The following is a 60,948-nucleotide window of genomic DNA, read 5'->3' on the forward strand; positions in this document are numbered from 1 at the left end:
CCACATTTGTACGTTATTGTATTGCCTGTTTTTATTGTAGGAAATTAATTGCTTCTTTTATTTATGTTATTAAGGGGGGGAGAAAACAATTTTGCAGTATTTTATCATTTGCTGTAATAATTATCCTACTAGTAATACAACGGAAGGCTTAGAAACAGTATATTATGTTCAAATGTCTGAACAGTACTTAATATGTTGACACTTGTGGCTGGGGAATGTTGGTCTTCAAGTTGTATTGAAAAAGGTAACAGTAAATGGTTAATAATACCCCTGAGAAGCTTAAGATGATTTATAATAGAGAAATGAAGAGGAAAAGAATAAGTGTAGTCAACACAAGAAATTATTTTCACAGAAGCAGAACAGCTTAGCAACTCTGCTGTCCAAATACTAATTGACAGTAGAACACTGATATTTCAGAGAGTGCCGGAATCAAGTGCTACACTAACTTCAAGTAGATTCCTGGATGAGATTTAAAAAAATAGTGATCTTCTCTGTAGGGTTTCTTGCTCTGAGTTCCTTGAAGAAGGAAGGTACACAAGGTAGTGGTCAATCTTTATTTGTTCTTTTTTGTCTTGAATTCACTGGCTAGTAAAAGTCAGAACAAAATTCAGTTGTAGGAGAGTTTTTGGGTTTTGATTCTTTCATCTCTGTGTGCCTCTTAAAAATGACCTACAGTGTGGGTGTGCCCTGGGCTGACAAATGGGTTCATTCAGCTTACTGAAATGGATTTATTTATACATATGTGTGAACAGGTGCATACAGTAATCACCATTTTTATCCCTGTGTTGGTAGGGACATCGTGCTTGGAAACAGAGAAGTTTTATGTTCTAGAAAACTTGCAGTATTAGGTACCAGTTTAGGAAAGTAACCACATGTGCCCTGAAGTCACATAAGACAATTGGGATAAACAGGCAGAAAATTGTAAGGAAAAAAAAATTATTTTGTCAAGTCTCTTGAGGTTATTAACTGGCCACCTAGCTTTGGCTGTTGTAACAGAATACAGGAGCTTCTTGTATAATTCATGGGTATATGTTAAGTCCTCCATGGAGTTCACAGACTGGCTGGATCACTTTTTTTCAGGTTAAAAATGCTGCTGTGTGTAAACATAAGAATATATTGAAACATCATTTTTTTCCATAGATCCCAAGAAACACCTGCCCAGGTCATAATTTGGTAGTATTCACCAGAGAAAGAAGTAGAGCAATGAATTTCTTCTTCCAAAAGCTCTCCTGTGTATCTCGTCTAAGGAAGGCTGAAGTGACTGAACATAGATACTTTGCCTTTCCTGTCTGTGAAGTGTGATACACTTTTTAGCAACTGTTGTTTTTCACGTATCATTGCCTTCAGAATTCATAGGGTAAAGCACAAGGACTGGGAGAGGGTTAGTGAGCAAAGGCTGTTTCCATCCAGCTTTGCTCTGTAGCTCTGTGTGAGGCTTCCACCAGGCAATGTGTGGCCTGGTATCAGTGGGCCCAAGTCAGAGCACCACAGAATGGTTTGGGTTGGAAGAGACCTTTAAAGGTCATCTAGTCCAACTTCTCTGCAATAAGCAGGAATGTCTGCAACTAGATCAGATCATCATGGACTATTTTACTACTTCTAAATCCAGTCCTTTCAGCCAATAAATCACAGGTAGTTACACAGCTCAGCTATACGCCCACTGGGAAAGATACATATTCCAAGTGCTACCAGAGGATAAATTCTTAATCTGCTGATTTTCCTTGAAAGATGTGTTTAAAACAGTACCTTATTCTTATTTTCTGATTACTCTGCTTTCAGTACCAGGAAAGTAACACTGGACAATGGCTGATGGCACAGCATTTCTGATTCTTACAGTGTGCTTACTTTGGTATGTTCCTGTGACAATATCCGTGTTCTTATCTGGGACAGATGGATTCACTGTGTCAGTAAGGAAAACTGGGGAGGTCACAGTAGTGCCCACATCATGGGACAAAGAGAGCATATGCCTCAGACAGCCATGTTGCTATGGATTTGCTCTTTCACATTTTACTGGAAAGGTGAATCCTGCAAGACTTAGATATTTTAAAAACCAGCAAGCTGGTGAAAGAAGATCTTTTTACTGAGGCATTCTTTATCTCAGCAGCTGTCTCACCTGTCCCCTCATCAAGACATCCTTATGGGATATCATCCATTAATCAATTCCTCTCCTTCCTGCTATTTTGTTACCAGTGTTTACGTGTCATCCTGTGTCTCTATTGTCCTTATTGTTCTCACATCCTCCCACAACAGCAATACAGCAAGATACTGCAGCAAAGGACACATCAGCCACATTCACAACTAAACCTATGACATGCTGAATCCTTTTCAAGGTTTACAAAAGTGTGTGTAACAGCCCTATGTATTCTCATTACTGATCACCCTTTTAATCTGTTCTTGCTGCATGTTTTATTCAGGGACCCTTGTCACACATATCACTGTGAACCATCTCTTTGGTCTTGTTTAGGACTGTTTAGCTCTTCTTGTAAACATTAACAAGGAGCTAAAATTGTTCCAATTAATGTAACATATTGGTGAAACGTTCATTCTCAGGTATGTCTTTGATTCATTACTCTCATAATATCCTATGCTATCTAAACAAACAGCTGTCCATTGTCCCCATCTCAGATCAGCTTATGTTCTCAACTACCTCCTAAGAACATAAGATATTCACTGCTTCTACTGAACAGAAAAGTCTACTGAGCACAAAAATGTATGTCCCTCTGTTTCTTAATTCACCATGAAGTTAAATTCCGGGGGTTTTATTCTGCTAGTAATGTAAGTTCAGGTGCTGCAACTCTCACTTAAAAAAGCTTTTTCTATATTTAGATCGACTAGATGATTGTCATAAGTCCTCTCCAACTAAAATATTCTATAATAGAGCAATGAAATATAGCAGGGAAAGAAAAAAAGACAGATTGAAGTAATACCATAGCATGCACTGATTTTAGCATGTTTATCTGAATCAAACCCACCAAAGTTTACTTGGAGTTAGAGAAACTGGATAGAAATTAAGGTTGCAGGAATTTTCATCAGGAAAGTATTCAATTCTCAGGGCATTACTGAGCATATAGCAGCATGACAGGAGAAGGAAGGGACTGTGGAGGTTAATATTGCAGCAACACCAAGAAAACTGCAATGTGAAGTCAGTAGCATACACTGAAGGAGCTATCCTGAGCCCCATTATAAAGAAGCTGAACCTTGAAATAGGTAGAAAAATGGTTAGGCAGCTGAATCTTTGAAAAATTACTGAGAAACAATACTTCTGCATTACAGGCAAGTGAACTTTTCACTGCCTTAGCTCTAACTGGTTGTACTTCATATCATGTCCTGTCTGTCACCCATGGGTTTGCAGGTGAAAAACGCAGTTCATACTTCAACTCTCTGTGTGAACCCAATCCAGAGGGAACATTTTGGGACCATTTCCTGTGTTTTGGACAGAATAGAAGCCCTGGTTAAATGAAGAGAGAAATGCAGCCACCCCTTCGGACCCAAGAGGAGGAAACAGGTTTGTCTTCAGTTTAACAGCCCAAGATATTCCTATGTCAAATTTGCAGTCCTGATCAATGGGAGATTCTTGCTCGTCCATCAAGGTGAGGTCTGATGTAAGTAGCCACAGTCAATTAAGCTGTCATGAAAAGACTTTACTTAAATAATCTTTTATATTTATTTGCAGATGGCTGTCTCACTTTCTTTTTTTTCAGCTCCACCTCTTTCTCTGACAATGCCTCAGGCCCTATTCTCTGCTGCTGCTTTTCTGCAGACTCACAGCATCATCTGCTGAGAGTGCCACCAAATGAAGGAGCAGTGAGAACCCACTGGTGAGATGCTTTCAGTTACCACTCTCAAATATCCGGTTCTTGTCTGGGATTTCCATCAAGAAATGAAAAGAATAGGAATTGGTGCTTATGGTTGAACTCAAATCCTGCCTGACTCCCTTACATGTGCAGCCTGTCTTATACAGAACACATTGCAGTGTTTTGACAGAACTCTGTTGAGATTGTCTCCAAACTGAGCAGCAATGTGACCTTCTCCTACAGTACAAATTATAGGAATGAAAAATGTGTTTTACCAATGCACCAAAAATTTGAAGCTAACAAACCTTCTCTGAGCAGTGTACTGTAACTTCTGTTCCATAATTAAACCAGAACCCCTCTCCTGGACAGGTTCACTCAGCTTTGCCTTTCTTTGAGTAATACACCTTCAGACCAGTGCCTTGTTTTGATGTATTACAATGATAGACTGAAGAGTTCATGTAATATATCATCACAGGCAGCAGTTGCTGGACGCTAAGGATTGAGAGACTGAGCCAGCTGTTTTTCTGATGGGTTCTTGCAATGCATCACCAGATGATGGAAACTGATAATGTATTACTTCAAAATGACACCACCCAGAAAAGGAAGAGTCCAGAGGTGCAGATTCTGTATAATGAGGCATTCAAAGTATGAAACAGGGCTGCAAACTCCTGGAACAAGATGTTGGTAATAAATCAGCTTTCTATAGTACTACATTAGCTATGTGGCTGCACAGGTACACACTGTGGTCTGATTTCCAGAGCGTCTCTGTGGTGCTGGTTTGGTGCAGACCAAAGATAACCCTAGCAGCAGTTTTACCTTCACTCTTCTTGCAACTAAACAGTTCACAATTCAAGTAACCCAGAACAAGAGATAGAGCAGAATTATATTGGCTCAACAAATTCGAATATTTGGGATTCCTCCTCACCTTGGGGTACTGTCAGAACCGGTCGGATGCTACTCTTTTAGTGAACTAAGCCCATCCATGGCAATGGCACAGATGGGAATGGCCCCCTTGATGTTTATGGGAGTATGGCATCCTAAAGGGACAGAATGGGCTGGCCCAGAGCACTGCAGTTGTGATTGACTTTTCCTGCAAATCCTGAAGGCAAGAAAGACTCTTTTAGCCATCTCTTCATCCCTTCTTTGTTTATCTTTCACCTGCCACACACACAAAGAGTCAGGCCAAACAGTAATTGATCCCTAATTACCATCATCAATTAAAAAGAAAATTACTGGAACAGATAGCAATTCTGAATACTTGCCAACAAAACTTTATCTCATTGATGAAGCAGATTGTGTATGTGTAAAAGTATTTCCTCTGCATTTTTTTTTAACCCTAGGCCAACCATGGCAAAACAGAAAAACTGAAAAATAATCTTTTAAAATCATGTGCTATATCTCTACTGCAGCTCTTTCAAATACCTCGTTTGTTAAATGCAGTACTGTTTATAATTTTGGATATATAAACATCATTATATCTTTGGCAAACTCTTGAAGATAAATGGGTCCTACCCTCAAATTTTACTTTTTATTTATGGAAGGTTTGTACTGCAAATAAACAGTAATTATATTTTACTAACAGTAAGTATGCTTTTCTGACTGTAGTCAAATATTATAAATCATGGGACTACAAGACATTAAATATGGTTTCGTAGCATGTGATTCTGAGTCAAAAACATTCCAGTCTCATATATACAGAGGTCCATACCCATAGAACTCTGCTAGCTCAGATTTGATCAGGGATTTTTGAAGAGGAGCCTTGCCTGGCAGACTTCCTGCAGGATTGGGTAGAGATTGTGCGCTCATGTCTGATCCACTGCCAGTACTACCAGGTGCTCTCTTCATCTTTGCTACTCCAAGGAGCTGGGTGTTTTCCCCCCTGCCTGCCATTCATCTCGAAGCCAGTGTTTAGCACTTTGCAAGGACAAGTTCTGTAAAATCACGTCTGTAATTCCTGCAGTTGTGGGTACAAAATTGATTGCGGGTACAAAATTCCGAGTGCAAAGGATCTCAATACCTACCAAAGATTCCTTGATTTAAAAAAAAAAAAAGAAAAGAAAACCAAGAATCTTCTGTGTTTGCTTCTTCAGACTACCTTATTTTATTCCCAAGATTATATAAGTGATTGGCCATCAACATTGAAGTATTACAGAAACATTTTGCTCAGTTTTGACTGCTTTTGTTTTATTTTATTTTATTTTATTTTATTTTATTTTTAAAGTATTTTTGCTTTACCTTTAAATATTCTGGCTAACATACAATGGGGAAAAGTTTGTATATCAGCAGTTATGTTTGCAAGGGACTGGTGGAGAATGTCAGGTGGATGTTCCCTCTGTGACAACATTTTGTCACAGTTAAGTAATGATCATTAATATCTCCTTGAATGAGACTTTATGGAAATTGTAGTTCTGAACATGCAATCAGCTCATTTATGGCCTAACAAGTGTTTCCCTGAGCCAGCAGTTGACTGGCACTTATCGTTTTTATAAAATACACCTTGTCTGCTACTGTTAGACATTGAGATGGCACTTTCGCCTACAGTTTTTGGCACACAACAAGCATCTCTACTCTCTCTGAGGAAAAATCACAAAACTTGTATTTAGCTCTCCTCATAAACTTGTGACAGGCTTCTAATCCAAATAATTGTTTAAGATTATTACAATGATAATTATTGTAGTGATAATAACACATTATTTCAGCTGACAATACATTAGTTCCATGGGGAGATAAACTGCAAGGCCAATGGATTTATCTTGATAACAAAATGGATTACTATTAACTATGATGGTAATTTTTCCATCCATGCACAAAGAAATCTCCCATTGAGTTCATTGTCTTTTGGCTGAGTGCTGGTAAGAATTTCATCTACATGTATGTAACAAGACCGGATTCCAAACTAGAACAATATTGTTACTGTTATTCTGTATTGTCTAGACTTGCTCCAAAAGCCTATAGCTTTACTTGGCACTTCAGGCATAGGATTTCTGTCTTTCAAAATGCCTCTTAAAAATTATGAAATGCAAGACAAATGAGGGATAAGAACAACTGTGAATTTATTAGGATATAACAGGGTAGATTTATAGATGAGAACAACAAACCTTAACCTAACTACTGTTTCCTGTATGTAGCAGCATGGAAGAAATGGCTTTACTTTCATGATCTTCCACCATTTAGCCATAGTTTTTGCTCTACTGGCGATACAGGCTTTGAACATCATAGTTCCGGCTTCTTATGATGATTTTGGACCATAGCAAGTCACATCTTATATCCCTGTTTTTCATTCTCAGTCTGAAAAGTATACAAGGACATTTGATCTAGAGAATGATTTTCACAGTGATTATGTTTCTGTAGGCAAGCAAACATACAGAACTGTATTGGCAAAAATCTATAGGCCAAGAGTCTTTAAAGAGCTTTGGATCAGAACCTGAGTCAACACTCAATACTTATTTACCAAAACAATTACAGGTCATACTGTTAAAAATCCATACTTGTTTTGTTTAGTTCATCTGGTTCATTCCTCTCCTGTATCTTTATCACTGGGCTGTACTGGCTTTCTTAATTTGTCTTTACAGCACATCTTTTAAAAAAATAATTAAGTAATCCAGGTCAAATATCGTATAAAATTCTTTGGAAATTTTGATAATTGTCATGGACATTTATTTGCTAAAAAGTACATCTGACACCATAAGACTGACATTAATATGCAAATCAGTGGACTATAAAATTCATTTTCATACCTTCAGGGCAGTATTTTTATAAATACAGAAACACAATCACGCATCCTCCAGAGGACTAAAAATAATTATACAAATTTACAACAAAGCCCAAGGCAGTGTCTCCTTTTAACAGTCTGGTTTTAATATAATTTAAATCTTGTTAAAACTTAATTACCAATTCTCTTCCATAATTTAGGTGGAAGAGCTGAAGTCTAAGCTTGCTGTTTGAGATAGAGAACTTCATCTGAGAAACAAAGACACCGAGGCACAGATTGACAAAATAAGACAGTACACAGAAAAACTTGGTAAAGTCATCACAGATAACAAGGAAAAACAGAATATACATCTACCTATTAACATTGTCATAGTTTAACTCAGGTCCACAATTAAGTTTCATGCAGCCACTTGCTCATCCCCTTCCCTCCCCTCCTGCCTCCCCATGGCAGAACAGGGAGAGAATCAGAAAAAAAGGTAAAACCTGTGGGTTGAGGTAAGAATATTTTAGTAATTTAAGTACATTAAAATATAATAATAATAATAACAATAATAATAATAATAATAATAATAATAATAATAATAATAGGGGAAAGGACAGAGGAAAAACCCCAAGAAATTCAAGTGATGCCCAACACAATGGCTCCCCACCTGCTGACCAAGGCCCAGCCCATCTCCAGCAGTGATCAGGCCCTCACATCCAACTCCCCCAGTTTATACACTGTACTTGACATTCTATGCTAGGGAATATCCCTTTGACCAGTTCAGATCACCTGCCCTGGCCATGCCCTGCCAGCTCCTTGTGCAGCTCCTCTCTGGCAGAGCATGAGACACCAAAATGTTCTTGACTTAGGATAAGCATTACTTAGCAACCAACAAGAATTTGTCAACAAGAATTCTATAGTAAATACAAACCACCAGCTGTTAGTAAGAAAATTAACTCTGTTCCAGCCAAACCCAGAGCAAACATCCATAAAATGGAACTGAGCTTATGTCTTGTATGACAGAAATATAAATACACTGGAGTGTATAAAAATCTACATAATAATATTTACATCCACACATACGTACTTATATATAGGTGGTGATTTATTCATTAATGTTGGTATAGCTCAAGCTGTATCCACCTGGGAGGGGAATTGCAGGACCAGTGCTTTCATCCTCTTTGTTCCATGGCTGTTTTCTGGGAGATGATGGCGGCTCAGAACAGGTGTAGAAGTGAGTAACTCTAAATTTAAAGCTGGCCTGTCTACAGGCTTTGGGTGATACGTGGAGTAGGCCCATTTTATCAGGAATTTCTACTGTATGAATACCTGTGGATCCATGTCTACTTTCTAAGGCTGCACTTCTGAACAAGATAATCTGCTCTCTTCCTCCATGACTGATAGAAGAGGTCACGATGGCAAGTTTACCTCTGTATCAGAGGTATGAGGTCAGGGAGAGGGCCTCAGCTTTGTACCCCAAATAAAGCTCCTGGTAAGCAATTTTAAAGTAACATTGTACTGAAAAAACCTGTTTCTTTGGACTGATTAACAGAAGCTTCTGTACCCTCAATGTCTACTCTCCTTACGTTAAAGCAGAAAGCAGAGCATATGGCTTCTCTGTGCTGTGTCCCCTCACTCCCTTCCCCCTTCTACCTTTGCTGCCAAAAAACACAAGGAATCTCAAAAATGGTAGATTCCTGATTTCCTCCCTCAGTGATACATGTCCCATCGACACGGAGACTGCTGCCTCAGGTCTATTCTTTGTGCTGTGTTTGCCAGCCAGTGTTTCGTAACAAGTGTCACTGTCTGCTCCCCTGCTTTGAACTGGAACACATTCCTGTTAGCCCTCGCAGCCAACTGAAAGCAGCTTTGTATTGATTTAATTCACCCTTTTGAGTATGACCATGGTCACAATGAGGGATGTGCATCCAAACTTCCAGCTATTGCACAATCGCCACTGGGCAGAAATTCAAGCGATTTGGCACAGCATCGCTTGGGAATCAGTTCCCATTGGTTCATTCTGCCCAGTGCATGCCTTGCCTTTGAAATGCCAGGCATTTGTTAGCAATACTGAGGCTGGTGACGGCCATCCTCATAGCACTGCTCTGTCCTTCTGGGCTGCACATTCATTGAGTGTTAATGGAAATAAGAAATGCAGAGTATTAGAGAAGCCAGTATGTTACAGATTTCACATACTTGCATTATTGCATTAACAAATAACCTGTTCATTTACAGATATACAAATTCATCCTATTTGTGACGGACACTTAGTATGCCTCAATTTTTCCTAGAATGATGATGCTTAAATTATAAGATGTCAAATTTATTTGGTTTTTTTAACTGCATAGAGTATTCAAGAATCTTTCATATAGAAAAGGTATCCTTCAGAGCCAGAAGTATGGCATATTTAATAAATAATAAATAAGATTTAATAAGACATTTAAATCAAGTGTTAAATAGGCTGTCATTTGCACCTATGTGAGTTTGAAATTGAGGAGGTTCCTGTGCTGGACTAGGTTGTAAATATGTTGGTTTCATTGGGCTGTAAATACTTTTTTTTTTTAAATCATTTTTGCCACGTAGCACCACTGCAATGGGTGTGAAAATGGAAGTGTGATGTTTTCCAGATTGTTGCTAGTCAGGCAAAAGTTAGAAACAGCAACAAGAGTCTGAAGATGACCTTGCTAAATCTGACTCTGCTCTTAATGCAGAAAATGCTGCTTTAAATATTTTAAATATAGTAATGTGTCTCTCTTTCTTGTGCTGTGGTAGAATTAGCAGGTTTTTTTTCTCCTCACTTGGAAGTTCTGGATCTATACTTCTTACAATGGAGCTTTGTAATCCTGTCAGCTTTTAGGTAAACCTGATGGAGTTGGGAACTTTTCTGAACCTACTCAAGCTATAACCAGTGTGATGCAGCACTGTGGAGCCTCATGTCTGTCTCCAAGGGGGAAAGTCCAGAGGACCGAGGCTGGAAAACTGCAAATCTATACGTGGAGAAGGTAATTGAAAATCTGTTGTGAGCACATTTAAGAAATGTGATTTATTTGAACAGTCCAACTAAATGAGGTTTTATTGCTAGGCATAGGTTTTCTAGTGCTATTTCAAGAAAATATCAAAGATCACAGAAATAGCTCAAATTCAAAAAATGTTCCCAAGTGAATTGCAAGCACCTTTACCATCTTATTTCTGCAAAATGTGACATATTTAAATATTGCCAAAGAATACACTTCCTAAATGTCAGTATGTTTTTAAGAAATATACAGGCTCCAAGATGTATGTCAAAAAACCAGATTCCTCAGATGGGTGCCACAGAAAATCTTTTTCCAAAGAAGCTTCAGAAATTTCATTCTAATGTGTGCTATTAATATGATGCTGTGACAGTTCTTAAGAGAGCTGTCATTATCAGGCTTGTTTGGACTGGACTGTGTCAGGCAACCACAGGCTGAGAACTCAGTGCTTAGCTTTACTCGCTCTAATGTACCTTAACTAGGCATTCAAAAGAGGAGCCAATGACTATCCAACAGTGTACCCTGTTCTTGCCATACCTTGGAGGCCAGCAATTCCCAAATAATGCCCATATGTGAAAAGGAAAATGTGCTCCTGTTTGCTTTGTTTGAGGCTTGGAAAATACTAACTTTTATCATTCGTCTGAGCAGCTGGTGACAGCAGTGCTGAAATGCCAAAGAGGTAGGCAGTGGGAGATTTACAGCATGTCTGTTTGCCTTGCCTCATCTCCTTTGTGCTGAATTCCTCTGTAGCACATCCTGTCCATTTGTCACCAAGAAATAAGATATAGTGACCAAGAGAAAGTCGCTTCACATGAAGGATTAATTTCATATTATGTAAGAAAGATGGCTATTGATACTGCATGCAGGACCACTTATCATGCTGATGAATTTCATGTACCAGATAGTGTCAGGCACCAAAGATTCGGTTTCAACACAGCCTTCTTTGCAGCTTTTGCAAGTTCTGAGGCTCAGTTAAGCACCAGTACGTTTTAAAGTTGAAGCCTTGCTTGGTGAGATGGCACAGGTAGATTGAATCCTACCTATTCAGCAAAAGGTTCCAATTCTCGGTCATTCTTTAATATCTCTGATGAGATACAGAACAGAGAATAAGGTTTCAAAGCCTTTCAGTTGCTATATATCAATATCTGCTAATTGTGGAGAGAAAAATATTTTTTTCATTAATGCTAAATGGATCTTTTACATATAGATACTATATTTCCTAGAAGATAAAACATTTCCTTTGTGCACCACATCCCTGAAAGGGAACACGCAAACATTTTCAAAAGCTTTCATGGGAGATAAAATATTGTGGATTTCTTTTCTAATTGCCAGGAGCAGTGTAACTGCACAAGCCCTGCCCATGGGTTTGGCTGAGAACAAGGCAGGATGACGCACTAGATGCCTTCAGGTGGGTGAAGTTACAGTTTCCATGAGTGGTGTTGTGACAGTTCCCAGTAGCAATACTGCAATCATAGCATAGCAGACTTTCAGTGTCAGGGCTGTGTTCCAGCCTCCAGTCTCTGCTCTTTTCTCCAGCTCTGCACTGCCTATCCCAGGTTATCTAAACTTAAATGATTGGAAAGTATAAATAGAAAGAGTTCAAAACACATCAGGAAAAAGACACACTTCCCATCATATTAGACTGCAAAATTTCTGATTCTGTTCTGATTTAAGATATAAACATACCAGCTCTTCCCCTTTAATTTGATGGTATTCTAAAAGACAGAGTAATTACAAAAATGTGTTGGACAGCTCTGAAGTGAAAAAGATACTAATATACACTTCACAGATTTCTCTGTCTTCCTTGGGGAAATGGAAAATCAAAGGCTTGTGATATTGGTCCTTACTGCTCTAAAAGTGTTTGAGACAGCGGTGTGGGGCAACAAAGGTTTAGGTTTCAACATGTCCAGGTGTCACTATCTGTATCTTTGAGAATACAACCTCAGTCTTCAATTAAAAGGAGTGACTGGAAAACTGTTGGTAGTCACACAAAGTAACAACATACTGAAATTAAAAAGTAAAATAATCAACAGTCATAGCTGACCATAAAACTGCTGAATGTCCCAAAAGAGCATGGGGTTTCAGCTGTCTGTCTCCCTGTATGCTTTCAGGCAGTGTCAGGGCAGGGTTGCACACATCCTTTTCTGCACAAGTCCTGCGGAGGGATACAAAGCAAGTCAAGAACCCCTATGTATGAAGATCATATCTCGACTACTCCATAGGTGGAGTTTTAGTTTATCCCAAGTTATTGCTCATTAATAGTTCTACAACCAGTTCTGTCCTAGGGAATTCATGCCACTACTTGAAAGACTCATTTTGAGCTATTGATCAATGAAGAAAACAAGACAAATCAAGTTGTTGCTTAAAATTAAATTAGTGATTGACCCACTGGAGTTAATACCTCATTTAGATTAAACATTGAGAAGATGTGCTTCTGCAAAGTAATGCATTAAAAATATTTTGTCATTTTGGTTTCTTACTGATCAATTTCTGAAAAGCAACAGTCCCTGGTGAATAACAAAAACTAATTACTGCAAGTTTTAAGAGGAGTTCATGTTAGTAAATCACCCATCAGTCCAATTAAGTACTGTTTGTGTCCAGAAAGGAATTGTTTCTCATATCCTGGAACAACCAGAATATCTCCAGGATCACAGACATTTAAAACAGTAATTGCAAAACACATTATTGAGATGTACAATATTGGCATAGTTTGCTCGTAAAATGAAAATTTTGTGTTATTTTTTCTCTGTTGAGGCTGTTGTTAGCAAATTGCTAGATTACTCAGATTTGTTGAGATCACGGACCAAGCCTGCATTAAAAGGTCATGCCTAATACTAAAGATTCTCACAACTGTGGGCTTAAAAAATCAAGCATTATCTATCTATTTGAAAATAGAAATAGGAGCCATGGGAAAATAGTATCCTGAATTTAGTCTGAACATACTGATATCAGTGGGAGGTGCTCATGCAAAGTAAAGGCCAGAACTGAGTGTTACATGCTGTATGCTGACAGTCCCACTGAAGTAAAACTGCAGTAATCCCCCAGGTTATTCTTTCAAATTTGTAACTACTTTTTTCTTTGTAACAAAAATTAAAAATAATTATGTGACTATATTTTGCTTTCTTTTTGTGTAAGGTCACTTATTTAATTTTCCCCACACTAATATAATTTTTAGATTTTACTAGTTAAACCCCAGGATACTGTGATTATGTAAAGGAGATAGGGACAAAGAGTGGCAGACAATTTATTGGTAAAGAAAGACTTGTGTTTGCAGATAATAAAAAGCTTCAGTAAAGGGAAGGTTTGGAAAGTAGATTTAGTGTCAGAATAAATATCCAAACTGATAATCAAAATATATATGAAAAACAGTTTTGAATATTTTTTTTCCATTTCTGGTACTGACTCAGGATTTAGCAAGCTGGTATTTTTGTGGAACATATTGAAATTTCCACAAGCTTCAGAGTTTGTTACCTGATTACTGTATCTCCACAAACCATTTCCTTTTTTTCCTCTAGGTAGATTGATTTCTGCAAAATTGTATTAATTTTGATGAGGAATACATTTCTGTAGTTATTGTTTAAACTGTAAAAGAAGATTGTCTCCATGACCCAGAGTTCAACTCAAAATTTGTGCAAGAAAATTTCAGTGGCTGCTGCCCACAGTGCTTGAGTTGTTATCATTAGAGTCCAGGAGGTAGGAGTCGAACTGGTGCAAATTTCTTCAGCTCAAAATTTTAAGATTTTGCTTCTTTCAGCTCTTCTTTTGCTATTGCAAAGAACTCACTTCATAGTTACAGACATTAAAAAATACTAGAGAAAAAATATTTTAAATGTCATAAATTATTTTTAGACTGTGAGAATGGGTTGTGTATCATGGCCATGCTTCATCTGGAGGCTTCCAAAAATAGCTCACCAGAAGAGTCTCTGCACAGAGACCCAGAAGATCTGAATTTAATTCTGGTTCTCACACTGATCTGCAGGGTGACCTTGGGCAGTCTGTGTGCCATTTTCCTTCTCGCTAAAATGGAAATAATAATACTTATTGCCTTTGCAAAGGACTTACAGACTAAAGCATATGAATCGATAACATCTTCTCCTCAAGTATGTGAACTGACACAGGAAACTCTTCCCACTTGCATTAGTGTGCTTTTAGCATTTAAAAATGTGAAATTATAATGATTATTGCATAGGAGGGAGAAGCCCAGAAGTGTTCCCCTAATCAATAAGTTGCCAGCTGGAATGCAAAGGAAAACAAGGTAATGTACCATTTAGTGTAACAGAGAAGAAAATAGATGCTTTCAGTGTGAGTATGGCAGCTACCAGTGCAGTCATACTGTATTATCTTGCTGGCTTATGCACTGGTGTGGCAGTAGAAGAGTATAAAACATACAAACAGTTTGAAATCCCTACGCTAGTTTTCAAGACTTCCAGTTCTCCTGGAGAGATCTGTCACCTTAGACAGAAGAGAAAAGCTAGACTTAAGTGCTCTGACAACGTGTGTGTGCCTTGTTCTGCATGTGGGGACTTCCCCCTGGAATGCTGCTTTGCTTTCCCCCAGCAGATCAGCAGCACAAGCTGTCTTGGCACAGTGTGCTTTACAAGAATGACAGCAAACATGATCCTTCACTTGTGTCCATAGGCTTGTTGACCTGCAGAGCCTTTTTGTGGTCCATGCAGATGGATTCATTGAGCTTGAGTATTCATACATTGCTTGTATAATATCTCTCAGTATTTTATATCGGCATTTTATATCAGGCACTACACAAGTCCAGTGTCATCTACTGTGCAGCCTAGGTGAGCCCTGGCAGTAATTAAAGTATTTTAAACCATCTGCTTAATTGCATTAAAAATACACTGTTTGAATGCACTGTTTGAATGATCTTCAGGAAACTATTAGGCTAAAACAATTCCCTCTTGGCAATGTTTAACTAATTCACAGTGTTCTGTGAATTACATCTGGTCTTTACACCATTTGTTAGTCTTACTTGTAGCAGAGCCCTGCTTGCTGCTACTGAGCCAGAAGATTCCTCCTGTTCTCTTTCCCTCTGCTTTCTCATCTGTGCCTGTGAAGCTCTTCATCACAGTGGATACGTGGGCAGCAGCGCACGAGAGAAGATGGGCAGTGAACTCCAGCCCTCCTTTGCCAGCCACGCTTGGAGCCTTGGCCCTGAGCAAGGAAGAATGCTTGTGCCAGCTACTGCCTGTGCACTCCGGCTCTGTCCCACACATGCTTCGCTGGTCACTCAGGGCACCACAGTCTCTTCGGCCAGGGAGAACAGGGAGGCGCTGGAGCAGTGTGACCAAGCGGCACTTGCAGCTTCCCGGCACAGCGCCTCAGCGGGAGCGTCCGCTCGGCCCTGGCCGAGTCCCCGTGCCAGAGCACGGGCACTTCCCCGGCTTTCTGGGCGGTGGCGTCAGGCAGCACAGCCGTGCTGCAGGGCCCAGGTGCCTCGGGAGCCCTTCAGAGGGCCCTGGGTGAACAGGGACAGTGGCCTGGCGTTGTCACCTGCGGGAGCGCCCCCTCAGGGCTGCCGCGGAGGCACGGCACGGCACGGCACGGCATCTGCGCATCCCAGCTCCTCCAAAACGGGCAGGCCCCAGCTGCCCGCAGCTCTGGGCTCTGGGGAGGCAGTGTTGGCCGTTCCTGCTCTAAGCCTGGCCCAATTCCTCCTCTGCCTCCCCGCCAGGAAAAAGGCACTGGAAACACAGGAGAGAAGGCTACTGAAGATATAGATGATAACTGTAGGCTAGCGGGCTTGCTTCAGTTTTCATTAAGAGTGAATTAAAGTATTCCTTTAATAAGCATTGGAGTCAACCCATCATGAAGATTGTTTGAATATTCCATCCCTGCCACGTGGGCAAGAGTCAGTGGGTAGTTTGTCCTGAGATCAAGCCCCACCCTTTCTCTTCAGAAATCCCCCTTACTGTGTTACTAAACTGCCCGGATGTCTCCCAAAAGCTACTATGTAAGTATCTAATAGTCTGAATTACAAATATTAGGATAGTATCAGGTAATACCATTAGATTATCTCAGCATAAACTGAAATAAAATTGTAATGTTTATACATTTTACTTGATATATGTGCAAAAAAGAAAATTTGCTGTTGGGTGTGGTATAAGGTTTATGATTAAATGCTTTATTCATACTTGTATGTCAATCTATTAGTGTGCTGTTAATTCAAATGTTACTATGATGTATTCTATCGCTGTTAGCACATTTATCACAGGTAGATGTGAAACTTAGACAAAGGTGTACATTCTCATTAATGATGAGCAGCCTATTCATCTTACTAGAGTGTAATTAATGTTAGTTACAATACTTAATTTTTCACTGTTTGTCATGGTGCATATTTAGCATTTCTTCTGTCCTTTATCAATCTGCTCTCCTATCACATGAGCACATCAAAAAGATATATGTAAATATCTGACCTGTTTTGATGCCTAATTTTTATACTTTTCCAAGACCTGGAATATTTTTAATCTTATCCTGTAGGCAGCACTGTTAGTTATAAAACAGACTGTAAAGTGTTGTCCATTGCTTTGGGGTTTGGGTTAACTTTATTTGCAATAATAACATAAAAATCAGATAACGAAGTAAAGCAGGGCACACCATGAACACACAGATACTACTCACTGTAGTACTGTGCTGTGCTTGTGTGAGGTTGAAATGGTGCCAATTGTTCCCCTGGATTTTCAATTACCTGGTTTTTGTACTCTGTTAGTGCTAGTTAACTATGTTGTGTGAGTAACACAGCTCCAAAACCAATAGAAGCATGGAGTATCTGAAAAGTGCACGTTATTCCATAAATAAGTGCTACAACAGCTTGTTGTTATACTTTAGGAGCATCGCTTTGTCAATAATGTTGTTAGCAGTACAGAGCCAAACCACAGTCCCTTGTGCAGTGGTGCAAGAGGGGAAGAAGTTATGGCTAATGTGTCACACAGCAGGTGGGAAACAAGCCCTGCAGAGGTGGGTAAAAGGGACTGAGCACTGAACACATTCTTGGATTTGCTCCCCGGTACGCCAGTAAATCCAGCTGAGCTGGAATCCCAGGATAAGTCCATATTTTTGTATTGGTCCCAGAAAAAATACAATCACCTTAGCTGAAACCTGGGCAGCAAAGCATTTTTATTTCTTGATCATCCATAATTCCTATTAAGATGGATTGAAAGAGAATGGATCTTTCCATTAATTGTTGTTGAATGAAATTTCTTGGGAAAAATATCTGAGTTGGGTCATCCAAATGCATCAGGTGCAGAATGGATTTGGGATATATTTTCTCAAAATTTCAAGGAACTGTGTCTGAGAGAAAGCACACCAATTCCTATTTGTTTGTCTCTTAATTGGTGGATATTACACCTCTAACGTATTAGGAATTAGTGGTATTTTTCTGTGAGATGACTTCTTTTGTAAACCACTTTTCATGCCAGACATGAAGCTGATCACATCTCCAACATAATGAAATCCATCTTAAAATTTCATTCAAGCCCTCAAGGGCCTGCAGAAAAACATAAATCTATTAGCAAATCCTTAAAATAGTTCATTTGTATGCCTTGGATTAATCATAATTTCCTTTTGACCCACCACAAGTGAAGTAGAAGGGAATCAAACACAGGAATTTAACACATTTCAGTATGAAAATTCAATTTGGACACAATTACAAGTAGGTGTAATTGTAGTTTAGTAGCAAATTAAGAACAAATATACCAAGCTAGGTTTAGGCATTTTAAACAAAATGATGGTTGAAGGTGCTCCATAGTGATTGAAATATGATAATAACCTGTAATGTGAGCAGAATTGAGTAGGGTTTTTTTCCATGCTACCAAAGCAATGCTTTATAGCAATGAGTTATATTTCTATGACTGCACCAAAATCTTTTTACTAAAAAAAACTTCTTCCTTTGAATTTTCTATGGCAAAAAGACCAAAAATTTTTCCATAAAATAACAAAATTCCTAAAATAATAGACTCTGGCATTCTCTTTCTCCCCACTTATCCCTCAGCCCTGACTTATTTGAGTAGAGGGAATTGCTAAACTAAAATGTCTCTTTTTAACTGATAAAGAATAAATACAAAGAAACTACAAAGTTGCCTTTAACCTTTATGGCATTACAAAGCTAGGTATAACAACAAGCTGTAAAACACACCAAAAAGATGAGCATTTTCACTCCATTTTGATTTGACCATTTTGCTTTCAAAAGGAATTTATAAAAACACCCAGGAACAATGAACATCTGAACTCAAAATGGTCCAGGTTTATTTTTACTCCAAAAGAAGAAGTCTCAATAGAGATATTGATTTTCTAGCATTCATCCAATATTGCACAGAAAATGGACCTGACCTTGCAATCCCTAGTGGAGACATGGAAGCAGTCATTACAGTCATGGTTCCCATTGATTTTAGTGGGATTACTTGCATAAGTAAGGGTTTTCAGGATGTGACCCAGTGTCCCATTAGCGGTAAGACCAAGCATACATGGATGTCAGTCCCACTCCATTCAGCAGGATGCAGTTTACCTTCCTGTCCTATATTCATCCTATGGTTTTATTCCTGCCTATTTATTCTACATATTTTTTGTTTTCTGTCCCACTGAGCCTCATCATTATGTGAAAAGTACCAGTCCTCCTGCCTTCCTGAGCGGGTTTTTTCACTTATTTTCCAATGTCATTTTGAGCTCAGAGTTGATGCCTGCACTTACAGATCTTTCTTCCTTTAGTTGTGTTGTCTATGATGATAAAAAAAGTCCTTTGGGCTACACACTACCTCTCACTGTATTTTTTAATCTCTGGGACCAAATGAGAAGACATTACTATACTTTGCAAAGTAAACACAGAGTAGTAGAAAGCTAAAAAATTCAGAGACTGATTTTTTTCTTAACCCTCAGGAGGTTTCTTGTGCCCCATGGCTTGTGCAGGAATGCTACTCCAGAACCTCACTGCTCAGAAGGATAGTAACCTCCTAATTGTGACTCAAACTATACCACTGACATTCTATTCAGGTTTGTTCTTGTGACAAGCTTATCCTTTACCTCAAATAGCTCTTTTCCTTCTTCAGTATTTCCTCACTAATGTAGCTGTGATAAGGAGTCACATCTCCTCTCTGCCTTCTTTTTTTTCATTAAATGTGAGCAAGGTGGAGGAGAGGTGTGCAAGAAACAGGAAGACTACATGTTTGTACAGTGCCTTGCACAATTGCCCAGTCATGGTTCAGGGCTCCATAGGCTGACTTTGTTTCAGCAGTGAATAATAATGACCCTCCAGAACACACTGCATGCTTTATTCCAGATGGACACCATTAATTCCTTCAATTTTCATTGAGATGCAGAGCTTTAGAACAAGAATACTAGCAATTGATTATTTTTGTCAGTGGTATTTTCAAAGAAATGAAGAAATGAAATGTACAGTATATTTCAGTTTGCAATGATCATTCTGTTGTTCCATTTGCAATGGAAATGAGCATATAACATATTCATGTGTACAGATAAGGAAAATGACAAACATTAACATCCCTTGCTCTATTCATTTATAATATTCAGTAAAAAAAAAAATTCTTCCATTCCCTAGTTTTTATTTTTGTTTCAGTAGCACAATGCAAAACAACAAAAAAGAGAGAATTAATAGGTAAAATACATTTAATTACTTTCTAAGCAAGTTTCCTGAAAATTAATATAATCTAAATCACAAATTCTTTGAAAATCTATCACTAAAAATATATAATTCCATGCCAGTTTCATTTTTTTATATCTTTTTATGTGTTTTAAATATAAAGTTGCTTATGACATCAAATAAACTAAGAGTCTGTGTGTGTACACACTTATATTTTCGTGGCCAAGCAGCCTTTGATATAAGACTCAGCCTGTTTAAGCGGACTGCAGTGTTTGCCTTCTCAGTGTCAGTCTGTTTCTGCACAATTTAATCTGCCACTAAAAATAAGTTTTTTGTTCTCATGGGTATAAAACAATATGCCAAGGATAAATCGGTGCAGCTTGCCTTCCTTAACATTTTAGGCACAACCTGAAAGTGCAGCTCTTTCCTTTTCTCATCTCAATGGGATGCTAACCTAACAATCACAATTTTAGGACAGGGAAATTGTTTTGAGCAGAAATAAATTGTCCTGCCAGTATTGTTTCATGGGGTAACATTAAGGCACATTGGGCCTGGGGTTCACAGCTTATGATATCTGGTTTTGGAGGACTGGGGTGAAAGTAAGAACATGTAGAGAAAGAAGAAGAATTAAATACGAGTTCTAGATTGTTCAAGTGAGTTGAAGCAGTTCAGCAATAGACATCCCAGAATCCTGCAAAGAGGCTTATTCTCCAACCACCTTCCCTGGCGCATCGCCACCTCCTGTCAGAGCCCCTGAGGAATTATTCTCTTTAAGTGCGGATTCCCTTTTTTCCTCTTTTGTTGAGGTATCTAAAGATACTGGGCTTTAACTTACGGCTTATATTTGCTGAACAAAACAAGAAAAAATATCTGTGGTTTTCTCTGCAGCTGCCAAGAAAGAGAAATCCGTTATTTGTAGCTCTAGGGGAGCAGCAGAGGAGGGGTCTTTTTGTCTGCTTTCCAAGGCCTGGAGTGGAGGCTATTGTGGTCTGGGAAGGGCAGGCTGGAGCAGCCACTGCTGCTATTGCACCAGGGTTTCCGTGCTCAGGCCGGGCACGGATCTGTGTGTGACATTCATACCTTCACCTGCTGTGAAACAGAGTTTTCAGCTTTGAATCTCAGTGAAGAGAAAATGAGCTGCCCCTCAGGAATATGAAGCTGAGGCTGACGTGTCCAAAGCCCTCCTTCCCTCTGGCAGCACCTCAGGGCAGCCGCTGACACCTGCAGAGTGTATCCTGCAAATGTGGCCACAGAACGGCAATGCCACAGGTGTAAAATCCTTATGATCAGTGCTCCCCATTGTGACCCTGAACAAGTTAATCACATCACTCCTCTTGAAGGTTCACACTGCCACTATATAATTTATGTGGGCCCTCAAAGATAGATGGAGACGTCAGCTATTGATCACAAGGAATCACTGCCAGTCAGTCTTTTTGTTGGTTTCCATCCTTGTGATGTGTTTTAAAAAATATTGTATGATTCAAAATTATACCTGTAAAACCTACAAGTAGAAAATTACTGTGTGCATTTAACTTTAATAACAACCTTGCAAATATTTATAGTACTAGTAGAGTAGAATGTGTTATACTAGTTTATTTCCCAGTCTGTTTTAAATGATATTATTCATTAGTAGTTGTGAAGTGGTATGACATATTTTTAATGTTGCTTGTTTGTAACAAAGGTTCTTAATACCTTTTCATAATGAAAGGGGATAAATGCTCACATGGAATATGGGAAATTGTGCTTGCAAGAGCACAGAGTGTTGTCTTAGGGTATTAAATTAGCATTTGGTACTGCTCTGCTTTGTGTGCATTTCTAGCAAATGTTTCAGCTACAAATCACTGTAATACACCTGTATTCTGGTTCTTCAATTCATATAGCATTTAAATCCTGCCAATACTGTGTCTTATAAATATAAATATGCAATTTAATTTAATTCAAGCATGCAACACATAATTTTTCTTCTAATTAAAATATGATATTGCAATATGGGAGCTGCCTGGGGCAGACAGGACGCATTAGATTGCCAAGCCAAAGGGAATTCTGAGACAGCTCTGAAGGCTGGCAGGGGAAGGGACCAACCCCCTGAGCCCTTGGCACAGGGCACCAGTGGTGCCCCGCCTGGAGGCTGTGGTGTTTGTGGTACCTGCAGGTGCAGCCTGGACTTGCTGGCCCCACTGCAGAGCCTTGCTGGCCCCGGCGCTGCAGACAGCGGGAGCCCGGCGGGGCACAGCCCCTGGTGCTGCGCTGCCCTGCCTGTCCTGTGCGAGCTGGCAGAGGCAGCACGGTCGCGGCAGCCTTACTGCTGCCTGAAGTTGGCTCATGTGCAGCAGAACTCCGTTTTGGGGAGGAGCGACTGCCCCACAGCAGCAACTCGAGGGATTCCTGTAACGCTCTCCCAGAATCGAGCAAAACAACACGAACAGGCCTTCTGTATAATGACTGAAAAACTGTTAATGGCCATCTTTAGTAACATAGCAACAGCCAAACCCTTGAAAAGAGGAAGTTTTCATTGAGAAAGCATTTCATTTTAAACATTGAAATTTGGTATAATGTAGTGTATGAAATAAGTTTTGAAAGGAAGCTGATGATTAAGAAGAAATGCAGTGGGCATTTAATAAATGGAGGAACTGCAAGATAATTAACTGGCATGCATAAAGATTCATGCTTTATACCAAAATTTTAATTTTGCACATAAATGTGCCTGATGTAGGCAGCATTTAATCACCTAGCTGACAGGAGTAACTACTTTCATTTAACCTTGACTGAAGATCATGAATTCTAACAGGTTTAATTGGATACATCATTTAACAGAATGAACAGAGCAAATTTTTCTCAATTCATAGGTTCTGATTGACATGCACCAGCAATAAGGCGTTGCACAATTAAAGCTGATCTGTATTCCTGGCCTGGGCAGCAATTGCCATAGTGATGTGACACTGTTTGATCACTGTGGCACTGAAACTATACTGAATTTCCCCTTGTTTTGAAAAGGGCAATGCTTTAAAAAAAAGAGAGAAAGATAAAGAGATTTTGGCACTTTTTTTTTTTTACATTAATCACATTTATATGCACAAACTGTAAGGGAAGGAACTTGTCTTGTTATCAGTAACTCAGAGGAAAGAAGGAAAAATGGTATATTCTTTTATCCATTTAGCACATTATTTACAGAAAGTCAAAAATGTGGATAGTCAAATGAATTGTAACACATTAAGGGCCTGATTGTTCTGGGCTTCCATTTGAATAGGAAGTAATTCTGTGCAGTTCTGCTATTCACCTGCGGTTTGGCCTCTCTGTCCTTGCCCAAATCAGTTCCACATCACAGATTACTTGCCAGCTGAGTAAAGGTACTGAGAAGGGGTGCTCGTATTGCAAATGAGGTAGAAAAGCATGAGAGGGAAGAAGTGGTACCCAACAGTGATCTGCTACATACTTTTCCTGGTACACAGTGTTTCATATGATAAAACCTTGAAAAAATTCATGGAGGAGCTGGCAACTTCCAGTTCCCCATATGGCTCCTGCCAGAACTTTCACTGCCTCTGGCACCTTTCACAAGTTCTGGGTTTGACCTTCATGAACTGGAATTGTTCTTCTATTGTTCAACCATAAATATATGCATACATACACACACACACACATATATACATATACACAAATGTGGTTTTTTATGTCACTGTCTTCCACTTGAATTTTTGCTTCCAATACCGCCTTTTAATTTTTTTTTTTTTTAAGAGAAAGGTTTGCCAAACACTAAATGGTCCAAGGGCAGAGAAGCACACAGTGTGTTTCAGCCTGGCTCAGTAGAGCCAAAACTGCAGTAAAAAATCCTTCCTAAGTCCTGAACGACCTCTAAAAAAAAGCTTCAAGTACGTTCTGCTCCCCACCATGAGCATTGCAACATCCATGCTCAGAACAGCCGGTAGCTTTTCCACATTTTTCTCTCTGCATCCCCTTAGCTTCAGTGACTAAGTGCTGGTCCTTGATCTCACCTGCAGACAGACCTATTGCTACCCATTTGGCATCCTTCATTTCTGTTTAGGCAATGTATATACACATCAAGCAACAAGCTTTGTAGGAGTGCACTGCAGTGGAAGACAGAAATCTTGGGAAAAGCTGGAATCCTGATAGGCTCAAAGACATGAACTTTAGAGTCAGGACCACTAGATGTATTAAAAAATACTTTTTTGGACATTTTAGAAGCCTCTCTAATTCAATTATTTGTAATACCTTCCTCTGTCAGAGGTATTTCCTACATGATTCATTGTAATACAGGCAAAGGTATTTGTCAGTATAATTTATCACTCACTAACATTTTTAAGTTTCAGGTAAATGATGGGATCACATCCCCTGCCTCTGCAGCCACATCATGTGCCTTGGAACCACAGCAGGTTCTTTTCTTCATGCATGGCGAGTTCTGGGTGCCTGGCTCTTCCCTGTGCAGGAAGGAGAGGCAGGATTCAGTCAGTGTGCCTCAGCCTGGCCAACAGGACACGTTTCTAAGACAGGCATTGCCCGCGCCCTCCTCGCGTGGGGGCACACGGCAGCAGGAGGTAACCTGGCCCCACTCTGCCCAATCCTGAGCCCCTTCAGGCTGCTCAGCATGGGTGCTGCAAAACTGCTGGGCCCTTCTTTAAAGGGTATCTTTGGGCCCCATTTAGAAATGCTTGCGCTGTAATTTACTCCAAATTTCTCCAAACCTTCCCAATAAAACAGCTATCTTTTTAATGTCCTGTAATACACACAGGTTCCACCTCATGGTGTCCTCAAGGCAGGAAGACTTGAGGCACCCATTCAGCATTTCTCTAAAGAGATTCCCAGGGGCAGCCCTTTGCCTTCCCCAAGGTGCACAGAGCTTGTCAGGAGCACAGTTGGGATAAAGTACAGCCCTCTCCCAGGAGCCATGCTCAGCTCTGACTTTCCTGGGGAATACTAGAGAGTTCAGTAGAGCTGCATGGATACACATTTGCCAAGCTGAAGGGAATACAAATTCGCTGCTGGAGGGAATTGTTTCTCTGGCTACCCGGATGGCCTCAGCTCCAGCCAGTAGCTCTGTTCATGTGCACCCAGTGACACCAGTTCTGGAGTGCCTCGCTGTGCAGCACCCTTCTGACCTTTCCTTTATCAGCTCCCCAGCCAGTTCATCCTCTGCACTCAGAGTCATTTGGGTGCTCCGGCCGTGAGTCTCAGGAGTTGCACGTCGTTCTTGCCTTGTCTTCGTGCTCAGTCATCCATGCTGAATTATCTTCCACTCCTCCCTCAGGGAATAACCAAGGCTTTGACCTAGTGGGACTGTTTGTGTGCTTAAATGCTTTGATGTACCAGACACTGAGCTGCTTGCTCCCAAATCTAAGGTGGCTGGGGATTTCAGGCTGTTTTCAGAACAGTTTGTGCACTGGGAAGCGTAATCTGACTGACAGTCAGCAAAGGACACCGACTTGTGCGTTTTCAAGTATTTTATCTATCATCTTTAAACCCTTCTGTTTTCTTTAGTTTCCAAACAGCTGTCTTTTCAAGTTTTGGATCTCCTAGAGAGGATATACGGCTGTAATAATAAATATATTTCATTTCAGAATCCTCAGGGAGAAGGGGACATTCCTTTTTCACTGATATAAGATCACGTCTGTAATTTCATTTTGAAGGCTGTTCTGAACAACTGGGTGAAATGAGAACACCGGTCCCATTTTCCCCAGGTTTTCCTGAATCCACCTTTGGACCATGACCTAAGCAAAATTCTGAGTGCAGTTAATGTTTACACCTTACTTGCACTGTGTAATTTAACTTTCAGCAATATAAAATGGGATAGCAGAAATATTTTTATGTGTTCTTACAATGTCCAAAGTTGTTTGTTACTGTTTTTATTTGAAGGAACTAGACACAATCCTGGCTGCCTTAACCACTGCCTTTGAGAGAGCTACAGCTGAGAAAATCCGCTGCCAGGAAGAAGTGAATAGAACTAACAAGGCTATTGAGCTGGCCAACAGATTAGTGAAAGGTCTGAGGTGAGGTCCTACAGGGCAGGCTAATGAAGCAGCCTACAGAAAGCACTTCTTTGTTATACACTACTGATCTGGCAATAACAGAGGCACTTAGCAAAGAACCTGATGAGCTGAAAAAATTATGTCATTATCATTCATTTTTTTCATAATAGAAACATGGTTTTGACCTTTGCATTTTCTTACATTTTTGCTTCATTCTGGTATATATTAACTGTAAGATTACCTGGTAACTAACCTATCCACGAGCATTAAGAGAAGTAGTCAATTGTGGATATTGACAATGAAGGCAATTTATTAAAATCTGATGACTATATTTGTAACAATTAAACAACACTAATGATTCTGCCCAGGGTTGGGATACATAGAATCTAATATAATTTGCACTACTTAGTTAAGCAATATGATAATTCTCTAATTATCTGTCTGAGATTTGCAATAGGTATTTCAGGAGAGAATAAATAATGGCAAAGCCATGAATTTTCAAAAATCCATATTGTCTGTTGATCCAGTCTGGCTCAAGGGAATCCATACTCACTGATGGATTTTTCATTTATCATTTATCTACTGATGAGACTGCTTTTTATACACACACACTTGTACACTTTTTATAGATAACTTTATTTTATTGCAACATTCATTTAGGAAATCTCTTGCGGTGGCTACTGCCATTATAGGTTTTGTCCTCTTCTACCCAATACTTTCAAGTTGAGTTTGATAACCAAACACATAATAAACAGCAAAAATAGAAGATCCATTTGTTATTAAGCAAAATTATATGGCTGAGTGTGGCTAGTGGAACTTAGAATATAAAACAGGGTTTAAGACTTATTTTCTGAATCAATAGAAAGGATTTATTGACTAAAGGGGAGGGAGGGCAGTGCAGAAGGCCCATTGTTTCTGTTTGAAGAAGCAAGATGAATGCATTTAGAACGTTAACATCCTGGCTGAAAGTGTAATGTATTTTAGTGATTAATAATGCCTGTAAAACTAAACCATGTACCTAATACAGAATAATAAAATAAATAACATAGAAGACCTCTTTAAAGTGTGACAATAAATGATTGTTCCAATATTTTCTTCCACCTAACATATCATATTGTTTGGTTCTCCCATGTGCCTCCTGCTGGGCCTGACAAGTGCTGGAATAGCATACGTAGAGAGATGAAAGGCAAAGTGTGGGTATGCTGGGGGGGAGGCATAATGAAAAATAATCTAAAGGAGGAAACAGAGATGAAAGGAAAGAAGGAAAGTTGAGCCATGTGCTAGATGAAGACAGTAAAATGAGTTTTAATGGAAAGTCCTTCAGCTAGTACCTCCCAAAGCACTAGCCCCATGAAGAAGGCGGCCAGCTCGACAGATTGGTAATGGGAAATAGAATTCATTCCTGTTGTTAGCTGTACCACACTTGGTCAAAGGCAGTAATAACCATATGACAACTAGTGATGTACAGGAAAAAATCCGTTTTAATCTGCTCTGTGGTAAACAGTAGGTCACTGTTTACTATTAGCAAGCAGTGTAATACTGACACTGCTGTACTGGCTGTTTCTTTGTCTTAGTTTTTGCTGAGAAGACATTCTCTTATTTCTGTAGTTGTATTTTGTAAGGACAATTTCTCAAGGAAAATAAAATTATTCACAGCATTTTTTATAAGCAAACATGTAAAAATTTCTTTATTAACTGGTCTTTATAAATACACCTTTACCATGACAATAATAGTAAGTAACCAAATGTGTGAGTTTTCTTCTAATTCTTAGGGAAAGTGTTGACCAAACAGCAGAAGAGCTGATAGTGTCTAGCCAGGATCCCAGGGAAAAGCTTGTGTCATGTCAAATCTCTTATTGACTTTATGGCATAAAAGACCCTGGCCAGAAGTAAGGATTATTTTTTTCTGCCTTCTTCTCTGAGCCCTGGCACACAAGGACTGTTTTGGGTGGTTGCATGAGTAGTTGTTACTCTGCACCAAGGAATCCTTTGCTTCTGACAGGTGCCAATAATGCTGTGGACATCTGCCTTGAAGGCATTGAATCAAGCTGACAACTCATTTTATATCAATCAAACAACAACCATTTTCAATAATTTCCCATCCAGCTGGGACTGAATTTGCACAAGTGATCTATGTATTAGAGACATTACCAATCCACAGAAACATTCAGCATCATGATTATGTTCTGTTTTCCCATAGAAACTCTTGCATCTGCAGAGAAAGCAACAACTTCTTCCACTATGCAGGAGGATGCTGACAACTCAATTTTGGTCACTTGCTGCCAAGCTCAACTTGCAACAGTCAACTTACGTCAGACTGGAAGGGGATTTTTTATGTCCAAGCTTGCCACTTGCAAATCCTCTCAGTTGATCCTCTAATTGATGTGGATCTGTGAACCTACAAGGTAATACTTTAGCATTCACTACTGTTTAGCCACTGTAATGTGTATTTTTTTAATAAACCCATAGTAAATGAATGGGAGTTTTAATCCTGTTTTCTGGGTAGAAAAGGAGAGCTGGACTTATCACCAAAGCTTTATTAGGAACAAGAAAAAATATGATGCAGAAATGTTCCAGATGGTAACTTTTCCTCACTGTTATAGTTTATTTTCAAAGTGGTACTGGCATGAGCCCAAATTTTATTCTGCTTTGTGGAGATAATACCTTCTTCACAGATATATATATTTTTAAATACACAGTTAATCAGAAAAAAGCCTGGCACTGATTCCATTCCCTTTTTGACCTGTTGAACCATCATGTGGCTTACACGAATTCCTTCAAATACTTTATTTAATAGAACAGTATATTTGGAGGCAATGTTCTTCTGGAAAGGGCCAAAACATTCCCTTTGTTCGTGCTTGAAGTACATTTTGCTATCTGACTGGAGCTAGAGCTGACAACTGACCCACAGACCCTAGGAATGTGGTTAGCAAGCCAGGACAGCAGGCAGGCTCACCTTCTTGTACTCTGTCAAGTGCTGTGCCCTGCTGTTTGCATAAGGGGACCAGCTTTTATTATTCTACTCTGTCCCTGCTACCGTGCACCAGGGCAGCACAAAGCAAGATTTAGTGCTTGGATATAGTATTTGCTTGATAGCAATTGTTACAGTTAAGGCTGCACTGAGACTTCTGTCTTAACCTGCTGTTCTCCCATGCTCAGAATATTCTATTTCTTTTAAAAAAAATCCCTTTCATCTGAAATTTTTCATGCTTGTTATCAGCTGAAATATGATTTTTTGGCAAGCCTGAATAAAATTCATTCATATTTGAATTATACAAGGAAGTGGGTGTAAGGAGAAAGGTCTCTTTTTGCACATTCATAATTCACAAAAAAAGCTGCATATTACAAGCTGAAACTTTCCAGGTGGCTAGTTTTGACTGAAGGGTAGTCTTCATGCTAATTACAAAGAGAGAATGACTGAAAGAAAAATGAAAGAGAAAAATTAAAAATGACACATATTGTGATTAACTCATTTGTTTTGTAGGTGTGTCATACAAAAGTTCCATTGTGAGCCACTTAGAGCAAGTTTAAAGTAACAATTTCATTTAAGTTAAGATGAACTACCATAATTACATAATATCAATGTTTTGTGCTGCAATTTCACTAAGAATCTCTCTACAGAAGCTGCAGAAGCTTTTACTTATGCAAATGTGTAAGCTCACAGTGAAATCAGTGCAGAATCTTATGAATCATTAACTTTGGCCAGAAAGCCAGTCTGGGGAAGGGGGGAATGGCATCTGGGGAAGGGCAGCAACTGTCCCTATGCTCTGGGTCTCCCTGAACACCGAACTACTGAGGAAAATAACTCGGGGTTTTTGCAGTTTGTTCCAACTTACTACACTGACTGTTAGGGACAGAAAACCCCTAAAGCTTTGTTATTCTCTTTTCCTTGCTATATTCTCATATACTTGTGCACATAACAGGTGGCACATAATCGACCAGCACTGTGTGACTAACCCTCCATGGTACCAAAGGATTGCTTCAGCAGAAGGTACCTGGGCAGCAGAAGCTGGGAGTGTTAGGACAGTCTCCCTTAACCCACGGAAAAGACGTGCTGTGACATGCAGCTCCGTGTTCTCACAACAGACCTGGAAATAAAATACAAGTATATAAATAAAGCAATATAACTGAAATTTTAAACATCTGAAAGAATAACTGGCAATGGTTTGCATAGTAATTCCTGACCTTGCTCTACATGGAGCAAAGATGAGTTCAGAAATTCCCCAGTACTAAGTTCCCAGTAACCTCTTGGACACTAAATAAGGACTGTTGGATTCAGTGCAGGAATCCTCATCTTTTTTTATCCCTTGACTTTTGGGTGAAGTAAGGACAAATAAATTTTTCCCCAGTGCTGCTGCATTTTTTTACAAAAAAAACAAGTGAGTGAATTCTGGGACATACTAGCTTCTGTAAGTAGAAATTTAAAACTTAACCTTTATTATTCCAGGTCCCTATTCCAGGAACAAAAGGTCTTGATCTGGTCAGTGAGTGGATGGATACTACAACAATTGCTAAATAGAAAAGTGACAGCAGTGCCTGGCAATACTACGGCCACATAAAAAGTCCCTGGTCTTATATTTACAGTCATCACTGGCATAAGATCAAACCTCAGGACTGGGGAACAACTGGATAAAAGTCAACATCTGTTTCAAATGTGTAAATTATCTATTTGAATCAAAAAGGGACAAGTGCTAGTGTGAGTAAAAACTGACGTGGAGCTATGAAGGAAACACGGCAACTCTCTTTCTTCTGAATGCCTGATGCTGCCCAAGGTGTTAATGCCCCAGCAACCATAACAACTCTGCTCAAGCCCTTTCCGACTTTCAATTAATCACAGTATAATGAATGGGATACCACATACTGGCATTGTATCTCTTGTCCTTCACCAGCCCCATACTGGGATGACTCTATAGGTGCATGTCATACTGTAGGTATTTCTTGCTGGTGGTCCTGTTCTGGCACAAACCTGTAAGAAATTACTGATCTTGTACTTAACTCAGTACTTGCAAGTTACATTCAGAGTATTTTTAATAGTCAGCTCTCTCTCTGATTATGTTCTACAAGTATTCAAAGTAGCTTCCTCTGAAAACTCTTCTTACACCTGTATGATAGTTACATTAACTCCCAAGGGTTGCAGTGCCCCAGACACGTTGACTCCAGCTGGATTTTTACTTGTCTATTTTTCTTATCTTATTTGCACCCTTGCATTTACTACAGTTCAATGATTGTAATTTGAGTACTCCTTCCTATCTAGCTGAACAATCTTCCCCAACACACCACCATCCTGATGTGTAATCACTCAGGAGACATAATCATTCACTTAGAACTAAAATAATTCTCCTACCATTTGCTCCTTACCTCCATTCTGCCCTTTTTCTCTGATTTATTGCACTATATTCCTTATGAAATATTTTGACATCCATCCCCTCTATTCAAGTCTTGTACCCACCCTTGGAGGGAGTGCTTTGAACAGAGGAAGGCCGGGATGAGTGTGTATCTCATATACTCACCCTTTTATTCCAGTGTCATTTCCCCCACCTCCTCATTATATTCCTGAGCCCTTCCCCTCCTTCTAGTTTAGCTGTACCTACTATCTCTCCTAGAGCTGAGTCCTCCCTTCCCTCCCCTGCCCCTCTAGTGAATGTCAGAAAACATCTCCTCACAGCCTCTGCTATCAGGATTGTGTCTGAATATAGGGATCCTGAACCCCAGCCTCATCTAAGCTCTCTAAATCACTTGACCCCAAAAAGGTTGCCATAGGACAGCACTTACCTACAGTGCAGGCTGGAGAGAAAGTGCTGTTAAGGCACTGAATTCCTTCAGCTCTGAGCTTTGCACCTTATTTAGACTGCAAGAAAGAATTTAGTGAGCCAGAGCACTGAATTTGTTACTCGTTAAGCTTAGTCAAAATTACTGTGAAATTCCCTAATTAAACAGTTCAAGCTGAGAAGCAAAATGCTTTCTAACCCAGCCACCACAGTGCCCCACTCAGTTCTGTAGTACCTTTTCTTCTTTCTTGCTGCCCTCATGTTACCTCATGTGCTGCCTGTTGGTTTTGCTTGTCCTGTCCCCCAGCCCCCACACCACATCAACAAGCAAAAAGCTCTTTATGCCAAGTATTGACCTAGTGGTGTGGATGCACTTCCCAGGCTGGAAGTGCATCTTGAATTTCTCGCTCCCCCGGGAGTATTTGATTAAAGGAGGATTTTCATGGTGTGCTGAGATTCAGAACATGGCTGCTATTCAGTAGCTGCTGGTGGCAGTTCTGAGCTGGAACACACACTGAGGCTCTGCTCCTTCTGTGGTGATAAACTGAGTCCTGGGACCAGGAATTCTGCACAATTTCCCCCAGTGTGCAGAAGAGCACAAACAAGACCATGCTCACACTCGCTGCCAGACTGCTGTTCTTGCACTCAGGGACACAGGTTTCAGCAGATTTTCAGTGAAGGATTTTCCACAGAAGGCTTTCACACCTGCTCTCTAATGTGTCTCTTACAGGTAAAGAACTTGAATCAGCTTCACTGTTACTCGAGATGTGTGAGGTCAGTTTGGAACCATTTGGAAACTGAGGACGTTTTGTGAGTGTCTGCACACCTGCACAGGGCCCCAGAACAGAACTTGCAAATGCAGGAGACCTCACAGGACAGTGTGCCTTTTACAGGCCTAGGCCTCAACAGGCTTAGCCTAATTCACAAACACACACGTGCTCCTCATTGTGTTCAGAGGAATACACAATCTAAATTATTTTCTGCTATTATAAATCTAGAAAAACTTCTCTATAGCCCAGGAGATGGCTCTGGAGTCACAACACAGATGTGTACAGTTGTACAGAATACAGTTCACAGTTTTGTTTCTTTCTTCTCTTTCTAGTAATTGAAGTTCTAATTAATAAAAACTATGCTTACAATGAAGTTTTAGGAAAACAGAATATTTTAAACAAAGGTATACATTTCCTTTATTTCCTGTCGTTTGATTTATGGATTTGCAAACTTACCATTTCAGCCTGGACTCATAAAGCAGAAAAATTACTTTAAAATTAAGTTGACAGCACTTTAGGATGAATTATGGATACTTTTTTTGGCTTCTGACAGTAATTTGCTTCGGGATATTCTTCTGGCTGAGAAGCTGTAAACAACAAGACATGGCAGCAAAAATGCAAGCAAAGAAAAACAACTAAAAGAATTAGATCGGCTATAACATTTATAATTTTGATGCTGAATTTCACTCCTCTGGGTCTAAACCAAAAGAACAGTATTTATTTCATAATCTTTATTTCTCAATTCACTTATCCACAGTGAATATATCTATGTGTATGTGTTTTCCCTCCATGAATCACTGCATCTTCATCATGAGGAAAATAAAATAAAACTTTTAAAATCACCACAAAACTCTTTCATTTATTTAAAGTAACATCTGCAAGAGGGGAATTCTAGTGCTCCATTTTACATATCATATAAATGTAGCTTTCCCTGGTACATTGTTCCACAACTCCTTATAGTGCTAACTTGTTAAAAATTGTGCCACTGTTTATATTAACTACAGCCCAGGACTACAAGGAGCTGTTGAGGCACTTACCCAAGAGACCAGCCAGAACACAGGCACTGCAGTGGAAGGATTAGTGAGCATGATGCTCAGACACTCATTTCTAGCTTGGAGTGGCCACAGCTGATTGCAGTTACATCTGGCCACCGGATGTGCCCCTCTCCATGAGAAAGTTGCAGACACTGAAAAGTTAATAAAAGCATTTTCCAGCTCTGCAGGATGTATGCTGTTCCTTTCTGCTATGCTGATGCACATGACCTTGTGCACAGTACCTTGTGCAAGCAGTTACTGGACATGCAAACCAGGAAGTGGATGTTAAAAATCATTGTATTATTAAATGATGAATCATATCTAATTTAAGTAAGAGATAAATATACCATTACTAGTAAGCATATGTCATCAGGTGATATGAGTTGTATTTGCATACTTTCCAGTCACCAGAGTGCTTTCAAACCATTCTCATTTATGGACAGTATGTTTCTCTGAAATAGGAAAACAAGGTTTTTTCAGGTGGTGCATGAAGCAAGAGTTCAAAGGACTTGACCAAAGAGTATCAGCAAGTTAACTAAAAATGTACGCTATCAATAAAATCCTTACAGGAATATGTCATAAGCATAGTGTTTTTGCAGTTGGGTTGCAGAATTTTATGGGCAAGGAGTTGAAAATTACGATCAAGATGGCTGGCTCTTGTAGCTTCATGCTTGCCTTGCAGTTTGCATAAAAAATCTGGAAATTAACTTGGAGCTTCACATGGTTATCAGGCCTGTGCTGATAACATGACTGAAAGTAAGATGTTTCAAAGAAACAAGTTGATGATTATTACTGCAGGCCTGGGCCCTAGGGTATATCACCATGTCCCGCAGCCATAGGGAGGAGGAGGAGAGAAGATCCAGCAGACAGGAATTGTGCAGCAAGATTGATTTATTTAATTATTTTACAAATTCTTTCATAGACTTTTTTCTTCGTAGTCTAATTGGACAAAGGACCAGCCACCCCTTGGGGGTGATTGGCTAAAATCCTAAAACATCCATTGTCAAAATATTTTTCTACTATACCATAAACAAGACTTTTCAAGGTTGCAGGTGGCTTGGTTGTTTACATTCCCTGCTACCTCTTCTGTGAGAGAGTAAAGTCTCTCATGGACTTAGAAAATAGCAAGAAAATCCTTGCTAGCAGCATTTTTGTATCTACAGATGATGATCCAGGTGTTCATAACATGCATGTGTTTGCCTTGTCATGGTATTATCATCACATAGTCTTTAGACAACCTCAGACATTACAAAAATCAGTGTTTGCATTGCAATTACAAAATGTCTTACTTTTAAAATCTAAAGATTGCAGAGAAACTATTTCAGAGGGCAAACAACAGAACATTAGAAGAAAGAAGCAAATATTTTATTAAAATAATTTTTGGGAAAAGCCTTCAAGGATTTTGAAAAAGGCACAGTCCTTCTTTATGACCATGTGGAGCCTGAAGGGTCATCTACCAAGTTCTACCATAGCTGCATTTGAACGGTAAACTGTGGGAACTCACAAAATCCCAGGCAAGGAGATTCCCCTTACTTTAGAAATCGATAGATTTTAGACATATTTTTCCATAGCACTTTGTGATATCACATATCACAGTACTTTGTGCTGTCATTTACATGGGTGAAGTAAAGACTGGCAGCAATCCGACTGCTCACTTTGAACTGAACAACCACACAAGATGCTGACACAGAAAATCACTCTTTGATTTCTCAAGAGTTAAATTGCGTCTGCAAACCATGTCAAGTTCCATTTGGAGTAAGCTTTGGTGTCTGTCTAGTGCATTTCTGCCACTGGTTATTCTTTCTTTTTTGTTTCTTCAGATAAGAAATGCTGCTAATGAGAGAAGAGGATAATTCTGAAATGCTTAGTCACTTTTATACTTTTTTTACTGATCCTGTGGAGAAATGACAGAATCCTGTAGTTAACATGATTCAAAAGATAAGGGGGAGGAGAAGGTGGAGAAAGATTATATAAAATGTATTTATATTGCTTCTACAACTCAATTGTTTTCAGTATAGTGTCACGCTCTCAGTGTGGGGGAATTCTGCATGTGTCATGATTCTACAGATGTTCTTGCACACTACATGCAGCTGCACTATTTGTCACGGGCAAATTTAATAACAAGATGCTTGTTAGGTGTTCCCTTTAATCTTAGTTCACAAAAACATAGAGGGGAAAAACCCACTACCTGATAGCTTGCTTGCTTCCCTTCTTTATATAGCCTTTTAAAAGACTTTAAAACAAATATTGGAAACACCCATCTTTTGTACTAAATTCTGTAACACCTGCAATTACAGCTCTATTACCTTTGCTAGAATGATCTTGTTCTTTCTAATGTTTAAAATGCTAATTAAGTAATTTTAAGTACCTGAAGAGGTCATATTCCTAACAGTGGGGGTTCCTCAAGAGCTTGATCCTTCAAAAGGGAGAATAATTTCTGCTAAGTCCTGAGTATCCTCTGTTCTCAGTGACTTGCAGATGAAACTCAGAAACACGCCATACAGCAGCACGACAGAGCCAAGTGCTGCCAGAAATTTTACAGAGTCAAACTCAGAAGAGCTTTCCTACTCTCGTCATTTTAAAACCCTGGATCCTCTCCTCTAGGTACTGTCTGTCCTAAACTTTGTTGGTCCAAGGGTAGTGTGTTAACTAGCTCTTCAGAGGGGACTATACCCTTGGGTTCCAGCTTCTTCCAAATGTATCCAGGAAGCAGAAGAAGATTTTGAAAATAGAAAAGAGAAGAAAAATTAAAAGGAGGGGGGGGGGGGGGGTGTCACCTGGAAAGCCTATAACATGCTGAAACATGGGTTGTCTAGTTAGTGGCAAGTAAGGTAACCAAAGAACTGGCAGTGCAAGGAGAAATTTGGACTTCAGAGGAACACAACGGAAAGCTGCAGTAGAAGTACATCCAACTAAACCAAACAGGACAAAACCCAAAAAGAAGGTACAGCTGTAGAAGACATAAAGGGTGTTACACCATCAGTAAGTGTATGAACAAAAAACAGATGTTATAAATGAAAAATTTTAATTTAATTACTGCATCTCCTACAGTACAAGAAAGACATTAACCTACTGGCACTACTCCAGTGGAGGCTATAGCAGGAAACCTGTGAGGAGAGGCCGAGGGCACTGTGGTTCTTCAGCCTTGAAAAGGCCAAGAGGGCAGGGAGACCTACTGCTACCTGGAAATACTTCACAAGAGGCTACAAAGAAAACAAAGACAGGTTTTTCTTAGATGTGCACAAGGACAGGAAAGAGGCAACCTGCAGAAATCAGACCAAGAGAAACTCTGATCAGGGATTAGGAAAAATTATTTACCATGAGGGTGGTGAAATACTGGCAGAGGATCCCTTGTAGGTTGTGTCTCTCTCATCTCCAGATGACAAGGTCTGTATGTCCTCTCCTTGAGAGTAATCACATTTAACAGATCACCTAGATATTAATATCTATACTTGTAACATTAAAATATACATATATTTACAAGTACAGTTGAAACTGAGTTCTTATAAAGCATAAAAGAAAAGATGGATCAACAGGGTATTTTTTTTGCCATGGAAAAATCACATTTTAAAAATAAATGTAACATTTATGTACAATTGTACGGGAGATATTTTAAAACATCTTGAATATTGTACATGGTGAAAACTGCATATATGTAAAATACATAGTCATGTATCAAGTTGATGGAAAAGTTCTTGTTTGTACAAAGCTGATCAGATAATTTTGGAAATGTATAACAAGTGTTTCTGTTATTAAAGATGTGCATCTGTCAACACAGTCTGCCAAAGAAAATGGAATATTCAGTGAGTCTTTTCAGAAGAATGCCGACAAATAGCATTGAAATATTTAATAGAGATGTGAAGATATTAGTTTCCAGTCTTCAGATGATTACTTAGCTTGTAAGTTAAACAGATGTGACTATGATATCTCTCATTCTGTTTCTAATCTATCTTTAATCATATATATGAGATCTAGTTGTGTTTGTGTACAGACCCAGTTTCAGAAATTATTGTGAACTACCTCATGTAACACCTGCCTGACAGTGCTTGTCTGTGTGTGTGTATGTCTGAGATATCTTAGATTCAAGCACGTTTCTTAATTATCCTATACCTTTATCAGGTAACACTATGGTCTCCTGCAGCTACAAGAATTTTTAACTTAGCACTACAAACTATAGCTCTCAGTTTAATAATCACAGTATTCCTGCTGATTGGGCGAATTATATTGGTGATGAAAATCAAATACTTTTTGTTAGCTGGCCTCCTGAAGGCAATGAAGAAATACAAGTCAATCAGACTTCGAATTACTCTAATTTAAGAGAAGGTAGCAAAGTGTGAATGTTTCCAAGATCTGCTGCTCATTCATGATGCTGCAGTCTCAGCAGGGTTTGCAAATCCTTGCTCTGTATTTCACAGGCTATTCAAAGTGACTTTATAGCCCGATAAATGTGATTTTGCCATTATTAGTAAAAACCAACAAGGTTTGTATTGACATGACAGTGTACGGACTTGGCAGTGGTCTGGGTTTTTCTGGGCCTAGATAGATTTTAACTTGGTTTAGCTGTGACAGCAGTTGTCCAGCTCTGAGGCACTCTTGACTAGATTTGTTTAACTCTAATTTAGGGTAATAATAAATGATTATTCATTGTGAACTAAACTGCCTACAACTCTAGGGGCAGTCACGGGGAAGAGTGCAGACACATTTGACACAAATCAGCCATTTAATCATAGTTAGATGATAGTGTTAAGAAAACATATAAAACTAAATCCAAGGAGACACCAGGCTGAGAAGGAAGACACTCCTCTCCATAAGTATCACACTAATCATAATACTCCCCCATTCCTTTTGAGGAATACCAGTCTTAAGACCCAAAGGAGAACTGGAAGAGTAAGCACAACACCAGAGAAGAGGGAATTTTTAGTGTAGCAATTTTAACTCTATTTTTAATGAGGTCTTCCTGTATTCATTAAGTAATTTTGACTATTAGACTGTTTAAAACATTAATTGGACTAACAATAAATTCTTAGATTCATTTATATTCTGTGCCTTTTGCCAGTACATTTTTGCCAAACAGAAGGCTTTGAGTGCAATAGCACATCATAACATTGCCAACATCTTTAAGGACCTGGAAGCTGAAACAATCACTATAAAGATCACTGAAGCTCACAAGCACTTTTGGCCAGTTGCAGTCAATGCTGCTGTGCTCTATTTTCTCATGGACAAGCTGAATAAAATCAATCCGGTGAATTAGCTCTCACTCGAGGTTACCACTCAGGAAGAGGTCAGTGTGTTTGCGTGCTGCTGTTTTAATCTAGTGCTACCACTGGCTTACCACTTTCCCTCTGGTCACAGGCTTTTACTGCTGTATTTCCCAGGGCAGTGCAGTGAGCAAAACCTTCTGAGAACATGAGGCCGAGTGTAAAGAACCCAACTGCCTGTGTAACATCCTCAGCTGTCATTTACCTTGGTCTGTTTAAAGGTAAAGCTTACTTTCACAGCCCAGTTAGCTCTCCCAGTACAGCACGAACCCTGCACGAGCTCCCATTTACTGCTCTATGTATGTACAGCTCTATGTGCGGCCCAGCAGCCACACATAGATTTTCAGGTTTGCCTTGCATGCCTTCCCAATTCAGCACAGTAGAAGGGAATATGGAAAAGTTTGTGTAGTTCTGCTTCAGTCTCCTTGCTGTAGCTTGAGCTGTTCATGCTGCCAGCTGGCTCTGCCAGGCCCCTGGAAAACTCCCTCCTCAGGGAAGAACATCCATCTGAAAGGCTTCCTACAAACTGCATTTGCTCTGAACCAGTCCAGGCTGCTTTCTCGTTAAGGATAGAAAAGCACGATGGCTGCACAAACGTTGCTGTGGCTGGGGGGCACCTCTGCAGGGACAGCCAATTTTCCCACTCTCTACTTTCCATCTTCATCTCAAACACTGGGAAATGCACCAACTTTCAAAGTAGCTCTTCATGTCCTGAGTGCTGCTGCCACATGTATATATTCCTCCTAGAATGAGCTGAATGGAAAGAGCGTTGTATAATGATCTCTCATTTAGCTTAAAGTGTCATCTTTTCCTTCACTGCATTTTGTCTGTGAGAAGTATGCTGAGTCTTGTGCAGCTGTGCTCTTGCTCTTATTCGGCACAGATCTCTTCTAAGCTCTGCACCCATACCAGGAGTTTCCTTCTTCCCTCTAAAAAGAGTGACAAATGGGTACAGAGCAGAGGAGCCCAAAGCCTACATGGATGTGAACCTGGACTAGGATGAAAATATTAATCTGATAAAAGAAAGTAAAATTCCAAATGGAGAAGAGAAAGGGAAGACAAATCCAGATTCAAATGCTGACCCTACTTGTTTTCAGAGCATAGAATATCTACTATACTGAAACATAAATCAGCCAACCAGTGAATTCTTGCCCAGTATCCTCAAGGTCATCTGGAAGTCACCTACAAATGTCTTGCACGAGGACACATGCAGTGACTGACTTCAGCAAGGTGACAAAGACCTGCTCTGGTTGAGGTTGGAATGCTCAGAATGCTCACCACCACACATCGCTGGGCCTTGCCTTTGTTTGATACATTTCTGATTGAGCTGTGTAAGCAAGATACAGTTCTTCTCAGAAAAAACCACACTATATTAATTCCCTAAAAATTAACCGGGGTTAAACCAATTGCCATTGTCAGGCATGCTAACCTTTAGAACAAATATAGCATTAAATCATGGATATCTATAGGGAGTTCCCTTGGATCATTTGATCAAATTATGCTCTTAAAAGTGTACTTCAAAAATGTCATCCTGGTGTAGGAGGAAAAGAAAGAAAATAAGGCAATGAAATTAATGGAAATTTGGAGAAATGAAATGTTGTCTCACGTATTTTGACAATGTAGACATCAGTAGGTTTGCCAGACAGATCAGCTTCAGATTTGACTTAAGCAAATTAAGCTAGTCTAAAGCACAAGCTTACTTGCTAGTCATTTTCTTGGCTTTTTCCTCTTGAACCATTTTACAAGTTTATTTACATTAAAACAGCATTGGCTACGTGTCTCCCATGTTTGAGGTCATTCCCTAGCCTTTGGGAAGAAAGCTGGCATCTGACAAGGTGGCCAATTCCTGGTCATAGAAATATTTTAAGTAACAAGGCGTACAGACAGCAAGAGCAAAGGGGGAAAAGATGTGAAGTTGAAGAAATGAGAGACTGCTAAAACAATTGGGTATAGACAGAAGAGGAAAGGGCACTGAAACACCTGAAGGGCTCTGACAGAGAAATCCCACTGCACCAACTGTTTAATTGTTACCCTGCTTTGCAAACACCACACTCTAGGCACCTTTCATTCGCAGACATCTGCTGCTGCACCCCATTTCTTTCAACTGTAAGACATCAGGCAGAACTCGGCATAGCTGAGGGATCCATAATAATACCAAAAAAAGAGAAATGATACCCAAGAAAAAGTGATGCCAATGAGAAACAATTGCTCACCACCACCAAACCAATGCCCAGTCAGTCCTTGAGCCACAGTCCCCAGCCAACTTCCTTCTCTAGTTTATACACAGAGCATGATGCCATATGGCAGGGAATATCCCTTTGGTCATTTGGGGTCAACTGCCCCAGCTGCTGTCCTCTTAAGTTTTTGTGCACCCCCAGCCTCCTCACTGGTGGAATGGTGTGAGGAGCAGAAAAGGCCTTGACTCTGTGTGAGCACTGCTCAGCAATAATTAAAACATCTCTGAATTATCAACACAAATCCCCATGCTAGCTGCTATGAAGAAAATTAACCCAGAAAATCTACCCCAGTCAAAACTAGCACAATCTTAAACTGAGTTTGCTGGACTGGAAGGTGTTTGGTGGTGTTGGGATTTTTACTTGTGAATGTGACAAATTTGACTGAAGCCTAAGAAACATTTTTACAGATTGCTTTAAAACAGGCTTATACTTTAATACTGTCTAGCCTCACACAACATGCTGTGATTTGATTTGGTGTTATGATGATGATGTATTACAACACCAAGTAACAAATACTGTAGGGAATTCAGATTGGAGAATCTAAATATCGGTCCTCTTGTTTGATTTTCCTACATCTCTTTCTGACCTAAGCACCTAAATATCCTAAGTCTGGTCATGGTCCACACCTTGACCATATGGTCCTCTACCAGAGAACAGAATAATTCTAGGCAATTAAGACACTTGCCCATATCCATTTCATCTGCAAGATCTTTGGAGGCGCAAACAAAACACTGGATGGGAAGATTTGCTAATGCTGATAGTGCTTTAGATCACTTGGTAATCTTTTTCCTGTGATAGTTATTACTGAATGGAAATCAAATGCATGCATGTTAGGACTAGTAACAGATGGCACTTCTGTTCTGTGAGGAAGAAATAGGGGCAAAGGGGCAGAAAAGTTGAACCTCCCCCCTTCCCTGTCTTACCAGGATTCATTGTGTTGCCCTCCTGTTACAGTTGGCTGTGACTCTTTCTTGTTATAAAGAGATGTCAGAAGTTAGAGAGAGACAGACGATAACCTTAAATCCTTTACTGCATTTTACCAGGATTCTGAAAAATAAAAAATAAAAAAATAAAAGCCAGCTGAGGGAGTTGGAAAATGTCAGTGAGGCATTACACAAAGAACTTGATACATTTGTTGACCTTTCTTCTTCCTCCACCCTTCTCCTCTAAGATGGATTTAGTAGTAGTGAGTGCTTAGTGCTATAAGTGCTTTCTTAAAAATAATTTAGATGCTATTGTCTGTCTGCCTGCACTTGGAAAACATAGCTGTTTCAATGAGCCCCTGCTGAAACGGAAGAAAAAGGGTTTATTGAAATGCCTCCAAAAATGCACCAAAATTTCATTCTTCCCCTTGTCTGCTGAAACCCATCTTGTTCTTGCTTTTACAATCTTTTGTTTTATTTTTTTAATTGTACCATTGTATTCAGGGTCTTTTCATTCTTCTCCGCTATTTTACGAATGGTGTGTGTGGTATTAAGAGCTGAAGGCAGAGATGAGAGGAGAAGTGTTTTGAATTGACTAATTTGCAGGCAAGAAATAAAGCTCTTGTAAGGTGGTCCCAGGGGTACCTTTGCCATGAACACTATTTGAAATGACATGTAATCTGGTACATTTCAAAGGCAAAACATTTCCCATTCTAAAGTATCTTCCTGAGCCAGGGTTGGTTTACCTGTTTCCAGAGAATAATAAACTCCACCGAGGCCAAGGAAACTCCTTCTCTCCCCTCTCAAAATTCCTGTTCTTTTTCAAAGGGGCAATTGTAGCTAACAGTTTATTTTTGTCCTATCTTTTGCTGTTCTAATGGCTCAGTGCTCACTATTAATACATAGCTGAATGCACCTCTGGACTAAATACCAAGCAACAGAACCCAGCACATCCCTGTACAACACAATAAATAATGGTGTGGAGCTCTCTTGTTGTTTCTTACAACAGTGGAAAATTTAGGTCTGGTTCTTACAGACTTTTAAAATTTTAAGCATTTCACCATATAACTTTGATCTGGCAATTTCTTAATAGAAACTGTTCCTCTTCTAGGGAAATCTGAGTTCAACTGACCTTGGAATGTTGTATTAATACTCTTTCTCAGCACAATTCAGTGTTTCTAGTCCTGTTGACATACTAAAAGGCTTACATACAAAAGTCCACATTTAATTTGTTAAGGCAGAAAGTTCAGAAAAGCTTTATGTTTAGAATTTTGTCCATATTTTGGTGAAGGCTTAGCTAGTATTATAAATTGACACACTTCATCATCATCTGTGAACATGTTCATATACTCTAAGGAATGCTTCTATATATGTATGATTTAAGCTTATGATATTCAGAAGCTGTATTGCATGGTTTTAAAAGATTTTAAAATGTTTTAAATGAGGAAATTGGCCACAAATAAACCCCAAAGCTTTTGAGAAAATAACCACTGATAAATATTACAAATAATTCCTATTAATTTCACAGTTGTTCTGTTCTAAAGCTTTTAGTTACAAACAAACTCATGCTTTGTGAATATTCTGAACTTACATGGATCACTGTTTCAACATTTACTTGATTTTCTCTTTAACTCTCCATGAAGAGAAATCAGGGTATGGTGTGTCTACAACAATGACTCTACATTTTTATATTTTTAAATGTATTTTGTATTTATTTTTAAAATAAAAAACTTCAGTTACATTGATTTTAAAAATTCACATGCTTGTGCTCAAATGTACTGTCTCTACTTAGTATTTTTTCAAGTGTGGACAATGTTAAATAAATTATGTTACTTGAACAGAGATACTTAAGATTCCTGGATAGAACAAGCAAAAGAAATGTATTTGAAATGTCCAGAAAGGAGAAATTTCTAACAGCATGAAAAGTGAAAAGTTCTCTCCTCAACCTAATATTTTTGTAAGCTAGCAGAACGTCCAGGATGACTTGTCCTGTCAGTTTGTATTAGCAGTCTTAGCCCTTTGAAGGACAGATTTTGTACTGTGAGTGACCATAATGTGTGTTGTATTTGGATCTCTACCAAACAGAAGTCATGATAAAATATTATGCACCATAGATAGGTCTTACATCTTAACTGTTGTTTTTCATGGGGTTCTGTCAATTGTAATTCTTAATTTATGGGAACTTTGCCCAAATGTAACTTGGAACTAAATGTGTCCAGTGTTCACAAAGAAGGCAGTGCTGTTCCCCAGTAGTGTTTATCTCCTGGACAGGTTCCCATATCGATTCTGAACTATTAGATCAGTCTGGGCTAGATGCTATTACTAACAATCATGAGAAAATGTACATTTATCATGAAATAAAAGACCTTTCTACCAAGTTAGTTAGCAATACCACTGGTCTTAGAAATTTTACCACAACGAGAGAAATAAACCAGGCCTTTCCATGACTGCTGAGTGCTGTCACGTGTTAACACATGGACGGCATTACACCTCCAACACTCAGTGTCTGAGGAAAGTTACAGTGCTTGGCTCAGGCAGCTGCCTGGGGGAACACTCGCTGCTTTCTGAAATCAGAGGTAGCTGCCTGCTCTTGTGTATTTGCACAAGTCATCAATCTTGCACAAGTATGCTTGAGCAATAGATTTGATCCTATTGAAAACTTGCTAACCCTCCTCTGACCCAGCCAGTTCCTAATGCCAGCATAAGGACTTCTGTTCAGCCCCTTTCATTGCCTGTGTGCAATGTCACCTTCAGTGAGACATTAACTTCTTTTTTTTCTTTAGATACATTTCTAACATATCCACTTCAGTGTGCATTAAAATATTCATATAGGCAATATTTAGGGAAGCCATCGGCAGGAATCAATTGTTTCACTCTGGGATGCTTTTCAGACACAGGAGCATTTTGCTAATACAGAATACCTAGTCAGAAAGCAGCACAATATCCTAGCTCAGCTGATTTATTGAAACTATATTTTTGAGGGCTGTTATTTTCCTTTGGTGACTCACGTGATGTGGTGCCATTTAAACACTGTGTGTAGAACACATGCTTGTTTGAACACTTCATTATTTGGCTCAAAGTAGTACAGTATATTGTTCTGTTTAGGGAACAAGTTTGAATTTACCATTGACTCAGGAGAACTTCACAATGTATTGCTGGGTCAAGGACAGGAAGCTGCAGCAGAAATAGCTATGGAAAAGGCATCAAAAGAAGGCCACTGGGTTATACTTCAAGTAAGTCAAAGCTCTTCATTACATCAGTGCTGCACTGCGGTGTTAAAAACTGAAGCGTTTCGAAATAACGTGTGCCTAGATGAAAAAATACAAAATAGTGATTTAAAACTTCCTTTGTCTTTGCCACAAGGGAAGCACGTAACTTCATCTGAATATGTGAGTATCGCTGAATATCACATAAAATATGTATTGCAACTATCTTGCATGTAGGGAGTCAACTAACATATTTTCCCAAGCACATGATATCTGATTTACTAATTTATTATCCATTAAAAAAAATCCTTTAGTAAATAAATGTGTAGCAAAAAGAATTGTTACGCTGTATAATCAGATGAATAGATACAAACAGGGAAGATTGCTGTCATTATGCAGTGTATTGTGCTAAACAGATGCACACAATTTTTTTCAAATATTGTGCAATATCAAACTGCTTCCTTATCTCTGGGTTTTTCTTGTATCAATAAAATGTTTCAAATTTCAAATCAATAGCTCACTGGGAGGCCTGTTTTTCCCTCCCTTCTCCCCCCTCTCCCTCCTTATCTCTGAATATTTATTTTGCAGTAAAGTGGCTGGACACATTAGAGAAATTACTGAAGAAAACCAGGGAAGGAAGTCAGCAGGGTGATTGGTTTTCAGTGTGGGGAACCTGCTCCTTTCCCTAAAGCGCATCTCATTCCAGAGTGGATTTAGGAAACCTCCCATTAAAATAACTGATAAGCCACTACCTGTATTACTGCCTGATCACCATGCTGCACTGGATAAATTTGACCAGGCAAGCAAAACACCACAGAAGCAAAACTTTAAAAATATGAGTATTAAACTTCTCATTTTAAAGCCACTTGAAACAGTAAGTCACTAAAAGCCTTTACAGGATATGCAATAATAAAGCAGAATAAATTTCTTTTCTTAAAGATTTGTTCACATATCCTAGACTGACTGCCATCTATCATCACAAAAAAAAAAAAAAAAATCAAACAAGAAACTACTTCTTTCAGTTTTAAAGTATCACATACAGTTTCTAGCTAAGTACCTGTCCGTGTGCATGGGAAATGAAGAATTTGCAGTCACTACAGGTAATTACTGTAGTACAGAATAAGAATTTATTTTGGTTTCATCTAGCTTAGTTTGGTTTATCTTGAGATGCACAACCATGTGGGTTTGTGTCTCTGGAATATATTTTATATAATCTGAGCATGCAGTGCACTGGAATTAGGTCTTCAGCTGAGGTAAATCAGTGAGGTTCACTACACCAATTTATATTCCTAAGGGTTTGGTCCAAAACATTTGGATCGTACATGAGAGAAAAGCGTGGCTTGGCTGCTAGACTATCATTATTTTCCTCTGTCCTTTTAATTTTTGCTTTGGAAGGCTTTTAATGAAAACAATTTTTCTTATCCACTCTTAAAAGATACTTACAAACACAGGTGTATATAGGTAATAGTTATAAGCTGTGAGCAAAGATACGGTCAACGAAATCAAGTATCTCTTTGGAACACAAGTCTGTATTAAAGAAAGAGCATCCACCTGAATGCTAAGAAACTCACCAATTACGAAAAAAAAAATTGCTTTTTCGGCAGTATATTCTAAAAAACCTCTGTAAAAATTACAAAGGCTTTTCTTCTTTTTCACTTGCATAGAATAACCTCTTCCAGCAATAAAAAGGGGAAATACCGCCAGCCACCCGCGCGGCGGAGGGAACGTCACCCAAAGTGCTGACAGACGCACAAAGAAACCCGCGGCTGCAGCCACGGCCACAACACGTTTGTCGCCAACTTCTGCCGCCGGCTGTGGCTCCGCCGAGCCCGCTGCGGCCCCCGGCCGGGCCCGGCCCCTCCACCCGCGCGGCGCCGCCTTCCCGCGCCCGCCCAGGTGTGCTCGGGGCGCCGGGCCGGGCCGGGCTGCAACTCCCAGGCCGTGCCCCGAGGCCGGCGGCTCTGCCGGGGAGGCCGACACCTGTTCGCTGCCCGGCGGCGGCCCGGCCCCGCGGTACCTGCCGGGCGCCCGGGGCAGCGGCCCGTGCCCGTGCCCGGGGGCGGCGGGGCGGGCTGGGCCCCGGCAGCGCGTTCCCGGAGCCAGAGCGCCCCCTGCCGGCGGCTGCCCCGGCGGGCCGTGCCGAGGCGCGGGCGGGCTCGGGGGGCGCCCGGACTGGGCCCGGGCCCGGCGGGGGAGCCCCCGCGGGGAGCGCGTACCCTCCGCGTTTGACCCCGGGCAGCGCTGCGGGGGTGGGATGGCGGCCCCGGCCTCCACGGGAGGTGTCCCCCTCGCAGACGCTCGTGTTAACGCTGGAGTGGGGGCGCACGGGACTCCCCACGCGGGGCCGCACCCCCAGCACCCGCTGCCAACACCCAGGCACCGGCGGGGAGAGTCTGTAACCCGCCCCCCGACCCGGAGCCTCCCGCTCGGGCGCCTGGGTGAGCCCGGTCATTACCAGCGCGGGAGCCAGCGCGGCTGGAGCGGTGTCAGCAAAACCAAGGCACATCCTGCACTTTCGTCCGCAGTTTCCACCCGGAGGACAGCGGTGTGTCATGGGCAGGAGCCAGAGGTCACAGACCTGCGGGGCTGAGGCGACTCGGCCGACGGCAACCCCGGGCGTCCGCCCACGGAGCTGGGGTTTGTGCCTGGGGAAAAGCAAACACGGGCTTCAACGGGCACGCTCTGTTAACTGGTTTAAATGGCCACAAGCACACTGCTCTTCCTGAGCAACTACACCTTAAACAGACTTGGCTGTTTAATAAACCAGCCCTGGTCCCCTGCAGCGCTGACCTCTGATCCCATAGCAATGCAAAGATTTCTTGGAGTGCTGCGCCCGCACTGCTGCGGCCGAGCGGCGATAATGACCAAGGGTCCGTGACCGACAAACTATTTAGGCAAGAGGGAGGCAGAAAAGTTCTCTCCCACGTCTGTGGGGCATTTGGTGATTATCACTGCCTGTGGCAAGTGGCCATGCCTGGCGGGCGGCAGGCTCCTCACTGAACTCGGCATTTGTCAGACGGTAATGGGAGCAGGTAGCAAACAAGCCCCTTCCCAGCCCATGCAAGCCAAGCACGGCCGAGAGAGGTGGTTCACAGCCCCCATCCTCACCTGAGCACACATTTGCCATTTCACCTCCTCCTCCTCCTCCCCCGCAGCCCTGAGCAAGGCAGGTGTAGAAAGCTCCAAGCGCCACAGGCTTCACACCCACGCTGTCCCTGGGAAAGAGGGAGGGCGAGGAGGGAGGCAGGAGTGCAACAGGCCCCGTGCCCACGCGGCACCAGCCGTGGGCTCCCCCCGCCTCCCCCGCCGCCCCGCTCACCTGCAGCGCCCCGAGCCAGCCCGCGGCCGCCGCGCTCCGGCCTCGCTGCCAGCAGCTCCCGCTGCGGGAGGAAGGAGAGGCATCCGAGGAGACAAGGGGAACAAAAGGACGAGATCAGAAAACGGAATAAAAGAAGGAAATGTAGCGAGCACTAAAAACAAGAAGAGGAATTTTACCCGTGGGGAAGAGAGGGAAGCGCCACTTACCATGAGCTTTTCTTTTCCCCCCTACAATTTCTGCAGAAATTCTGACAATGCACGTGCTCGTTTTCCCTTTCCCATCCCACACAAACCTGTTGTTGTTTTACTTTCATTATTTCACTTTATTGCATCAGAAATGCTGAATCATAAAACAGGGGTTAGTGAAAATGGTGTTTATATTACAGAAATAAGCCCCACATTATTTTAAAGATCCCTGCACTACTGCTATTATTATTATTATTATCATCATCATCATCATCATACATCTTGGCAGGTTGAAAGGTATCTCAGAACAGTAAGAATTCAGCAGTAATTTAACATCCCACAGCAGTATTTTAAAAGCATCAAATAGCATTTTGAATTTTAAGTCAGTACAAGTGTAAATAAATGGATGTACTCCCACATGTCTGTTGTTTTTAAACTTGTGGTGATACTAAAATATTTGCCTAACAGCTTTGAGTTGTAGCAGAATTTCAGCTCATATATACACATGCGTGTGATATTGAATTAAACCATTTGTCATTCTTTTCCCATAAAAGACACAATTTGGCTCTCAGCAAACCATTTGAAATAGAAATTATGATGATACCACAGCTCCATTTTATTTTATGGTACTGTATTGATTTTCAAATAGACAATACATTTTTGTATTTTTGTAATGGTCTAAAAGAATATATTCTGCCTTTTTATTTTACAGTCCTTATGCTATTACTTGTTTTCATTTCAATAAAGGATGGCATTTTTCAGAGATGCTACCATAAATTGCTTCATTTAATAAGTTGCTACACAGAATAATAATGTTACACCAGAGAACAGCACTTTGTAATTTGGAAGAAATAATGTTTTTCTTTTAAAAATATTTCTGCCTCTTTATTTTTAAATTAAAATTATCTTTCTGCTGTTTTCTTTCTGAAGGATAATCTGATTATTTAAAAAATCCTCTTTTTTCTTGCAAGCATCGGAACTTGGGTGTGACATAAAGGGACTAATTAAAATGGGGAACAAATTAGATTAATTTCCATGGATATAATAGTGATATAAAAGTCTTGTTCTCAACAATGACTCCATAATAGAACAATTTCATTTATGCCTAAGCAGGTTCCTTATTCTGTCTAATGAGGATTGCCAGCAATGTCTTAGTGACAAGGTTTTTATATATTTTTTTGACAGTTTGATAGGAAATCAGTGCTTGCTTCAGGCTTTGCAGTCTCTTCAAACCTGGATTATGAAGGCTACCATAAAAATATGGATAAAATGCTACCTCCCCGTAGTGCCATCCGTTATGGCCTGCACCCCAACGTGGAGATTGCTTTTGTAATAACTGCAGACAACATACTCCATATGCTATTAGAGCTGCAATTCAAATATTCAGTCACTGGGGAAGGAGTCTCCTAAGCTTGTGGAAGACAAGGTCAGTCAAAACATAGAGCAGGCTTCAAATTTGTCACAAGACAGTTTTTGTCTATGTTTATGGGTTTATGTTTGGGGTTTTTTCCCCCTATGGACACTGATTTCAATCGAATTAGATATTTTCATACCTGTATTTTTGCAGGGATTCATTCTGAAATTTGCAATGAGAGATCTCTAGTATACGTGAGACATAAATATATGCATTATTTTGCACCACAAAGAAAAAAGATCTTGCCGGGACATTACAATGTATTAATAATGTCGTGCCATTTAGGATCCTTCATCAGGTTGCAAAATGCCATTATTTCCAAACTATAAGGCAGAATTTGCTTTTCTTCCTAACAGCATGGATGTGCACAGCTCTTTCACTCCTTCTCCATTTCACAGGATAAATCCTCCATATCCTTCATACTATGACATGAAAGCATAGAAATGCTTTCACTGCATAAAGTTAAGATACACAAAGTTTATAATTTGCTTTACATTTATGCAGTAGTGGGTACATGAGACACTTGCCTCATACAATATGGTATCTCTTGAGGATGAAGGCAGAGCTAGACGACATAAAGAAAAAATCTTTCAGAAGAAAGGAAGATCAGGTATTTCATTCAAACACCAGCTGAATGATACTCACATAAACTGATTTGTTTTCCAGAATATGAAAGACTGGATCTGCTCATAGATGAGGTAAGTCATTCTCTTCAAGAACTTAACTTAGGTCCGAAGATATGTGTGCTTTGCTTTACTAATCTTATGGGATGCATGGTTTTAAATAGCATGAGTGTAGATGCCAGTAACAAGCACTTGTGAGTGACACCTGGGGAGCTTATTTGTCATTTCATTTATTTAAAAACTGTGCTTCCCTAAGCTGCCTGCTCCAAATTCATCTCCATATATCAAATTATTTGTTTTAATTTGTGTGGAAAAAATTATCATGAAACTGCTCAGGACGCTGAAATCCTCTCTCTCTCTGCATACTAGGAAGCAAAATGCAAGGCCTCTTATTATGGTCAGATTCCTGTTTCAGTGCAGACATGGAAGTAAGGTTGGTACATTCTACTCTTCTGCCACTGCAGAAATTTGTCTCCTCTGTTATAACTGTGAAGAGATCTGGTTTCTAGTTACGGTATGTGTTCACGTGTGTTTTAGGCAATCCATAGGAGAAAAAGGAGGCAGCTGTTTGATGCCTCAAGAGACCTTCTGATGCCAAAACCGACTACTTTATATATATACCTGCTGTAAAAGGCACATGGTTCAGATTGTGTTAAATGATCAACACCTTCAAAGCCATCAGTATGTGGCATTCGACCGTCATTAGGAGAAGGCCACATACTGCAGGTAAAGGTGCAGCATCAACACCCAAGTCCTGATCTCACTGTGCCTCTGGTGAGTGCAGTAAAGTGAGGTAAAAAGAACGTGGGTAACATCACACATCTTCAGCAATGTTTGGTAATAATACGTCTCTCAACACCAAGAAAGTGCTGAATAGCAACATGTAATGTTCTTAATCACAGAAGGCCAAATTTTCATAATATCTAGCAATCTCAAACAGCAATGTACCTGCTGCACTAACATGTAATACATGTTCAATCACATAACTGGGCAACCAAGTAGCTTCTTAGGCATTGCTAGCAATTTACACAGACAATTGTAGTAAATCCATGCAGAGCTGTAGTTTATGCATACCACTCCAAAAGTAGGTACTAAAAATCTAATTCATAGAGCTAGTTTCTTTAAGAGACCTCCTTTTTTGCCACCTAAAATTACCTTCCTTTCGATCTTTAATTCAGAGTAACAAAACATGGGCACTCAAATAGCCATTAGTGCAAGCAAGCCAGCAGAATGGTAGCTTGATTGCATGTACAATTTTCTGTGGGATATCGGAAAGCAAGTTAGTAATTTGGCCCTTTATCATTTTCTCTCTACATATGCGTAGGTGGGTGCTTCCATGTGTATCTATATGAATTACTATATCATATAATTACTTAATGCAATTAGAGTGAAAACCCAGAAACTACACTCTTGTTTTTCTGACTGTTTCCCCTTTTTTAAAAATAAATTACTTACCCCAGTGGCTAGAGCCAAAATATTCTTTACACTTGATGATTTAGCTACCTTATGTGTTTTTACTGGGGGAAAAAAAAGCCCTCTATCATTTATCATGTCATCTTATCACAGTCTCTTTGTGAGACGCAAATAGCACACTAATGTTTTCTTTTGTTAGGGTGAGTTGGCAATCTCCTCAGAGATGGAGCAACTACAGACAGCTCTTTTTTTTGATAATCTTCCTGACACTTGGATGAGACTGGCTTATCCATCAACATACAGTTGCTCAGTAGTAAGTCAAATGCCAACAGTCATTCAGTATGGATGGCACTTCATGTCCATTATAAAAAAACAGAATTGAAACTAAAGAATCTTTTTGGCAAATATCTTACCTTCTTGTGTAACTCAGAATAGCTTTTTATCATAAACTGATATTACCAGTGTTATGAAAAGCAGAAAGAGCCTTACATTTACCTTGCCAATTACAGCAGACTTTACAAGATTTCTCTAAAATTTGCATTCCCACTTCTTCCTTGCTTGCTTGCTTTTTTCTCAAGCTGTGTGCGCTGATCAAATACATTTGACAAGTGCTGTAGCACTCAGTTATCTGCTACTCAGAAGACCAAGCTTGTTTTCCTGTGTCTTTTGGGATCAGAATTTGTAACAATAAAAGGGCGTTGCTCTGAGCTCAAGGGTGAAATGATCACCAGAAGAAGTAGCAATTAACAAAGCAGCTTCTGTTAAGGACAGAGAAAAGTTTCAGAGGAATTAATGGGGCCATCATGTTTCTGTTCATCTTAATTGAACATCTTAAGATGTGTCAATCTATCTACTCTCCATGACTATTTTATAATACCAAAAATAAAACTGAAAACAAAAAGTGAAAGCCGTCCAAGGCTGGCAGATTATTTCCTTGCTGACATACATTCAGTTCTCCACGGGTAGCCTCCTGAGTGAGGCAAAGAGCCACTGGCTGATGGAGCTAACCAGGACTCCAGAGCTGACCAAAGGACAGGAAAGCTCTGCCAAGCACAAAGACAGGTAGCGCTAGAAGGCAAAGCAAGCCCACACTTCTGAGATCCGTTCAGACTTCTGAGAGATCAAAAGTGGAAGAAGAAATCTTGTTCAGCAGAGGAGACATTGAGAAAAGCACCAGAGGTACATTGTGGTGAAGATCAATCAGAGCTTTACGGAATTAAATGCTCTTTTAGCTTTCCTTGATGGAAAACTAAACCACCATAGAGATACTGTGATGTCTGTGATAAATATATGTCCTGAAGACAGAAAGCGTTGCCTAGGGGATATAACGCAGTAATGCTAAATTACAAGCTGTTTTCCTGAAGGACAACACAGCTGCTTTCTTTAAAAAAATATATGGAGGATTCAAGCTGGACCTTATATTCATGTTTGGACAAAAGAGGGTAAAAGTACCCACTGATTATATAAAAGCTGTCTTGCAGAACTAGTAGGATTTAAGGTGACAGATTATCTTTTACCATCAGGTGCAAAATGCAGTGAGTCACCAGGGAGCAAAATCATTGCTGTGAAGCAGAGTTATGCAGCTGGGCTCCAAGACGGCCTCCCTGCTGGAGCACAGTATGTACGGGGAGGGACTGCGGAGCAGGTGAAAGGGAGCCACCACAGCGGGTCTGCATAGACAGCACTGGTGGAGTGGTCAGCTTAGCCTGGCTGTCAGTCCCCTGGGTTTGGGGAGGTGAAAAAAAACCAACAGAGACTGAAAACAAAACTTGAATCAATGTCATGTCTAAAACCCCATAGTAATTGTCAGTAGCAGGAGCTGTGAGCTTACTCCAGGGAAGGACATCCTCCCTGTCATGCACGCTGCAAAGCATGCAGAGGCCTCAGCCATCATGATAGTTTTATCCTCCCTGTTTTCAAACCCCTCTGTCTCTTATATATCTATCTGACATGCCACCATCTGAGACATCTGAAAAAACTCTCTTGGTTTCTAAGAAGCTGCCATTTTAAAGTAAGGTGGGACAGAGTGAGGAGATGAAGGGGGAAAATCAGAACACATGACAGTTTAAGCATGTTGGGCTCAGCAAACATGTCAGAAACAGCAAACACAAGTGATAAAATGCTGGAGATCGTCAGATCACCTAATAATCTCAGATCTTCAGTTTGTCTTCAGGATCCTTTTCTGTGTCTTTGAAATGAACATGAATTCTGTTAATGCTTTCCTTCCTGGCCCTATATGTCACCTATTTCACATTTCTGTGGAGGAGTCGCCTCTTGCCTCTAAGCCAGCAGTCTCCTGTCTCTGGCTTAGAGACAGTCAACTACCCCCAGGGCAGATGTGCTAGCATTTCTGAACAGCAGCATTTTAGGAAGCAAGAAGCAATGTCACAGAGTGCCAAAAAACCCCTCAGCTAGAAAGGTGGGGATGTGATGCCCGAGATCTTAGATGGGGGAAAAAAAAAACCAAGCTGATGCTTTCTTTTTCAGGCCACAGAAATTCAACAGATAGGGAAATACAGTGTGGAGGAAAGAGAAAGATTGGAAACTTGTGTCACTGGTCATCCAGCTTTCTGTAAATTTGCAAAAGACCAACAGTGGAATGCCTTAACAGAGGCAAAAAATGTTTGGGTTCTGGGCTGTGACTGCATTGTCAGGCAACGGCTGGTGCAGGCTGAGGTGAGAGCAGCAGTGAATGAGGATTTGAAAGGAGACATCACATGTAGAAGGGATGAAGTGAAGGGGCATATAAGGAGCAGAGGATGGTGGGGAGGGGGGGCAGGAAGGCACAAAATATAGGAGCTGCCAGAAGAGGGGATGTTCATTCCCTCTTTGGGAGATATTCATGATACACAGATAGAGGCTTAGAAACTATTCCACAAAAACTCAGGGTTATGGCACTGACTCCCTCACAGGCTAGAAAAATACATGCTTGAAAAGAAAAGGCCTTCAGGGTAGGAGGGTTTGTTATTTGGGGTTTTAAACTGACAGAATCTGCTGCTGACTTGTAAGGTGGGGAGGTATTAACTCCTGAGAAGGAGGAACAAAAGGCAAGGATTGCGATCCTGCGAGAAAAGACAAGGAGCATTGCAAGTAGAGGTGGGCTGGTCCAGACGGGGGGGTTAAGGATATTCATCGAGTGCTGTGAGATGAAACATGCTGTGTGTTCGCAAAGGTGTCTGTCAGTCAAGTGGGGGAGCAACATTGTGACAACCTCTCTTCCAGGAGCAGCAAAGACCAAGATTTTATTCCCTGCAAAGCCAGCCAAGAAATTACTGAAATGGCTGTTTTAACAATCAAAGCAAACAGGGAGAGAACAAAAGAACTCCAGATGCACGTACACACACATCCATCCATCTATCCATGTCCTCCTATGGCCTCCGAAGAGCCAACTTCCACTTCAAGAAAGTCTCTTACACTGGTGAGAAAACAAGCAGCAAATTATTTTGCTGCTGTAAAACTTAAAATTATCTTCGTTTCAGGGAGGGGTGCGAAAAGGGTATAACTTGCATGAAAATTTCTGAGAGTACTGTTAAGTCTAATGCACATGGAATGGCAGAAAAGAGGTTAGATTTCTTTTGAAGGAGCCACTCTTGTTTCCTGAATACCAACTTGCTGTCTTACTGCCTACCTCTCAAAGCACGGCTGCTGCTGTGGCTCCTTGAGACAAACAGGCTCAGGTTCCAGAGGGGCTGTCCTGAAAGCCCACAAACACACAGTATTGCTGCATTTGCTGTTATTCACTTGTCAGTATTTAATTAACAAACACAAATGCAGAACTATGCTGAAATCAAAAAAAGATAGTTCGGTTTGGAAAAAACTTTTAATATGAGGAAGTTGCTTGATAAACAGAGAAAAAATTGTTGTTCAGCTGCACTCAAAACACAAGAAAAGGGAAAAAACATCAATGTGTGCCAGGGCAAAAGCACCACTGTCTTGGCAAGAAACAGAAACATTTGCAAGCTTCTGAGTTAGTATTTGAACAATTGGGAAGAAAATGAACTAGAAAAACTGCCTGATGGGCTGCTGAGAAGAATCTTCCTCCCCCTGCTACACACACTGATTTTTGTGTTTTCTTATATCCGGATAAGATGGACTGATGGTACAACAAATAATATCTGACACAGGAGTTATACAAAAACTATGGTATCAAGAACAGAATTTATAGTGGCCTGCACTCCTTCAATAGCAATCAGATGAGCAACAAAAGTATAATCAACTACCACTAATCTGTTCTACCAGAAGATACTGAAAACTCTATAAGCTTTTTCAGACAGTTGCTATCCCAGTATAGGCTGATACAAAATAAAAACCAAAACACCAAAACCAAACCAAGCCCTGAATTCCTGGTTGAAGATCAAGGTGAGAAGAAACCTTAAGCCTGGCTGTCAAACACCTGAAGAAACAGGTTTTCCAGTGTTTGCTTTGGTCATTTTCCCTATGGTTGATAACTTTAATAAATTACCCTTAACCCTTCATCAGAAGTCTGCCCTTCTCCACTTTTATCCCAAGTTCCTAGTCAGCAACTTCTCAAATTGCCCTTCACATTTTGGAGCTATCTTCACATATTGCAGATGAGGGTCAGAACTCCCTGTTGCCAAGCTATTCATTTTTTCAGTATTTCCTTTTAATCCTTTTCCTACACAAAACAAATTTCTAAATATTACCTGTGTCAAAGTAAAGATTTTTAAATATACATACTTAACTTGGGGCTGGTGGGAGGTAGGGCTGCAATTGTTTGCAGTCCAGGAGCTTCACTTTACTGGATCCTTCTTAGCAGGGCAGGTGCCAGGTTGGTGTGTGTGCACACACAGAGCATTCCAGATACAATGTGCATCCAGGTCCTTCCCAGCACCTGTGATTCCTGACCTTCTACACCCAGTTTGCTTCTAAACACTTTGAAAGCAAGAGCACCCTATTGAAACCCTCAGTGTTCCAGCATTTGCTAAGCAGTACATTCTATTAGTGAACACGTTCACTGCAGGTTAAAATTCTCAGACGCAGATGATACAATGCACTGAGAAGTATTGGCTGGAGGAAAAAAGCCTGTCATACATAGCAGGACTACTGATAATGTGCAGTGTATTACACTACAGCAAAAATGACTAACATCAAAGCTAAACAGGAATGATTTGTATGGTTGAGACAAGTAGAATAAAATACGTATTTTAACTAAATCAGTTTTTAGGAACACCAGGCACAGGTTAATCCTTTATAAATATGTTCACAGAGTACATTAGACACCAGCCCGCCTACACAAAATGAATGCAGCACACACTCTGATGTATTACAGAGGCAGGATAAATGAGGGAACTCTTCTGTGTTTGATCTGGTTCTGCTCTGTAATTCAGAGATACTGGAGATGGGTGGTGAGTTTCTCATTGATCCCAAAAGAACCAATAATGTTGAATCCTGTGAAATGTAAGCTTTGTAGAGGATTGGAGGCTATGCACGAAGGACATTGTAGCTTTAGGGGCATAGTCTCTTCTCTGGAATGTGTGTAACTGGCATTCGCAAGAGTCATACATATCCTGGGGAAACTAGACCCTGTAGCTTAACAATACTTAAAATGCATACCTAGCTCCACAGGCAATTATATCACTCTCATGGCTACATCTGCATCCAGTTATCAAAGGATAAATTTCCAGCAGATAATAAATGAACCTGCAAATGAGTATCTTCAGAATTTTTGAAACAATGCTAAATTTGCCACACATCAGCATTTAAAAATGCAGCAGAATGAAGCCAGAACATCAATCCAAGTCTAAGATATTTCAATAGAAAACACAGAGCTGGAAATAAGCAATTCAATTCCCCCCCACACCCTCCATTCTTTCCAGCTCTTTAAACCACTTACTCCAGTCCTTGCTTCTCTGAACTGTATTTTGCATGTGGTGGAGGTGTTAATCCACAGTTACCGCACAACAGGGTTGTGAATTTTAGCTAATGAAAGCTTTTAAAGGCACAATGAAATGCTCAGATGAAAGGCAACAAAGAAGTGCAAAGTATTATTACAGCCTAGCCTAAGTTTTACTGAGAGCATTCTTATACAGGATGGACACAGCATAAATACGTATTACAGATGATAACCTCCCTGGAAAGGCTAATTCCCACCCCTGAAGCTGCCAGAGGCAAGGGGTGGCAGTCTTATAAGACTTAATAGAGTCTCATAATGTTTTCATCCTGTTCCTACCCCCAGGAACTGGGAGAGAACCCCTGTATACATCTGAATCCTTAATGAACAGTGTGTCCATCCCGGCATATTGCCGGCACAATTAGATCACAGGGAGTGCAGACTAGGATGGTTCAGTGAACACTTAAAGGCAGAGGCAAACATAGGAAGGACAGCAAATGCTGTAGTCCCAGTTACAGCAGCTTGCCATACAGTAAGTTTACAGAATGTGTCTGTATGCTATCTATGGGAGAGGTAAGCAAAGGGACAGATGTCTACTTGTCATTTTCCTTGATAATTTTTCCTAAAATCCAAGTAATTGTGCATGATATCAAAAAGGAGCAATTAACACAGTCTGTATTTTGCAAAGGTGAGAAAGGGATAGCTGTCAACAGGATGTGGATGAAAGCACCAGTAACTCATTTGGAAAAGAACTAGCACCAGAATAAATGTACAACAGCTTACCAGGCAGAGAGAGGACAGGATCTGCTGCTCTGAAAGATGGTTTGATCTGTTACGATGGGAATGAAGTCTCCAGTTTGAAAAATATTATTCTGCTTCCTGGGTCTGCAAAAGCTAACATTGTTCTAAAGACTGCATCTCTCTGATCAGCTGCCCTGTTTCACTGATCATAGTCTAAGTGATCCGTATCCCCCTTCTTTTTCTGCCTCTGTTCAGATAAAAGATTGCAGCTTCATTTCAGCTATTATTTGCATGTTTTTCTTAACAGTTTACTCTCAGCAGCTTCTGATTTAACCTTACATGTTCTGTAGTTTGGGAAAAGGCTAGAAAGATAATTTTTAGATCGGTACCTAACATTTTCAAAGTAATAGCAGGCACCTCACGCATGCATCTCATGTTCCACCCTTTTGGAAAATGTATTCTAACACTCTACTTACCTGCTTTAAAAGGACTGGCATGTTGAACCAGCTGGCCTTTTCCCACTGCTATAGCTTTTCATGTTGTATTCTGCTCTTCCAATTTCTGTATTTTCCCTGCATTTTGCAAGACAAAATGCAGAAGTTTAAAGGCACATAATGTTTATGTGACAAAACCTTGCTTCTAAGTACAGTATTACAGATGGATTCATTTAATGCAACAGCATAACGTAATTTAATTATAGTAATAGTGCACAGCAACAATCTTACTACTTATGTCAGATTGTGAGACATTGTCTCTTAAAAGCTTCATTATTATTATTTAGTTTTTGGATTTAGTTCCACAGTGCCCCCCCCCCCCCCTCTCCCTCTACATATAGTAAATTAATTTCATAGGTGTAGGAGAAGAAACAGTAGGTAAATTGCTGCCATTTTGCCCTAAGAATTCACAATACTAACTGAAAACCTATTTTGCATCATCAGGTGATAGTCAGACAGCCTATGATGAAAGCTTGTAGCCTTCTGGGCAGTAAGCCCTCAGACCTGCATTCTGCAGTTAAAAAAAATTTTTAAAAAATCAAAAAACAACATGGGCAAAAAACCAAATAGGAGCATTCCACCACATCTACCTTTTGTATTTACCTGAGAGCTTTTACTGTGGATTGATCCAAAATCCTGTGCCAGTCATTAACTATTTCTACATTCATGTAAACTATAGTAGTTCAGGGCTCCAGGTTTTTTCAGCCCACAGCTTCCACTGATATCAGCTGTGGCTGACAGCAATTCTGAAAATCCAACCCACAATAATTCCTATTTCTAAAATGTTTTCTATCTGAAGACCAAAGATTTTTTTATCAGTGTTAATTTAGCCTTGAGAAAGACAGAAAAATGTATCTTCAGGCAGCACAGCTGTATGCAAAGTGAACATCTGTCCATTGCCAAATTCAGTTTAGCTAATAATATAAAAAACACACTTTATTTTCTTTTGCAGACAGGATCAGACTGCAAGGGAAAGCCTGGGGAGGAGAGGATTTCCGTGTTTTAAAAAGAGAAACGGGAAGACTGAATTTCCTAAAGTCACTGAGGAAATGTGTGGCTGCACTAGGAAAAGAACTCAGCACTCTAGCAGCAGAGATACCATTTTCACAGCCAAAACCAGATGGTTTTCCCTGCAGTGTGACATAACAGCACAAACAGAGTAGGTCTGTGGATTTTGTGGCAATGAAGTTAAATAAGGTTAATTTCTGGGTGGCTGAGAGGTATTGTCTTTTTGTAATTGCATCATGGCAAAAGCTCTTCTTGTTGTATTTCAATAACAAGTAGCCAGGTAATGTGAATTAGCCAAACCAGTGCAAATCACTGCTTTTTAGAGGAGTAACAAGATGTACCCTTTTCTTGAAAGTATGGAAACTGCAAAAATAATCCTGCTGCATGCTGACCTGTTGCTGTTCATTTCCTAGCTCGCCCAAGGCTTTGTGTGTATTTTCAGTCTATACGTTTATTTAGGTGTGAAGCTAAAGCCACAAAGGGTCTTGGGCTCAGTCCTGTAATGCTTGACTCTTGGGGACTCTTTCAGCTTAAGAAACCCCTAGCTCCACAAAAGCCAGTATCTCTGCATCTCTGTGTGCAAGGGACTTGCATTTCTACTTCTTTCAAGGTTTTTTGGAAGA

General features: G+C 40.2%; 2 long non-coding RNA genes across 11 annotated transcripts; one reads left to right on the top strand and one right to left on the bottom strand.

Moving 5' to 3' along the window:
• The first annotated feature begins 15,916 nt into the window (after positions 1 to 15,916).
• LOC125328869 lies at positions 15,917 to 36,733 on the top strand. 2 transcript variants are annotated; one of them, XR_007204926.1, is made up of 3 exons: positions 15,917 to 16,464; positions 28,282 to 28,486; positions 35,474 to 36,733. It is a non-coding gene; the product is annotated as an uncharacterized LOC125328869 (long non-coding RNA). The 2 variants fall into 2 exon arrangements; XR_007204925.1 differs by lacking the exon at positions 35,474 to 36,733 and adding an exon at positions 30,529 to 30,949.
• Positions 28,399 to 48,691, bottom strand: LOC125328868. 9 transcript variants are annotated; one of them, XR_007204916.1, is made up of 10 exons: positions 48,597 to 48,691; positions 48,386 to 48,492; positions 47,733 to 47,922; positions 42,072 to 42,195; positions 36,972 to 39,664; positions 36,727 to 36,856; positions 31,854 to 33,805; positions 30,943 to 31,047; positions 30,077 to 30,169; positions 28,473 to 29,498 (listed from the first exon to the last, which is right to left on the bottom strand). It is a non-coding gene; the product is annotated as an uncharacterized LOC125328868 (long non-coding RNA). The 9 variants fall into 9 exon arrangements; XR_007204920.1 differs by having other exon boundaries at positions 31,854 to 33,206; positions 33,657 to 33,805; positions 36,727 to 39,664; XR_007204923.1 differs by having other exon boundaries at positions 28,399 to 28,479; positions 36,727 to 39,664.
• Positions 48,692 to 60,948: the final 12,257 nt, after the last annotated feature.

The sequence above is a fragment of the Corvus hawaiiensis genome, chromosome 7 (assembly GCF_020740725.1).
Source record: "Corvus hawaiiensis isolate bCorHaw1 chromosome 7, bCorHaw1.pri.cur, whole genome shotgun sequence".
In the NCBI taxonomy this organism is placed as follows: Eukaryota; Metazoa; Chordata; class Aves; order Passeriformes; family Corvidae; genus Corvus; species Corvus hawaiiensis.